The sequence below is a fragment of the Dendrobium catenatum genome, unplaced genomic scaffold (genome assembly GCF_001605985.2).
Source record: "Dendrobium catenatum unplaced genomic scaffold, ASM160598v2 fragScaff_scaffold_557, whole genome shotgun sequence".
Classification (NCBI taxonomy): domain Eukaryota; kingdom Viridiplantae; phylum Streptophyta; class Magnoliopsida; order Asparagales; family Orchidaceae; genus Dendrobium; species Dendrobium catenatum.
In genome coordinates, this window is record NW_021319019.1 from 236583 (window position 1) to 308671 (window position 72089).

At 33.2% G+C, this 72089-nt stretch overlaps 1 protein-coding gene across 1 annotated transcript; it reads right to left on the reverse strand.

Annotated features, from left to right (window-relative positions):
* Positions 1-23481: 23481 nt before the first annotated feature.
* On the reverse strand, positions 23482-40730 carry LOC110102209 (pentatricopeptide repeat-containing protein At2g19280). The gene is made up of 3 exons (XM_020830432.2): positions 38006-40730; positions 37836-37921; positions 23482-24262 (listed from the first exon to the last, which is right to left on the reverse strand). The coding sequence occupies exon 1, from the start codon at positions 40192-40194 to the stop codon at positions 38026-38028; it is 2169 nt and encodes a 722-aa protein (XP_020686091.1). The 5' UTR covers positions 40195-40730; the 3' UTR covers positions 23482-24262; positions 37836-37921; positions 38006-38025.
* Positions 40731-72089: the final 31359 nt, after the last annotated feature.

Consider the following 72089-nt stretch of genomic DNA (forward strand, 5'->3'; position numbering starts at 1 on the left):
CAGTATTCAAAGTTCCACTCGTGTAAGATATAACATGAAAGTTTTTTTTTTTCTTTCCTTTGTCCAAGAACAACACCTATAATATAATCAATAACATCACAAATTAATTCAAATTATAAAGATAAATCATGTGCAACAATAACAGGTGACATGAATAAATGCTATTTTAAAATTTTAAAGGCATCATGATAAGCAATATCAAATACAAATGGAACATCCTTTTTAAATAAATGACACAAAAGTTTGAAAAGTTTAAAATTTTTTGATAAATCTCCTTAAAAACCTAGCACACCCTAAAAAACTCCAAATACATTTGACTAAATTAGGTGATGGAAGTTTTTTATAACCTAAACCTTAGTTTTATCCACCTCTAACCGCCTATTGGAAATCTTATGTGCTAGTACTATCCCTTTAGTCATCATGAATTGGCACTTTTCTCAATTCAACTCTAAATTTATTTTCACACATCTTTTAAGCACAATGGTTAGATGATCAAGGATAGAATCAAAGGTAGTGCCAAATACAAAAAAGTCATCCATTAAAATTTTAATATTTTGCTCTATTAAATAAAAAACAGGCATCAAACATAGCTGAAAAGTTGTAGGACATCCTTCTAAAAGCAAACGTCTCATAGGGATTGGTGAAGGTGATTTTATCCTGGTCTGCAAGTGATATAGGAATTTGGTGGTACCCTGAATATATATCTAAGAAATAATTGAAAGAATATTTTGTCAACCTATCTAACATATGGTCAGCGAATGGCAATAAAAAATTATCTTTCCTAATGGCTTTATACAGCTATCTATAATCAATACAAATACTCCAACTAATAACTATCCTAGTACGAATAAACTTAGTATATTCATTGGATACTATAGCCAAAACACCCTTTTTTGGAACACAATGAATAGGGCTCATCCAAAAACTATAAAAAATGGGGTAAATAATTTCTTCATCTAACTAAGTATTTCCTTCTTAAACACTTCCTTCATGGATAGATTCATTCATCTATGGGAGTCAACTTTTGTAAGGAATTTTCCTCCATCAAAATTCTATACATGAACATTGATGGGCTAATTCCTTTGATGTTAGTTGTGGTACATCCAAAAGCTTTCTTATAATCTCCTAGAACCCTAATCAACTTACCTTCCTAATTTTCTTCCAAAAAAGAAGAAGAAATAATGATAGGAAAAGTTAAGTTACTACAAAAAAATGCATACTTAAGATGGTTAGGCATGGAATTAAGATAAAAAGTAGGTGTTTCCTTTATAGACGGTCTTAAAGCTCTACCCAAAGATATGGTATCCAAAGTTTTATATCTCTCCCTAAACATCCTTCAATTTTTTCCAACAAACTTTTAACTCCTTAAAATTCTCATCTATGGATTCTTCCAAACTATCATTTGATAAAAGTTCTTCCTTATAGTCTTCAACAATAATTTCTTCCAAATCAACCCTGAAGAAATCCTTATTCTTATCGCTAGAAAATTTCATGAACTTAAGCAAATTTATAGTCACTTCTTAATCTTCTAATCTCATGGTTAGTTCCTCTTTATGACTATTTATTATTGCCTTCCTTGTTGCTAAGAAGGGTCTCCCTAAGATAATGGGTATTTCCATGTCCTCCTCCATATTTAAGATACTTAAATTTATAGGACAGATAAATTTATCTACTTTAATAAGAACATCTTCTACCATCCCTTTAGGATAAATAAATGATCTATCAGTATGTTGAAGGGTGACTATTGTGAGTTGGATCTTTTCTTAATTTAATCTTCTAAAAATAGACAAAGGCATAAGGTTGATGCTGGATCATAGATCACATAATGCTCTCCCATATAATTTATCCCCTATAGTCATAGGAATGGTAAAACTACCACAATCCTTTAACTTTTTTTGGAGCTTCTTCTATATGATAGTACTTCATTCCTCAATCAATACTACAATTTCAAATTGCATAAGTTTTATTGTCTTAATAAGAATGTCTTTCATGAATTTAGTTTAAGTGGGCATTTGCTCTAAGGCTTCTGAGAGGCGTATGTTAATGGTAAATTTTTTAAATTTATCCAAAAGCCTAGAGAATTATTTATCAAATTTTATTTAATTAACCTTTAGGGAAAATGTGGTGGTGGTATCTCTACAAATTTCTTAATAAGTCTTTCAATTTCTTTAATTGGTTCAGGTTATTTTTTTGGGTGTTCAATCACTAAAGGCTCTTCTTTCACAAATTCTTTCTGAGGTTGATATATGTCCTTATAGGGATCTCCCAATTCCTTCCCATTCCTTAATCGAACAATATTGTAATATTCTTCTAATTGTTTTATTAAGATTGTGATGCTAATCACAGTGTCTAATATTAATCAAACTAGCTTGTTGCCCTATTTAAATTTCTATGTTTTTAGGTGTAGTAGCTTGACTTTGTAATTGGTTTTCCATCATAACCACTAAACCTTTAAAGTATGTCTTACTATTTTTATATTGATTAATCTCATTAAAGCCTGGGGAATAAGAAGCTCAAGGGTTCATTATAGGCTGCTACAGATTAATCAAAGGTTCTATAGGATTAGACCAATTTGCATTCAACTCATTTTAACCATTTTTATTACTCCAATTAAATTAGAGTGGTTCCACTAACTTGGATTATATAAAATTGAATAAGAATTATTTTATCTTCAAATTACATTCACATTCTCTATCCCTTGAGAACTAAAATCACTAATAAAATTCATGTTAATTTCATCTAAATGCATTGGTGACCATGATGCTATACTAACTCTAAGATTGTCTAAATTCTTAAGCATGGCTACTATCTAAACACTCAAAATATATAAAGTACCTAAATTATGAATACTTGCTACTCTCTTAGAATTCATCATATCATAAGGCAACTAAAAGTTGTTTGTTTCCATTTCCTATATCAATGCATAGGCCTCATCATAAAGTTTTGACATCAAAGATCCTGTGGCTGTGTAATAACTCAATTTATTTAAAATAAATTTAAAATGAAAAATTAAAATTTTGTTAGAACTGAAGTGTTGCATTACTGAGCTTGTGAGAGCTGAGGCATCAGCTCTTGAGCAGTGGCACCAAAAATCTCTATCATGATACTGAAGCATCTAGTTTATAGTAATTTTGGATCCAACATGCAGTGATGGGTAGTGGTGCACTACTATATATATATATATAAGTGATGGGGAGAGAAAAGAGGAGAGAAAAAAGTGGAAGTTCATATTTTGGCCATTAATTTGCTTCACTGCTTTTATAAAAAATTGCTCAAAATATGGTAAATGACTATTTTCCAACCTTTATTTTTAATGATTTTTTTCCACCATCTGACTTCTTTTAAATTGAATTTATTACCTTTTGTCTTAGTTTTGTGATATTTTATTGTATAATTTTTTATATAATAATAATACTAATCATTCAGGATATTTTGATTAGTTGATTGTGTGATTTTATTGGGTAAATTAAAGTTATTGCATTTTGAATGATTTATACAAATTAGATATACTGGTATTTTTATGTAAGCATACTACTAATATAAACATTACGAATGAATATGAGCATGTGATTGAGTAATAGCTAGTTTCTCTTACTATTATAATGTTGTAATAGTAGTATGTGTGAGGATAAGTAAATATGATTTTACTTACATTTGTTGTTGATTAACTAACCTCTATAATATGGTGGGTCGATGAGCTTTCCTTTAAATATTGTGATTTGGTGTTATCCTTGAGTACTTCATGTGATTTGTTGATAGGGAGTTGTAAGAATTTATTATTATGGTGATAGGAAAGGAGTGATGATTTTATTAACTGAGCCAACAGTTACTAATAACTGATTATCGATTGCTAAAAATATACCACATAAGCTAGAACTCCATACTTGTTTATTGTGATTATTGGAATACATGTTACTACACTAATTTATAATTACAATACCATTTTATTATACTATTTAAATATTATACTATTATTTCACTATTTTATTGTCATTGCCATCAATTTTATGAATATTTATATTATTATTAATAGCACTGACACTATTACTGATAATAATGATCTTAATATTATTACTGACATTATTGATTCACTATTATTATTATTGTTATTGATCACTATTTACTAATCTAAGTTATTGTTATTGAGTATATGATCCCTATATTGAGCAAGTGATATTGAGCATATGATATAGGATACTGATTTGATACTTATATAAAATGATTGAATCTCATGTGTATACTAATTTGATTTACATGATTTTTTTACTGCTATGACATAAAATTTGGGAAGGATTGTTTACTAATTATTTGATTCAACCTTTATATTGATTTACTGATCTACTGATATACTAATTTATTAATTTATTAGTTTATATATTCTACTATTTTTGTATTGTACTATTTTACTAGCTTATATACCATATTATTTTATAGATTTTCTACTATTAATTGTGATTTATTATTTTTATACTGATTCAAAATCATATTGACTATTATTACTTGACATACATCTGCTTCTTATCGTGCTTTGACTTTAGTTGTACGATTTGTGACATGCTAGGATTTTTAGCTTATTATATACGATTTAAATGATTGTAAGTCTCGGCAGAGGATTGCGAGTGTGAGATTGATCAGTTACAGGATCCTTTAAGTTTTTTTTTTTCTATTATTTTGTTTATTTATTCTTTTGTAGTAAGAAGCTAACAGATTGCATGCTGAAATTGTGTAACTTATGACAATTGTATATGATTTTGGAATATGAATACATATGTATATTGATATTTAGATAAATAGAATAATTTTTACCTGCTAGTTTATGTTACTGATAAAAGAAATTAGATCACTATGATGGGTCATTATTATAATTATAAAAGATAAAAAAGAATATTTTTCCAATTTAGATAAAAAAGAATAATTGATGGGTTAACACATCAATTATAGACTAACATGATCCTACAAGACCATTATAAAATATCTAAATCATCAATTAATCATGCAATATATGATAAGGGAAAATAAAGTAATATTGTTACTAAGCTTAGCAATTTTTAAAGGTGGAAAGTACTTTTCCTGGAGCTTATGTGTCAACTCATTCTAAGTGATTATAAAACTCGAGAGAAATGAATTCAACCATAATTTAGCTTTTTTTTAATAAAAAAAGAAAATAATTGAAGTTTAATGGCGCCATCACTGGCTCTATTGTACTAGAATGTTGCATAAATTTCAAAGAAACTAGTAAAATGCATATTTAGATCCTCATCAGGAGTTTCTCTAAACTAAGAATTTGAAACCATTTGGATAATGGCGACTTTCAGCTCAAAATTATTGGCTCAGATAGTAGGTCGATTGATAATCTAATAGATTCCATCTATTGATGGATTGACATACTCCCTAAGTGGTCCAGGCTAGTCTTGATCAAGATTTGGTTCGCCAATACTTACTTCTGCATTCTTTTTGGTATTTCAATTTTTTGTAAGGGTCATTTCTATTTTTAGATCAAAAAACAAATGCCTCTTACTAGATATATAATACATACACAATCAACAAATAGTAGATAAAATGCAATTGAAAAATAAATGAAACAACAATTATGAAAATAATCACAAGTTCAAAATTTCACGAGTGGAAAATACAAACATCAATCAACAAATAGTAGATTAAATTCGACTGAAAAATAAATGAAACAACAATTATGAAAATAATCACAAGTTCAAAATTTCACGAGTGGCAAATACAAACATAAATATAACTAACCAATTAAAAACAAAACAATAAAAGCAAGATTAACTATCCGGTTTTTTTGATAATATAAATAAAATTGTAAAAAGTACACTTTTGTGTTTCCGACAATGAGACCAAAAACTTGATAGGTTGTGTGGCTTTAGCAGCTACTAAATATGCGTGTGAAATATTCTTAGTTACGCAAGTGCACATGTCAATCAAGTAATAAAGTGTATAAGAAGAGTGTCGATCTTACGTGGACATAAGTGTGCTACAACTATCTCTAGTACTGCCTACTCAAACCACAAAATTTATTCTATTCAATAAAATAAAGGTGTGTGCTACCACTACAAAAACATGTAATAAAAAGTTAAGACAAATAGAAATTAAGATGTTTTGGATTGATGATAGTCGGTGAACCTATGCTTTCCTAAGCATGCTCATTTATAATAATTGTGAATCAGATTTTATGTACCCTTGGATATCTATCAATCGTGTAAATGTGTAAAAAAGGTTTTCACCTCTCTATAGTGGTTATTTCTCCATTGACTCTAGAAACCTATTTATTGTATGTCTTTGCATGAATGTTTTCTATCACAATCCTCCTAATTCTTCTGACATTCCTCCATCAAAATAATGTATCACACTAAATTTTATCTTCATACATTATCATTGCATGAATTAAATTAAGCATGAGAGTAATTGAGAACAACTATTCATATTTATATACATTAGTCTATATTAAGAAATACAGAGATTATTCTCATCATCAACTCAAAATTAAGAAGTTAGCCGGCCATAAAATAAATTTCGATCAAAACACTTTTCATTACTTTCTTTCAAGAAGAGATACAAACAAAATTTAAATTAAAATGAAAAAAAAAATCACCCATATATGAGAATCTCAAAAAAATCATGTAAGTGGACTCTTTCTAGAATGATTTCCTCTTCACTCGTTCACTCTCCACACTCTCTTCCACTCCTAAGTATTGTTTAGTCATTACCCAGATGACCAGCTACTTCACTAAATGTTTCTCCACATTAAACGTTTCTCCACTTTCCTCTCATTCATCTTTTCTTTCAAAAGAATAAAAAACTATTTATATTTTCTCACACAAACTGGCTCAGGTGTCACGACGCTAGATAAAGTGGCACCGCGACATTACAATAATGAAAAAGCATATCGGCGGTACTAACTTGACTCCGCTATGAGGTTGGGCAGGCTCGACGTGATGTTCCTCCCATGAGTCTCTGTTAACTGCCTGAACGCGCTGCTACAAAAGATGGGTGTCGTGACACTCTAACAAGCCATCTGGCACAGCGCCGCTCCAGAGGTTGAGGCTTCAACATTGACTTATTAATTTATTAGTACTAATGGATTAGTCTTATCAAGACACTCATTTTGACTATTAATTTCTTGATGTTATAGTTCAGATTATTTCAGATTTACCTCTGAAATTTTATGTTCTAAATAAACATATGTTATTAAATTCAAAATTTAAATTTTTTTTTATGATATATCAATTATCTTTATTTTTTTACATCAAAATTTTTTAGTTCAAAATCATTCGGGTTATATGATGTTCTTTAATGTCGATGGAGTAATTCTGGATATTTTTATGGGCACATTTATCATGTTATTGAGCTAGCGACAGCTAATAATGCTACAGTTGTTGGATCTGAGAAGTACGGGAAATTATTGATTTCGGACACCGGACTTCATCCAGAGATCAATAAAAATGCGCCACATCAACCCCTATTAGGATTTGAGCTCGGTACTGTTCAGTACCAAGCTCGATACTTCTCGATACTGCTCGGTACTAGATAACGTGGTTGCACATGATTCGTCTCTGGACAGTAAACCGTATCCGATGTCCGAACCAAATAATTTCTTAAGAAGTACACGTGAGTAAAAGGTTTACTCCATGTTTCGCGTGGCTCCAATCATAGAATATTGATGAGTACATTTGTTTAATCCCCACCAATTTTTTAATAAGAAAGTTTCTCAAAATAAAGATAATTGCGATATATAAGATCATGGTAAATTAATGCGTTGGATGATAACCATATAAAATCATTTGATAAATTGAACAAACCAATTAAGCAAGAAAGGTGGAAGATTTTAATTATTATTATTATTATTATTATTATTTTTATTTTTATTTTTATTACATTAGGATTGTAATCTAACTAAGATTTAATTTGGGGCAAGTTTCTTACAGCTTTGTTTTTTAAAAATAATTATAATTTTTGAATTGGGTCAAAATCAACATGAAAATTAATAAAATTAAATAAGCTCCAATTAAATAAGATAATTATATGGCTAAAAAAATTAGAGATCATATGAAGTATTAAAGTCACAAATATAGCAATGTCTAATAGTGAATAAGAAAAGAAGACTCGAGAATTGCAAACTATGATGGGTTGATGGCATGTTTAAGATGTGCACTAAGCTTATAAATGGCTATAGGCAAGTTGAGGACAAGATGTGCTTATCTACAATTGTCATGTGTGTGCGCTCTAATTCTTATATAAGCATATTGGAGAATATGCATCAAGGCTACAATAGAGCACTAGCTCACAAATTATACTTGCCCACATAGGTTGAGAAGGAGATGATGTTATCACCTTCGAAATATTTAGGCTTCGTTTGGGACGGTTTTATTCCTACTTCTTAACGCGGTTTTCTAAAACAAAAATTAAAAATTTTGTACTAGAAAGCCGCTTTAAGAAGCACTAAGAAAGCTGTCCCAAACGAAACCTTAATCTCACCGTAATCAAAATAACATACTCATATAGGCGCAACTCTTTCAACCTCAAGTGTTTGAATTATGAAGATTGAAAGTGCCGAAAGTGCTAAATGATATGAAAAAAATAAAAAAAGAGAGGGAGAAAGTGTTTAACCCAACCTAATAAAAATACATATAATGTATAAATATTAAATAAGTTATATCTTTTGAAAAAAAAAATTTTGAGAAATATCCAAGTCATCATGGAATTTAATATTATGCTTCTAAACTAAATTCCAGTTGAACAACAAACAAGTTATCTATGCCACTAATGCATAAACAACTCATGGTGTCACTCATTGCGCCCTTCTTGGACTGCTTGCGCATAAGCTAGCTATATGTTATTGTAGCACTCACTTATGTAGTATCCTAACTCCTCTTGTTAGGTCTTTCCCTTCATAGATCCCTGTTGTTTAGGTAAAACTATTAGGTGCGGCATTTGGATGCTAATCCGGACGTGCAACGTCACCCAATGTATAATGCATTGGGTGACATGGTGTGTCCGGATTTGCCTTCGAATGTGTATGCGTTCGGAGGCCACACAGAATAATCTCTCATTGTTTAGGGGTATTATTAGCTTCTTTTTTTAGGATAAGCAAAATAACATTAGAGTAACTATAATTTTACATATGAAATAAAAAATACATTTTTTTCTTAAAATTTTGAACAAATGTATTTATTAAGTCGGCCAAAATAATTAAAATAATTAGTCTAATAGGGAAAAAATGGTAGGTCCTCCTCTACTATTGTTGCTCACTCACTTCATCTTACTCTCTCAGTGTTGCCTTCACATCTAAGCTTTAATTGTGATATTTTCCTTACTATTTTCAAAAGCAATTTTATAGTGCAAAAATTTTTTGAACTAGAAAGCTATTTTAAAAAGTCGTAAAAAAACCTCTCTCAAACGAAGCCTTAATTGGCCTTGCTTCTCATATTATAAAATTATTATTCTTAATAATAATGTTTATGCTTTTTAACATATTATTTTATAATTGTTCTTAATGGCATGCTCGATTCCTCACGACCACAATAGTTTGCTCTAAAATTATATCAATCAATTATTTATTTATTTATTATAAGAAATTTGTCCATTTTCCTATTTGAATTTGAACAAAATTACTTGATTAAATTATAATCATATTATAAACCCTTTTTAATTATTCTTCAATTTTACTAACTACTTTTGAGTCTTTATAGTACTCGAATTAACTCCATTTATCTGTAGCCTTAGGTTATATTTGGGATTATTATAGTTTTTTTTTTAAGGTGACTATAAAATTGTTATGGAGAAAATAATTTTTTTAAAAGTTATTATAAAAAATCACTTCTTATCACACAAAATTTTAAAAGCAATGAGAAAGCAGTAGCAAAATAAAACTGTGATTGCATCATGAAATAGCAAACCAGCAAGAAAATTATCTCAGATAGACTCTTAATTTGCATACATAAGCATTATGTACGAACTAGACATGAGTTGAGTAGCATTAGTAAATGATTTTCTATGAAATTTTAATGGATGAAATAATTAAAATTGAATGTAATGACTACTAAGTAGATATGTGTCAAATAATCAAATGATACATAATTAAAATAATTACAGGAAGAACTTTGATAGAATTTTTTAGAATAAGAGGGAATGTAGTATTTATAAAATCCATAGTATGAAAACATAAGTAATTAAAAAATAGTTGCTATATTAGATATCTTAAATGATGATGTAGTTTGCAAGACATCACCAGATTGTAATTTTGATTTTTTTTAAGGAAGTAATAATAACTAGTGATGATTGTATCCAATTCCTCCTCTCATGTCATACAAATAGGTTTTATGATATATCTTTCAGAATTGCAGTCATACACCTGTCACATTGATACAGTTGAACATTCATTCAATTAACTTTTCTAGTTGTTGGTGAAAATAGAGTATCCAATGAGAATAAGTGTCAAATTAATGTTGGTTAATTGTAATACATAATAAATATATATTAATTAGAAAGTAATTGTTTAAGTGTGAAGGAATAGCATCATTGGAATATCTTATTTAAGGACCTCATGATTGGTTGCAAAGATACACCCTACCTAGTTGCAACTTGCCATTCTGACTATTTCTTATCTCCTTATTTTCTAGCCATATATCGACATTGTTGAGACTAGCCTATTGAAATGTCTGCAAATAAATTTCTAGAGAGCTGAAGGCGAAGTCCAATAAAGTTTATTATTGTTTTACACTTGTTTTGACATTAGCACATAATGATCTACTATAGAGACTATATGCTGAACCATGCAAAGATACAACAATGAGATATGGGTGCTTCAAATAGCTGATGGATGAAGTTTTTTGAAAGAAATTTTTCTATAATAAGATTGTCATTTTATTTGGCTTCGCATTCTTTAAATGAGGTTTCACAAGATCTAGCATGTGAAATTGAGAGTCAAGTCAGATGACATTGATAGATCAAATGATGTAGCACATCATATAGATGGAGATAATTAAGCTAAAAATCCAATTATAAAAGTTAAGACCAAAGCCTGATGAAAGGATAAAAAAATGCCCAATTGTAAGAGCTAGGTCAAAAGCCCATTAAAGATCTCATAGTTTTAAATAGTATTTTATATTTTATTTTCCATCTAAAAGTTTTTATGGTCATCCATGAAAAAATTATGCAAGGATGAGACATTGAAAAATGGGTAGTTGGAACTCATCTTTAATGCCCACTAACCCCCATATCCCTCCCTTTTTTGCTCCATTTTTTTCTTTCTTAAGTAAGTCTTATAATGCCAATAAATATAGGGTGCTATGCATTATAAGTTTTAGTTTTTGGAATGAAAAAACTTTTGGAGAAGTGCTCTTCATTTGCTTAGTTCTTGGTGGCTTCAATTCTATACTTTTTTTATAAAATTTGGTAATTATATTTATTTCTTTTTTATTATTCATAACTCCTCTTGAATACCTACTTTAAACTCTTCATAGTACTTTCTCTACTTTATAAGCATCTTTTAAGACCAATAATCCAGCAATAAAAGTTATAAAACTATCTTAAACAGTTCCACATAGCCATCAGCCCAACTAGGGAATACTTGGACCTACTCATATTCCCTACACTTCAAAACCCTCTTAAACTCTACTAAACCCTACCATCAAATCTATATCACAAGTTTACATGTACATCCTAAGTTAACATTTCACCTTCATTTCTAGTCATTTATCTCACATAAAACTTACTCCATAAAGTGATCTTCCAAAATAGACAAAACTAACCCAAACTGAATTAGTCTTGGTATTCCTGCTAATATATCCATGTACCCAGCTTCATCATTCAACCATAAAGTCTAGAACAAATCTCTTGATATTAAACTAAATATCCATAGACTTTAGCTATTAATATCACCAAAACAATAAAAACCACCTTCATGTTTGCTATCATAATAAATCTAGGAAAAAGTCTGTTGGCTAGAACTTCTTGACAACTTAGGAAATTTTTTTTATAGTGGACTTAACTCTAAAAGCCTGATAGTTTATCTAGAAAGTGTTTGGTTAGTTAATCTATCTATGATATATTTATAATAGTAATATCTTAGATATAAATTATATCATTTCACAAGTTTATGATGAATACATGAGATGTAGTTAATGAGCTCCACCATAAAGCCTAGCAAATATCCTTAAATGAACCCATCAATAAACTTTTTTCTTGAGTAAAAAGCTTGGTATGAGTGTGCTCCACCTCAAATATACATTACTTTGATGCATAAAAAACTTTACATAACCTTCTTTAGCACCACCTCCAATTTACTAAAATTGTACCCTTATGCATACAAAACTTTATGTAACCTTTTTTGTTTTCTATGTTCACTATTTATGGTAAATTAGGTTGTTTCTTTTTCAAGATTTGACATGATTGCAATCTTAAGGAATTAAGGCTTATAGGTCTAGGCATATTTTCATGCATTTAAAATTTCATGTGTAAGAATATATGTGTATAAAATTTAGTGCATTTAAAGTTTAAAAGAACTTTATTCAAAAAGTTTTAAACTACCTAAGAAGAGTTTGGGATATAAGAGGTTTTGTACTCCCGTCCTCACCTAAAGGTTCATTAAACTTTGAATATATTTTATTTTTAAATCTATATTTTAACTTTCACTCTCTCATGTATATATCTTTCCCTCTCAACTCTATTCATATTTTAAAAAATCATCTCATAACATCTAAATTAGTTTCTAAATTTTATATTAAAATTTTAACCAGAATATTTGATTCCTTAGATTTTAGGACTCAAGAAAATTATAAGACCAAGAAAATATTTTAGGAGACTAAAACTTATGTACATGCAAGCTATTTTAAATTATATACAAAATATTAGAAATCATGCCTCATGCCTTGCCCAAAATCATAATACACCTTTAGAAGATGGTGATTATTATATAGACCTAGGAGATGACCAACCTAATAATAGATAACCCAAACTTAAGAATGGAGGTAGGAGAGACTATCCTTATAGGAGTTATGATGATTATAATGATACCTTTAGGATAGTTAAAGTTGAAGCTCTCACCTATGATGGTACTAATGACCCGAATAACTTCCTAGACTAGTTAGTTCAAATGGATGACTTCTTTGACTAGTTTAAAATGAATGATTGTGAAAGAGTTTCTTTTTCTAAAATAAAATTGATCATACATGTTAGGATTTATTGGACACATACTTTAGCCAATAAGTAGAGGTCAGGGACAACCACTTTTATTTGAATTGAAATAAAGAAGATGTTAAGAATCAATTACTGACTTATTAATTATAAGATAAGGTAGCATCCTTGTAATTAAAAATCTAAATACTTTTAAAGACCAAATTTCTAGGGCTGGTTGTGCTGATAATGATTGGCCACTAGCCCATAAGTTTGTCAGTGAATCTAAGATGATTATCAGGAATGAAGTAGAGTTATTCAATCCCAAACCTTGGAGGAATACTTTTATTATGCTTTATTAGTAGAAAATCAAAAGAAATCTGATTCTCTTTGAAGGTGAAAAGGACAAGCCCCCTCCATTTCATACCATAAGTCCATTATTAGAACCATGCCACCGGCTAGCCCGATACTAATGGGAGCTCTAAAAGAAGGAAATTGTTTTCTTAATTGTCACAAAAAGGATCATACACAAATCTAATATAAAGCTTAAACTCCTTTTCTAGAAGGACTTGAGGTTGTTGTAGATGATGGCCCAAAAGAAGTTTATGATGATACCCTTCTTTTTGAAAAGGGTTAAAGTTAATAGGTGATCCCCAAATAAATATGATTTGATGTCTAACTATAACAAACAAGGAAACAAATGATTGGAGGAAGAATATTTGTAGTATGTAAGTTGATAGTTACAACAACTAGAGTAATGATGATCATTAACAGAGTGATAGTTGAGAAAGATAATGGTAATAGTCATTATTGAAGTGACTATAGTTGGTGGAGTGATTGCCACTAATGATGATGCAGGCAGTGGAGGACAATAGTGGCATGGATAATAAGTGCTACAACAATGATGGCATAGTGATGATCCTTGGAAATGATTGTCGATGAAGGTGACAATGGTCAATGATGGTGGATAATGATAATAGTTATTTTTAAAACAATTAAATTATATTAAAATTATTTAAACATAAATTAAAATAATTTACCTTATTTAAAAAATAAAAAAGAAATTAGTTTAAAAATATAATAATCAAATATAATTTAAAAAATATTACAAAAAAAAAACTAATACCTACACTTCCAAAAATTCAATGCTTTCACAGCAGGTTATAGAGTATTTTACAAACCTCAATAATAGATAAGTATTATTAGTTGTTTTTACCGCTGCTAAAATCTCAACTATTATTTCTCCTTCTTGACCTAGCCGACTCATTCCGTATTGCTTTTTCACTTTATTGACCGTCATCTTAGATCTTCATTTAGTGAGCATTGTTGCGAATCTGATTTTAGGGAATATAATTTTGATGATAACAAATATTTCTATTTTTTCTACGACTGCCTTGCCTACTAACATTTCAAGTCCATAAGATCAAATTACAAATCGAACCAGCTCAAGATTAGGTAGATCAGGACTAAGTCAGCTTGTAATGTATGTCAAGTGTCTTTTACTTTTTTTGAGTCCATTAACAATGTGGGTCTTGATGCTAAGTAACCTTGCACACCATACTTGTGGGAAAAATTTTGACTGTTTTAGAGTTTTCTATTTTCGATCATATCATCCAGACGATCCCATATCGTCCTGGATGATCAGTTAAAAACAAAAACCCTAATTAGGGCATCGTGGTTAAGGCAGCCACAATTAAGCAAATCATCTTGGATGATATTATTATCATTTGGGATGATAGGATCAAATTAGAAAGAATCAACAGCCAAAACCTTTAGTATTACTTCTTTACTTTATCGACCATCATCCTAGATCTCCATTTAGTGAGCATCCACGGTCGAATCTGGCCATCCCAACGTTGAATTTGTGGCCGAATCCATCGTCGCTGCCAAATCTGTCTTCAATGCCAAATCGTTTATCTTCGTTCATTTGGACGGGTCCTAGGTATTCTTCCCCCTTTCCTGACTTAGTTGACTCATTCCATATTCAAATTTCTTTTGCTGCTTCATTGACCTCCATTCCTAGATCTCATGGTGAGCATCCACGACAAAATTTGTCCATCCCGGTGCCTAATACACCGCAGAATCGGTCATCAACACCGAATCTATCACCGTCATTCATCCGAACAAGTGCTAGATATTTTTCATAAGAAACAAATTGAGCAAATATAATCATTTTAGGGTCGGTGGTAATTCAGGATGATTATGTTGATGGGAGAAGCTTTCGTGATAATGCCTGAATTGTAAATTCACTACAGGAAAATCGCCCATTTCCGGCGGCCTTTTCCGGCGGAAAGTGAGCCCTTTCCGGCGGTTTTTTAATGTTCCGGCGGTTAAAAAACCGCCGGTAAAAACGGCGTAGGAAAATAAATTCCGGCGGTTTTTTCCGGCGGCAATTTATTCCGGCGGCTAACCGGCGGTTTAAGACCGCCGGTCAAATAAAAAAAAAATTTTTTTTTTGCCCGCCTGCACAGGAGTCTACCCGCCTGCCCGGACTCATTCTCGGGCTGCCCGCTGAATTCCCGCCCTGACCGACCGCCCGGAAGCCCCGCCCAATCTGCCCGCTGCCCGACTGCCCAGACTCAATCCCGCGCTGCCCGCTGCATTCCCGCGCTGACCGAAGCCTGCCCCGCCTGCCCGTGCGCATGGTGGGATTCGAACTCTGTCCACCTGAAAAATGTGATTCATATTAAACTCTTACCATTTTGCTGCAAGGCAAAATATGATAAAATGCTGAATATTTTTTATTTAAACTATATTCTTTCAAAAAATTAATATTTATTTTAAAAACTAAAAGTATATTTAATTAAAATTAATAATAAATGAAAAATTAAAATTAGTAATTACTTCAACTAAATTATTTTAATTAAAATTAATAATAAATAGAAATTAATTAAAATAAAGTATTATCATTAAAATTTAATTAAAATAAATTAATAACTTCATAATTTATTAAAATACTAATTAATTTTTAATTATAAAAAATGGAACTAATTAATTTAAAATAAAAATTTATATTTAATATAAAATAAAAATTAACTAACTAATTAATTTTAAAATGAATATTAATTAAATAGTTAATATAATTTTTAATAATTATTTGTTAAATCATTTAAATAGTTTAAAATTTATTCATTTTTCTTTAAATTTTTAAAAGCCGCCGAAAAATTGGAAAAGCCGTCGGAAAGCCGCCGGAAAATTCCGCGGGATAATTTTGCGGGAAATTAGCCGTCGCAAAATTTTGCGGGGAAAACTGGCCGTCGAAAAGCCGCCGGTAATCCGTCGGAAAGCCGCCGAAAAATTTTGTAGGGAATAAGCCGTCAAAAACCGCCGGAAATCTGCCGGAAAGCCGCCGGAAAATTCCGCCGGTAATAAGTGATTTTCATGTAGTGATTGTCAAGGTGTTGGTTAATAGTAATAAGGACAAAAGTTGCACGTACATAAAATTTCCTCAATGCATTAGTCTCAACTAATTATTTTGGGCACTACGAAGAATTTTTTGGGCACTCTTCTCTTTGAGCTCGTCATGTTGATGTTTAAATGCAATCGAGGTCTAAGGGTTATCAATGCACGACATTCTTGTAAAAAAATTGTATGCTTATTCGTGTTCTCTACCCTCGAATATAAAGGTGCTATGTCTGGAAAGTAAATTCATAATGCTTTAATTTTACATTTCTTGAATATTATGTTAGCTCGAGCCACTCTAAATCATTTACAGCTTGTCTAAGTATAAAGAAAACAAGAATGTATTTGAGCATCTCTAAATTCATTCTAATTTTAATGCTTGAAGGTGAAGCTTCCAATCTTTCTCTATAGAAAAGGGAAAGGGGTGTTGCACTAAGAGCCAAAATAATGATGCAGTTTTTTATGTTAATTGGGCTACTGAACTCTCTTTGTTCTAGGTCTTTGATTGTTGCTTCTCTGGATTCATCTGATTATGCTAAGTTTAGGAGGTTTTTTTGATGGATCTGTAGTCCCCAACTATAGAACTATGATGAATCATTTACATCCTCATACCTCTTCATATTGTTGGTTCATTTGACAACCCTTGCTGGATGACCACTTATCATAGTCATAGTTTTGTCCACCCTTGCTGGATGGTCCTTTCTCATTGTTTTCGAGTGGCACGCATTTATTTATTTTTGGTATTGGAAACCTTCAAGTGGATGGTCATTTTTTCCCCAAGGAGAGTTATTAGCCTGTACTTCTTTCTGAATTCTAGATAAATATTTAGATGTAATTTTTGTTTCTAAGTTCTATATTAGAGTTAAGTGATTCAGCTATTTTTTATCCTTTTTTCATTTTCTATCCTATTCATTTTTTTCTATTTTTTTGGAGGTTGATATCAGTGACAGTGACTTAGTTCTATAAATGACAAGGACAAACGAATCATTCTCTAAATATATTGACTAACTATTGAATTATGGAAAAGTTGTAGGTTGGAGACAAGGACTCAATTGTTGTGCTAACACATGAACCAACTTGGCTTCTTGATTGTCGATAATGCTATGAGAAAGATTTTTTTGCAGAGGTGTACAAGTTGCATGCTTGATGGATGATGATTGTTCCAATGGATAGAAGATGAATGTTCCTATTTCTACCGCATAACACCTATAAATTTTGATGATTTCCTTAATTTTTATTGGTTGTGATTACATTAGACTTTACTTCGAATTATAAACTTTTAGGCAAAAAAATAATGCAGTGGGATGGTTGAGAGCATTTTATTTTTACTTGAGCATTTATCAATTATGTAACTTGTTGGATATATTAGTTCCACAATTATAGCTTCTTGATAAAGAGAGGACAGTACAGCTTTGGGCTTTGTATATTAAATTATTGATAACTATACTTTAATATGTTTCTTTCAAACATGTAGTTTTATTGTTATGTTGAAATCTAAATCATTAATTAAGTTAATGTTCTTAGGGGTGTCAATTTCGGGTTTCGGGTTGGGTCGGATCGAACTCGAAACTGACCCGGCACTATTCGGGTTCTGGTCAACCCGACCCGTTTTTACAAACGGGTCAATTTTCCGGACCCGAACCCGACCCGCTTCGACACGCGGACGCGGTCACGCAGTCCTACTTTCCGGCTGCGGGCAGCGGCAGCGGTGCAGGCGATTCGATGCGCGGACGCTGGCGGGCTGGCGGGCTGGCGGCGACTTGACTTGGGGCCTCGGGCAGGCCGCAGGCGACGTGATTCGACACGCGGCTCGATCTCTCGAGTCTCGAACGGTCCGAGTTCCAATGCTATTCGACGTGCGGACGCGGTCACGTGGCCTGTGGGCAGCCGGGGCAGCAACGAAGGGCAGGCTGGGCAGCGGGGACGGTGGGACGCCGGGGCAAACAGATTTTTTCGGGTCATTCCCGGGTCAATCTCAGGTTTCCGGGTCAACCCGAACCCGACCCGGTTTTGCAAATGGTCGGTTTTTCGGACCCGAATCCGACCCACTTCGGGTTCGGGTCAACCCAAACCCGAAATTTTCGGGTCGGGTTCGGATCGGGTCCAATATTGACAGCCCTAACTGTTCTCATTTCTACATGATGCCCTCTCTAATATATTCTTCTACAACGCAATGGTTGTATTTCTCTCTTACAAGTTTGCTCATGTTATCCTGGTATTATAGCTCGAGGATTAGCCTGATAGAACAAATCCGTACCATGCCAGTATTTGTTGGCCTAGTGATCAGGTTTGCCCAAGATTTTGGATTCAATGACATAAAGGTATGAGCACCACCAAAAGATTGTTGCACGTCGCCATCCTAGAACTAGGAATCAGTTGTTTGACATTATATATATATATTTTTAATCTGTGTTGTCTTTTAGCAGCAATTTTAACTCCAACTAAAAGAGCTGTTAATAGTGTTGTTGAAGTTTTCCTATTGCAGCACTCAAGAAACTGCTGTGAATGCTTTTTCAGCAAACACAAATACAACGGTTTCTAAATCATTACAAATAATTTAGTAGGTGTTTAAACTACTGAAGTAGGTTAAAAAAGTTTGCTAAAGTCTGATTTATTAGTAGTGCAAACACTCTTATATTATAATTAAAATATTTTTTTTTTAATTTGATGCCAACTATCTCCAATATTTATAATAACTTAGTTTAATATATTAAAAATGTCTAATCATAAATATTTTATACCATTAAAATTAAATTCATATAACCTGATGAACATATATGGGTTCAATTTTATTGCCTTTTTAATGGACCTGCCTACTGCTGAGTTGTTGTTTGAGCTCTTTGACTTTCTTACTGTTTTATAAGGCTACTATAGAGAAAGCAAAATTATATAAATCAACTTATTTGGTCAAAATTTTTTAAAAATAATGAAAAATAATAGTTATTAGTTAAATAGTTTTTTTTTTTTTTTACATTTAGGCCAATTAAGTCAAACTCGCACACATCGCACATCAAATATTCAAGACTCGAACTCAAATCTCTTAGTTGGTAGCCAAAGCTCTCAACCAACAAACTAAGGCGCTAAATAGAAATATTAAATTAATTTAAATGTGATATAATTTCAATTTTTTTTAAGAATTTAATTCTGAAAATTTCATAATATTATATATTAAATTTTAGATAATCATACCCACATGATTCATTCACCCCATGTAGGCTCTTAACCTATGACTACAAGAAAAGCCGACGTCCTTCTTAAGGCCCGACGTCCTGCTTAAGGCCCGACGTTCTACCAAAGGCCCGACGTCCTGCTTAAGGCCCGGCGTTTTGCCAAAGACCCGACGTCCTGCCGAAGACCCGACGTCACTCAAGGCCCGACATTCAGACCCCACGCTCAGCTCACGTCATCCGATCTTCCAAGTGATACTGGGTCTAACACCCGACTCCTTTTTGATAGTAACCAGTTGTAATCTGAACACCCCTGAAGGTGATTCAACCATTTGTAACCGATTCAAAGTTCTAGTGGAATCATTTTCAATTGGGCTAGGCCCCGTGGTTTTTTCCCTTTTCAAGGGTTTTCCACGTTAAAAATCTTGTGTTCTCTGTGTGTGAGCTAGTTATCCGTTCAACGCTAAGACGCAGAATTAAACCTCTATCGCAGCGTATTTTCTAGCCCGCAACAAGCTTATAATCATTTTTCAATTTATCAAGCATAATGAAATACAATATTTTGCTTTGAATTATGCATTTATTTTATTTTTTTAATTATCAATCAATTTATATGAAAATTTTATGCATCCTTAAATGAGAGGCTGATTCCGCCCCTCGCTAGTTTTCATGCAATAATTCTAATAAATATATGACTGATAATTGGTAGTTGCAGTTTACATTGATCTGTTGATTTGAAGCTTAACGGTTTTTTTTTTGGACGGCCTTTTTATTATTTATTAAAATATTTTTTTGCATAAAAAGTAAATTTTTTTTTATAAAAATTTACTTTAAAAAGTAACAAAAAAATCGTCACCAAGCTTAATAATTTGACTTGAATGTCCCAAAATAATAATAACCAGCAGTGGGACTGTCTTCCGTCATTGGCTAGGTCTCCATCTCACGATCGTTCTCTGCTGAGGTTCCAAAATGTCTTCTTGCACGGCGTTCACGGCTTGGTCACCGCTCGAGGAACAGCCGGCAGTCTTCGATTCCGAATGTACCTTCCCTACAGGAATTTCTCCTACTTCACCGCCTCATCCCACTGCTATTATTCGTCGTCGACCACGGCGGACTCGAGGAGAACTCCGACGCCGCTCCATCCTTCATCCCACCGCCACCATCGCCTCTCCTCCGCTTCTAATGATGAAAAGGAAGCCTGATGTTTCCCCTTCCGCTCCTCTTAAACGTTTCAGGGGAGACGAAAGCGCTGCGCTCTTCATCAGGGAGCCCTACGAGGCCGCAATAGACCGTGAACGCGCCGCCTCCGTCGCTGCCGCATTGGAGCACGCTTTCTGGGTACCGAATATGGCAAATGGCGAAGGATTTGAACTGAAGATCGAAGACTTTCTCGTCGCTATGACCGGAACTAAGCTAGCCAACCTTCCCCTTTTTGAATAAGGTTTCCCTGTTTTAGGGGTTTTTTTTTCAGAAAGAACAATAAAAGAAGCTCATTTCATTAGGGTTAGTCGCTAGGGTTTTTCTTAGAAAGAAGAAAAGTCCTTTCATTAGGGTTAGGCATTTCACCTTTGTATGTTGATCAATGTTGATGGGCTAAATGGTTTGATGTAAACGTTTGCTATAGATAATGAAATGGTTCATGTGAGAGAAATTATTCTATGCGGTGTCCGGAAATAATTCTCATTCGGACTCCAATAAAATCATGACACAAAGATTGTGCACGTGAATATTCATTTGTATTTCATTTTTAAATTTTTTTTCTTCTTTTTTGGGTGTCGTATTCAGATCTGAACTGTGTTATTATAATATGCTATTTTTGTTTGTTGATGATTTAATGTTAAGTTTTAAAATTTTGCAATAAAGCTTATATAGTGTAAAGTCATTATCAAATATAAATGACATTAAACAAAAATATGAGTGAAAAAAATTATATATAATGTTTTATCACTCATATGCTCATTAAGAAAATATATAATGTTTATATCAGTGATAGTAGATTCATAATGAAAATATAATATGTAATCAGTGATAGTGTTTATTTGATAAAATATGTTTATATCATTCATAGTTTATATAATGTTTATTTGATGATGACTTTATATTTTGTAATGAGCCTATCATTCGATAGTAGATTCATATTTTATATGATAATGACATTAAGCTTATCTTCTATCAAAATTAATAGGCTCTTAATTCACCACTCGCTTTACACCAAAGTGTTGCCAATTATGTTTCTCGCCTTAGCTATAGAAACATCGTTCTAAGAGGGTTTTATTTTTCCCATCATAGTCAACCAACCTAGGAGCTCATTATTCCCACAACATATCCTCATTTGCCTACTACTCCTTGGTAATCCAGAGCTCCACCACAGGTCATTGATGACCTCAGCAACAACTTTCTCAAACAAACTCACCTCACATGTAACTATTCTTGTAGCCCTCAAATCTCAAAAGCTAAATGATGAAGATGAACAATTCGGATTTTTTGTATCTTTTAGCATGTATACTACATATATTTATGTCATCAAATTACTTCATATAGTACTTTCCCCTCTCTTTCTTTCTATTCGCAGACAAGTTCCAAAGTGTAATCTTAGAGCTTACCTATTAGTACGATCTAATGTCATCTACGAACAAATTTGGATCTAACATCCTGAAAAGTACAGTGAGTATGGATTGATGCCAATAATTGACCTGATCACAATTAAATTAAGCATAGAGAGAACTGAAATAATTGTTTGCAAAGATACTTATTAGACACAATTTATTATGGCCCAAATCACCACAATTGAATCATAAATTAAAAGACAAATTTAGCAACTGAATTGCATATTAAACAACACAACATTGTTGTTAACTAAAAATAAAATAGATATAAGAGTTAAAAAAAAAAAAAGATTATGGCCAACAAACTAGTCTTCAAGTCCTTCCTCCAAGAAATTGCTCCTAAATTCCTTTTCAAACCTTCCTACACTCACTTTCACTAACACATTGATAAAGAAGAAGAATAAACAAAAACTCATCCCCTATCAATTTAGGCTCGCTATTTATGCATAATTAGAAAAAGAGCTATCAAATTGCTCTGGCAAGCTCTTAACGCTGCAATACTAAACTTAAATCATCATAGCGCTTCACGTGTGCAACTATCCATTCCTGTAATAAATATATGTAGTATTCATGCTAAAAAGTTGATTTTAAAAACTAATAAGCAAGCTATTGGGACAGCTTATTGTTTTCTAAAAGAATTTTCCAATATTTGAGCCAAGTTTGCCAGTGAAGTTTGTCGATAAGGCTGTAGTTTTACTAATAACAAATCACCAATGTTCAATATCAGCTCCCTTTGCTTTTATCTGTTTATTGCTTCATCCTATTTTGTGTCCATTGTAGGTTTATTCTCAGCTGTTGTAAGATTTTATCTCACTCACAAAATAGAGAAATTATTCTATGCGGAGATCAGACATCGAGAACCGTCCGGATTAGTTGCTCTTTAACTGCCCTTTTGCAAATATTCGACAAAAGAACAACAAATATGCATTCATAATTGCACTTTTGTTGTCCTTTTGTTGAGTATTCGCAAAAACTCAGCTAAATGACAGGTAAATCACAACAAATCTGGATGGTTCTCCCGTCTGATCTCCGCACAAAATAATTTCTCCACAAGAAGGCCTACCTACTGCTTCAATACTTGATGCTTGATAATCATAAGGAATAATAAGAGGAGGTGGACGGCCATGAAATGGAGTGATATCAAACGACGTATATGTCGCAGTGTTAATAGAAAATTTTCTGCAGGGTAGAAATTTCACCCATTTGGATAGAAGTTGTCCTAAATCTCAGTCTGTAACTTCAATTTTACCCATCTGATTTTGGGTGATCATAATTTAAAGTTATGCATAAAAATAGGATCATGATATAATGCATTCACCTTAGGAATACTACCTAATTTTCAGCTCCCACAGTCAAAGCTGAAAATTATTAGAGTGAGCACATTTGAAGGGCAAATTATTGTGTCTGGTGTCCAGATTCGTCCGGACACCAATAAAAACACGCCACGTCATTCAAAAAAATCGGGGCCCAGTGCATCCGGGTGAGGTGGCATCTCTGGATTGGTTGTCCGCATGTCAGCTGACTGGACGCAACAATTTTCCCATTTGAAGAGGCAATCTACTACTACTATAATGAATGACTTGCCAAGAGATTTAGATAGGCTTGTAATAAAATCCATGGTAATTTCTTTCCAAATTATTGTTGAAATATCTTTCTTCATTGTAGACCAATAAAATTATGTCGTAACTCTTGCTGATCTGCTACATATACCTCCATGTCCACCAATCGGGTACGTTGAAGCTCTGTAAGTATTTTAATTTTTTTATCTGGGTCTTTAGTGATGCTCTTAAAGAGTTGCCCGTCCAGTATAGTCCGTCTCCACGTGAATTTTTTCAGCTAAATGCACACTATTTTGAGTGGAGGCTAACATTTTGTTGAATTGTTGAACGCCATTCTCCCTTCTCATATCCTTTGTCGACGTTTCTGAACAAGCTTTCCATGACATGCGTCAGCAACCTTATTAAACGCAAGCAATTTATGTTAAATTCAAAGAATTGAAGAGGGAAAAGACTTAATTTTATTATATAAAATTATCCCTATATATACAAGATATCTTAATAAAGAAACAAATAAATGCGGAATCATGCATAATTGCCTTTAATATAATCCTTCCTAAATCAGCTACCCAAATGTGGAAGGAGATCGTGTGGGCTATGAAAATTCAGCGTCCCGGCCTCTACGCGCCAACTCTTTCATTGACGTTTGACGAGAAAAGTTTTAACGAGTTTAGGTTCCATGGTAAATTTTCAGAAGGAAGTAGTTGTCAGTGCCTACAAGTTACATCTTGCAGCCTCCAGAGTCTGTCACCACTTGCCATCTTCAGCTAACTTTCGAGCCCAAAAAAATTTACATTTGTTTGTATCTCTTTGCCTATTTTACATTTTATGGTTTTTGAATACTTTTGTGTTGATGATTTTGGAGGTTACTAGGATTCAACATTTTTCACCTCAGTTTTCACATACATGCTGATGTCGACATCCTTTAAGAATTTTAAGATTTTTGAATTTAGGGTCTTCTTTTTTTTTTTCAGTTTTAGGATTCATATTATGCTTTTTACTCTAAAAATTGTTGTTGGATTGTCGCAACTTGTAAAGATATAAAGTATGCTTTCTCAGTTTTTCTGGTAGTTTGGTTTAGAGTGAAATGGTGAATGCTTTTGATCTTGTCAGTTCTTATCTGTGCTCATTGTTATTGTATTTTTGTTGTTATGCACTTATGATTCTCTGGTAGTCTAGTTTAAAATGGTGAATTCTTCAGATCTTCTCATGATCTGATCTCTGCTGACTAACTGAGTGCTAACGGCTGCCAAGCTACGGTCTTATGGTTGTGTACTTATGGTTCCCTAGTTTTAAACTTTTACTGCTTCACTGGATTTAAACTTTTATTGCTTCCCATCTCTGTTATGGTTATTAGGTTATGTTGTGCACTAATGCAATATGAAGTTATGACTGTGAAGTTATGTAATGTACAAGATTTTATGTTAAAGCTGTGAAGTTATTTATTGATTCACAGTATTCTACCCTTAAGTTATGTAATTCTATTTTAGGTCTTCTTATTTTACAATGAAGAGAATACTAAGCTCCTATTTTAACAGGATATTTCCAAAAATTGGCTTTTTTATGCCAATCTAGCCTAGATGGTTTCGTTATATAATTAAGAACTTAATGGGTAAGGGTGTGTGATTTAATGTTGTTTTACATCATCTGAAATTTGTTCCTCTTGTTTATGAGTTGTTTTGAAGCTAATGAAGTTTCCTTGTTGTCAATCGATCTGCATTGAAGGATTACTCTGTAAATCATAGAATCTTTATATTTCCACTATTTTTTTTAAGTGTGTTTTCTTTCATTCAATCAATTTCATATTTTATTCTCAGCTTATGTCACTTTTGACCATTTCATCATTAATTGAACTTGAACTGAAGAGATTCAAATGTTCTGTGCAAATGTTAGTTGAATTGAGTATCTTGCATTCAATAAATTTGAACTTTCTAAGTTTATTGATCATATTTAACTGAATTGTGTTGTACTCTAATAAGTTAGATCCAAATGACATATAACATGATCTCTTCCGCATCAATCAATTACAATATAAGAGTACATTATATTTTGTAACTATATTTAATTTCATTTGTTAGATGGAGGACTCCAATATTGTCTTTGAAAGTACTAGTTTTCCTGAAAATGTACAATTTCATAACAATGGAAATGAAATTGAAATAAACACTAATAAATTTGATGATGTTGATATCAGTAACGCCGATAATAAAGAAAAGGACGGGGTAAATACTCTTAAGAGAAAAAGAAAAGAAAAGATGACTTCAACTGTATGGGGTCATTATGAGATGTTAGCCCTAATTGCTATGGCAAACAAAGATGTAAACACCAAAAAATGTTGCACTATTTACCAATGTGATAGTAAGAATGGGACTAACAATTTAAAATGTCATTTGCAAGTTTGTAAGAAGAGAAGTACCCGTTATATAGGCTAACTATTTTTGCAATTGAATTCCATCCCATCTATTTCCTTGACTTATTGAAAGTTTTACCACCAAAAGTTCAATGATCTATTCACTGCTTGCATTATTATGCATGATCTACCATTTTAATATGTTGAATGAGTCGGTATACGCGCATTACTTCGTTATCTCCATCTTGACCTACAGGTAGTTTCTAGAAACACAGCTAGAATTGACTGTAATAAGTTTTTCATTAAGGAGAAAGTCAATATTCAATCATCATTGAGTAGATGTACTAGCAAAATTTATTTCACTCCAGATCTATGGACTTCTATCAATACTGATGATTTTATTTATTTAGTTGTACATTTCATTGATAACAGTTGTTGACTATAGAAAAAGATTATTAATATTGATTTTAAATCTCTTCCACATGATTTGATTGCATTGTTGAAAAGCTTCCATCTTTTTTGAATGAATGGAAGATTGAGAGCAAACTTTTTGTATCACTATGGACCATTAAGTGGATGTAAACATAACCTTCAAAGGCTACCTAGCCTTTATCATGCTCTACATTGACAGGTAAGCTGTAGCAACTCTTAATTGCAGCAAGTTGCAAGATCTCTTCCTTTGAGAACTTCCTCGTCAATGTTATAACTCAAAAATAATTATAAATGAATTTGCTAATCTCAACTTAATGAATTCTTGTGTTGTGGTAACCCACATAGCTTCTCAGGTGTAAGATCTATATAATGTGTAGCAAATAGGGTCAATATTATTTTTTTCTCTTTTTCATCAATTTGGTTTTGCTGCCCTATAAATACTAATGTTATCTGTCACAACTTGCACAACTAAGTACTCTTCTATCTTCTCAACCACATCATATAGTAATCTAAAAATATAATCAACAACTTTCACCTCATCAGATGCTTTTACATATTTTAAGAAAATAATGTCACATGGATTATTTTTTCAGCTTGAGCCATACGCCTTGATCCGCCTTGAGGCTTACGCCTCACTTCGCAAAAGCAAAGCACCTCAATTTTTTATTTTTTATTTCTTTAAACCATAATAAATAAAAGAGCTTGTGCAATTTTACATCCCATTCAAATGTATTATATGTGGAAAGGTAGCCATGAGTTCATGTCTATCTTTATTGTTAGCTACTGAAGTTTGATAAATTGTTGTATTTATTCCTTGTCCTTTTTAACACATATTTAGGTATTTATGTTCTCTCATTTTTTGTACTTTTTAATTCATCATTTTAAATTTAAGCATTATTTTGATTCCAATAGTAATTTCGCTCATTTTTTAGGAAATTTTCAAGTAGATTTCAATAATGCTACGCTTCAGTAAGTCTCCCGCCACCAATTATTTGTCCAACATTTCTCGAAGAGCATGCACGTTGCAATGTAACTACTCTAATTTCAATTTTCTGACTCTCCATTGTGATAATGTTTCTATTGAAAGATGTCATAAATTTAACATTCAAGTACCTTAGCATGATTTCAAGTATAACATACACACTTATTGATGTACCATTTGAAACCTTTTTTTGGCGCATTGTTTGCTTTTATTTGAACCCTTGCTAGGAAAGAGGTTTTCAAAATTCAAGCAAAATAAATTTTTAAATATATATTTTTTTTATGCATCCATGTTTTTTGATATATTTTATTTTGAGTCAGATTTCCCTTGAAAGGCACACACGTTCTTGCATTAAGCACAATGATACACCTTTCAGCAAGATTTGATTTAAATCAATTTTTGTGCTTTTATCAATGTCTTCATTTTGAGCACTTAGTTTTGCATTCATGTGAATTATTTCCCGGGATGGATATTTTGTGGTTATAAATAGAGGATTAGTGGATTTTCTTCACATTCCATTCAATGTATTATATGCAACAAAGTAGCCATGAATTCATCTGTCTTTATTGGTTAACCGCCAAAGTTTGGCAAGTTAATTCTTTTATTCATTCTTTGCCCTTTTTTTATATCACCTCTAGCGCATTTTTAAGTAGTATGTTATCTCATTTCACACTGTTTAATTCATCATTTTGATGATAGCCATTTTTTAGGTTACAATGGTACTTTCAACAAGGCTTCTGCATCACACTTGCCCCTCCCCGTGAAGGGGCAGCTAGAAAACATATAGGGCATTCCCATCATGCAAAAAAGGCATTTATATGCAGTGAATGAGAACCAAGACCAAATTTAAGGCCGCTCACATGCAAAAAAAGGCATGTATGAGTAGTGCTCGAAGCATTTTGATGAACATTTTGTGTCCACACTAAGAAATGCATGTTTAAACATTTACAAGGAGATTCTCTACACAAAATATCATACAAAATAATAAATAAACTTCCTACAACATCAAGAAATATACATATATGTAGCTCCTGAAGGAGCTATACCTTAGGTGGCATGAGAGATGAGTTTGGGAAGAGGAGGGAGAGGAATGAAGAGGGATTTCTATACATTTAGGAGAGGATTTTTGGTGGTAGATAGAATTCCAAGACGCTAAAGCTCAGTCTTCGCCACCTCCAGATGCCATCCATCAACAAACATCAATGCCCACTATTGTCAATGTCCAATGAACATCAATCACTAACCTCCAAGGCCCATTAGCCGGTGATGTCTGACACTCGGCGACCCAAGTGTACCAATCTCCCTTCCTAAAAAGAGAAAATACTACCAACCGTCCAATTGTTGCTTAGCTTTTGACTTTCAGCACTTGCCACTGATTAACTCCAACATTTGTTAATCTAATTGCCCCACCTACTATAAAAACAGCCATGTTGATCATAATTATTCCTCAACTTTCAATAATCCTAATCAATTATCACTCAATATTCACCAATGGCCAACATTCAATGCACATCAGCCACCAATGTCCAACCCACCTTATATATTGGTCGTTCGATTTCCTCTCCTATGTTAACCTTCAAATTATACCCAACAACAAACAAAAAAAATCCCGCATACACATACCTTATACAGGGCGGATCCACGAAGTCTGCCGATGCCCTCCGTGAATCTCGCTGGATTCAGCACCGTTCGCGTCACTTTCCCGCGAAACCTGTGACGACGGCCTTGATCCTCGCCCTTTTCGCGTCTATAAAACGCGACCGAAGCCCTTCTCATTCGCGTCTCGCTGCCTCGCTCCACTCTATCACTCCCGATACCTCTGCTCTTCCATCTTCACCCCACTGCAACGGGCCGGCAAACCCCCAATGCGCTCACGTAGCGTTGAGGATGGGAAACCGGTGCGATGCTTGCGACGATTTAAGGATCCCTCTTCAATGCTAGCAACGAGCCGGCAAACCCCCGAGGAGCTCAAGTAGCGTTGTAGTGCGGGAAACCAGTGCGGCGCTTGCGGCAAAGGGGATAAAAAAATGTTTTATTTTACTTTATTTTTATATAAGTACCCCCGAACGCCCATGTGGTGCAGAGGGAAAAATCTGTGTTCTTTCTAATATTTTGTTTTCTTCTTATAATAAAAAAAAACACCCTTAAACGCTCACGTAGCGGGCGGGGATAAAAAAATACATATGCGACCGCGGTGTCATTTTTTACATCTACCTGAAGCGCTCACGTAGCGTCGAGGGGAAGGTTGCCTCCTAGTTTTTTCCCTAAACGGGGGAGACGCCGGGAGGCTGCCGAAATTTGGATTGAAAATCCAAAGACTTTGAACAATTTTGAATCTCATCTGGATATCAATTGAACTAAAATCAAACTTGGATAAATAAGCAAATGACTTAAGCAAAACTCAAACAAGGACTTGATCGAACTCAAATGAATGTGGAGAACTTGAACTTGCCAAGATCACAGTGAACTTTATTTGAACATGCAAAAGACTTGTTTTTGAACTTGAATTCAATCAAAATATAAGAGGATCAAATTCCCAAAAGGGGTCCAAAAGACTTATACTTGAGCTTGAACCAAGATGATGATAAATTTAAATTTCACTCAAATGAAATCATTACAAAGGAACATATATAGAACTTGCAGTGGATGAGAAGACTTGCAAACACTATTGTCTTACAAGCAGTGATGACTTGTTAAACTTCTTTCTATGATGCCTTCAATGAATAGCAAAAAGAGAGAAAACATGCAAGCAAGAATTAAGTGGAAATGCAAATTTAACTTGAAAGATAAAAGATCAATAAGGAACCTCAATTGAATGATGATACAATATTTTCAATGAAATATTGAGAGGCTATCATTTCAATTGAGATGCAAGTGGTACTTGTTTGCAAGCAATGAAAAGATTGTGAAGGATAGGATGTGGTCACAGAGCCATGGCATGAATGCTTTGTAGCATAATAACTCACATAAGATCGCATACAAAGAGTGTAACAAATTTGCAATCATAAACTAGAATCAAGGACATATGAACCACTAGCAAGCATTGATCAACGAAAACTAAAGATAATGCAAAACTACAAGAGCAGATGATTATACAAATCTTCCAACATAATAAGGGAAAACTCTTGCAATTGATTGATTTGAGACAATGACATTGACTACAAAAATATGTATTGGATAAAGTCTCTACTACAGTTTGTTTAAGGACTTTTTAAGCAATGGCATAAAATCTCCAAAGAAATTTACCAAGAGCTATCATGACAAATGGAATGCAAATATCAACAAACCACAGTCACCTATGAATGATATTCATCAATATGTAACACTCACACTTGTGGAAAGGAGTGTGATATTTGTAATAAACACCATGGTGTATTCATGAATGAAATGTGAAGAATGTGTGGCAAATATATAGTAGATGCAACAAATTTCATGCAGACATCGGTAGAAGAATTGTAGCATATGCAACCTATTGCTATGAGTGATACAACTCCTTACAAATAAATGTGACAGTCCATTGAGCAATGTGCATAAAGAATTTGATGACAAATTTGACCATTCATCAGTCAATATACAAGGAAGATCCACTACAAGTGAAGATAACATGCCTACAAGCAATGAACAATCATAAGGATGTGTGATCTAGTCATAAATGGAGGCACAAGAACATTCCATTTAGCTCATATGCAAGGTGACTTACATACAAGGGATGATGAAACTCAAGTATTTGAATGATTCATATTTGCAAGCAAATGATAAGTGAATAATGCAATGACATGCCTACAACCAATAGCATGAGATTTCCCACATAAGTGTTGAAAGCCTTCATGCTAGATGAGGAAGGATTATCAAACAAATGGTGAATGTCGAATTCATTAGGTATATTGTGAACCGCCTTTGAAAACAAAGAAGCTTGCATATTCAATTTGTTTGCAAGTGATAAGAAGATGGTGGGAAGTACAATAACAATCGTGCTTGAGGAAAGGAAAGGGATGGTTGTAATGAACATCCTAACATATTCATGAAGAAAATATAAAAACCATGCGATGAATGTATAATAGATGCGATGAGTTCTCTACAAACGTTGATAGAAGAACCGTAACACATTCAACTTATCGCCCACGAATAACAAAACTTCCTTGCAAATAATGAAATATCTTATTATTACACTCAATGTATGCTATCTTCATGATCGACAACTATTTGGTGGAGGGTAAATATGCAAATCCCTACGGGCCACCGTAGGAGATTTGTTACACATCCAAGGTATTGCCCATAAGAAAATGCAGAATAACTACGACAAATTCAAGTTCCTGTGGATTGTTGTAGGAAATTCTTTGTATGTATACTACACTATCTACAAGAAGATACGAAAGAGTTGCAACAAATGATGATATGCATAAGTACCTGCAGAAAGTTCATGCTATTCATATGAAAGATGCAGAAAAGCTACAACAAATATGAGCTTTCACGAAATACTGTGAAAGACTCATCGAAAACCAAGATATTCCCCGCACATGCACCTTAATTTGTATGCACATAGGTACACATAAGGGGATATATAAAACCCGCATGGGCCCCGGCGAGCGTGTTATTGGTACACACGTGACGTCTAGGGATGCTGACCCATCCCAGGTCTACAAGGTCCCCTTGGACGAAGCAACCCATGGCTGCCGACAAGGATCCTTCTGTCAGGTTGGGTCGACTACCTCCTCTGACTAAGTAGACCAGGGACCACGATGGCCCGGGACGACGGAACCATGGGATCTTGATAGGGTCTATCATCCATTCCCCCACCATCCGCTTTAAGTGCTAGGTAATGAAATTTCATATTTTAAATATTAAACTTTTCAATACTTTTCAAATTCCCAAATCCAAATTCAATTCTCCAATCTTAAATCCATTGCTGCTACTATATGCCAGATAACACGTATTCTATAGGTATCTGATTGACGACTAGCCTTAATCGAAAGTTCTCTCTCGTGATCGGGAGGGGTAATTAACTATAGGGGCTTGCGCCTATAGGAAACCAGAACTCAGATCATAAAGTCCTCACAAAATGAGGGCGAAATCTCTGGGTAGTTTCTTATCTACAAACCCATCTGCCTTCCAAAATTTACCTCGAAATTTATTCAGTTAAAACTCCCTCGCCGAATAAAAAGAAAAGCAGGCGGGCGGAGGCCGGGCCCGAATTTTCGGAGCCCACATCCTACCAATAGAATGACTCCACCAATCATCACCCAATTTTAGACATCCTTCGAGGAACATCATATGACACTTATCAAGAACAAACGTTCATCTTTCAATGACCAACAATCCTTGCTCGACCTAACCGATTGCCAACCATTGCTTGAGCATAGATTAAAAAGGCATTCAAGGTGCATGTCTCAAGACATGCTTCACCATTAGGTGCCCAAAAAATAACTCAAAGCATACACCTTATTGGTTTGAGTGAGAATTTATGCATCGAGCTATCTGAGAGGCAAGCTTCAAATTATAATATAATAAGAATAAAAAAATCTTGTTATGTGATATTACGATATATTTAATTTAGTTTATAATAAGTTTTGATTTTAATTTTTAGGTTAGAATTGAAAGTCAACCGAGAGAGGGGGTTTCAAGCATGCTGCCATGCTACTCACAACTACCAACATAGAGGGGTTCCAATTGGGGAGGGTCACAAGCAGGGAGTGTGAATAGCTACGAGCAAGGGAGCTACCAGTAGCTACAAAAGAGGGAGGAGTATGCAAGCAGTTGAGTAGCTAATTGCAGTCCCAAGCCAAAGGGGTAAGTTCCCTTTTTCAAAAAAAAAAAATAATAATAATAAATGAAATTCTCTTAAACATTTTAGTTATTTTCTTGGAATTATTTTTTTATTTTGTTCGACAAATTTCATTTAAATATTTCAGTTTATTTTTTTAGTTTTCTTATAATATTTTTTATATTATTGTTTATCTCTTTATTAGAATTGCATTTTTTTTAATATATTACCATTCGTTAATTTTTTTGTTCTAAATATTTTTTTATATTTTCTATATGTATATTTTATTATTTTTCATTATTTTAAAATTTTTAATATTCATAATTGATTTAATTTTTATTTTTCTCAATTTTATTTTCTAAACTTTTTAAATATTTTTATTTTAATTTTAATTTTTGGATTTTTTTTATTTTTTATGATTCTTTTTGTTGTTTATTTAACTATTTATTATTATTATATTTAAATTATTATAACAATCAGTAGTGTTAGAAAATGCTATATGGCATTTAAATTTGAGATTTACTTTCATTTTCTTATCATGTAATGTCCTAGTTTATAATAATGAGTTCAATTAATTCGTTGATTGTTAATGGCAAATAAATGGATTATTCTAAATTTTTAGTTCTTTTTATTTTTTTGGTTCAAAGCTTATGCTACACCTTTCTAAGAAAAAACGTCTCAGCCTTCGTTTCACCTTTTTATACCTTACCCTTGAATTATAACATTCCTTATCAACCCTCATCAATTGCCTTTCAACATTTATTGCTCGTTAGCCCCCAACATCCTACACCCAGCTTCCTGATCGCTCAATCTCCCTATTAGCAAAACAACTAAGCTAACTACAATCTATTACCCAACCATACTTATCAATACTGAATAATATACATAGGAAAACGGTTTTGTTATGTTTAGCGAATAGCACTGATGCAATGATACAAAAATGCATCATCAATGTCATATGAATAAAAGATGAGAATGATTATACATGAGAATTTATGAAAGATAACTAAATTAGAAAATAAACAAACATCATGGCAATGAAACAAATAAAATGTATAAATAAAATTGCCATTATTATAACAATGCATAATAATATGTCAAATGCTAAACATTGGTACCAAGGATTAACCACTCAAAGCATTAGAAATAATTTTTTGCATGTTCCATATTTTTTTTTTTTTAAAGTAAGTTACTTATCTAGGGAATCATCATTCATCAATAAAAGCGAAAATAGACCCATCTTATCTATCAACATCATTATTATCTTCTAAATCATAATCTTATTTGTTATCCTCATCATATTTATGTTCATTTGAAAGAATGATAAGGCTTAAATGAAGATTCATGTTCATTTCCTTTAAAATGATCTCAAATTTTGTAGCTTCTTTCATAAACATTACTAGTTTTCACAATATTGTTCCATGTTAAATCTTCTTCAACAATCACTAATTCATCATCTTTGTCTTACTCATCATCCAATTTCCCTATTTATCACTCTCATTAGCACTAGCTATATCATTTAAGAAAATCAAATCAATAATTCATGATGATTCTATCTTTGAATAAAAGTCATTATGTTAAAATAAATCAAATATTTGAGTCGTTTATGATCCATTTAGCTTCTTTTGCTATGAAGTTGTAAAACCATTTATGATGATAACCTATGATGCACAGACATGGCCACAACAATATGGACACGACACGACATGGATACGAGACACTTCAATTATTGAAAACATAGAACATAGAATAAGTATATAATTTTTATGTTTTAAAAATAATGCATAGAAATTAAATAAGTAGAATATTAAAATAATTGAGAATTAATAAATCATTTAACAAGAATTTGTACTTAAAATAATTAATATTAAGATGTCGAGATTCAGGCGTGAATGTCAAGTCAGACATCCAGAGGGGAGAAGAAAATCCCGTCGAGAGTCAGGCATCGATTTTGTGCAATGGGCATCGAGCATTGATTTTGAAATAATGTTGACCCTCGATGTTGAGACGATGACAATCGTGGATGTTGAGATGACATTGGATAAAGATGATATGTCGAGATGGTGCATGAGCGTGATTGTGAGTGTAGAAATTACTAGCGTCAATCATTAACGAAAATACATCATCAGTTTTTAATGTTGACATGATATTAAAATATTGATGTTGTGATGGCGTTAAACATCGATATTGAGATAGCATCGTTTATTGTTGTGAAGTGCTAATCGTAACTCGCTAGAAAGAAATGAAAATGAGGATGTTTAGGGAATGAGGTATTGAGCGTGGACAAAAAAAAAGTTTTATATATTTTTAATAAATAAAAAATTGAAGTACAAGAAATTCTATTTTTTTTAAAAAAATTAAATATTTAAGAGGCGTGTGTCATACACGCATGAATATGTTAGACCGGTCCACTGGACCGGTCCAGCCGGTCCGCACGGGACCGGCCTGTAAACAGCAGAAATCTGCTGTTTTCCTGCTGTGGACAGCCATTTGGCTGCTGTTGGTTCGCCAATTTTGGATAGGTTGCTTGTGAATACAAGCGCTTCCTATCAGAATACTTTACTTTTTTAATCAGGCAAGTCTTCGGCATGTCCGACACGTGTCAGAGTCATGTCGAACGAGTGTCGTACACGATAGGTGTCGGACACTACATACCTCTTTGAGGAGAAGTATCGATGCATCATAGATGATAACTAACCTATAAAATTTCATGCTGACACTAAATATACAATTTTATTTTTGTACTTAAATGCTGAAATATATTTCAATTAAATTCACATCCATATGAACTACATTTAAGGCTAAACATTTTAATCACAAAACTTTTGCAAATATAGAGCTCCTTAACCATATAATATCAACTAATCAGTTGGATTTATATAATAACTTTCAGTATTATTCAAATATTAAATTATTGCCAGATACTAATTATAATTAATATTTTAAAATCATATTACTCGGTGCTCAAAGACTTTTGTCTGCAATTGGAGAAATCTCATAAATTCATTCAAACCTAATATGCACACTCAGCTCATTGCATATTTTATATTCTTAATTAAAATCCTTGGTCAATCTTCATATGCACATATATAAACTGTTAGCTACTTCCTTGTCCTTCGTAATATTCAGGTTAGCAAAAAAGAACTCGAGATTTAAGAAACGGGCAAATGAATACGAAGCCCAATAGAGTTATACTTCACCTCTTTAATTATTTATTTCAAAAATGTATTCATGCTTGTTGTTGTAGGTAAACGATGTGGTTACTACTTCTTTAACCATAACCATTGCCTCATATGTCAAATCCATCGAAGGCCTTTTCTTTAAATCTAACAACAAGGCGCCTTAAACAAAAAGACATCTACTATGAGTTATTGCATTACAATGTGATTTTTTTTTGTCCTCGCTAAGCCATTTTTCTCTTTTGAATAGAAAACAAACTCCAAGTCTTTGTATGTGAACATTTTCTTCAAACTAGTTTACTATTGATGAAAAAGTTTCAAGTTCAAAAAGATCATGGCAACTTAGGTCTTAGACGATTATACTAGTGATCTTATGATTAGTTCATCTTCTCATCAAGTTAAATAATTATAGTATTGAATGAATGAAACTATGCATGACCACTGCTCCCTAAAAATATTTTCTTAGTTTTTGGAACTTAAAGATATCCTATCTTATTAAATCCAAATAATGAGTGGCAGATAGAATCTAATACCCTTCAACAACTTTCTTGCAACAAGATTGCAGAATATTCAACAATAAATAACTATATTAGTCAAGAGTAATATATAAAAGTGTTGCAAAATAGACACATTACAGTATAATTATGCAGTAACTTACCAACTAGAACATTAAATAAGGCATTATTAGTAACCACTTAAATGGCACATTGTGATCAAATATCTTTGATATATTTGCTTAACAATTCAAATATTTTTATGACATTCTTTGAATAAGTGCTAGCATCAATTGACTCTATAATTACGATTCATCTTTGATAATGAACTAAAAAGTTCATTAAAATCTTTTCCTTATGAGATTGACCCAATAATTTTGCCCATTCTTCTATTTTTTACATAAAAGTATCATGTCTCCTAGAAGCTGCTCTAAACTTATCAATGTGTGTGCAATATTTTCATACAATATTAAGACTAAAATCTCTCCCTCCACCACCATGAATATTTCAATATGCAACAAGTGGTATAAACCACATATAATTTAAAGTTATGCAAGCCCACTATGTAGGACGTATGAGTATGCATAGTCATTGCTACTATTAATGAGAGCATATATTGGGCAAAATGAGAAGCTAAGAAATTGAGTCGAGATGTAACTCTTAATGCATAAGTTAAAAAGATAAGAAACATTGCTAATTAAATCAATTTCACAATATTGATGAACATATACTTGCAGTCTAAGGAAATTGGAGGGCTATGTGGTCATAAACAAACCTAGTTTGACCTTGTTATGTCTCCTCATCAATGCACTCTTCATGTCGCAAACTCTCCAGATCTATGTTATCATTTTTTTATCATATCTGCAACCAATTGTACGAATGCTATTTATATCAAATGTAAAAAGGAAACTACTGCTATTAAACATATTTGTGAAATATACTCACATGTAACTCACAAAATACTGTCATTCCATTAAAAACAGCTGTTGAATTAACATTGTTGCACTTTCTTGGGTAGTCTCTACCCCCTTTTTCTCAAGGCCAATAATTAGGGCATATTTTGTAATATCATTTGGAAAAATACCGCTGGCCTTCATCATGACTAAAAATTGGCAAGCTTTGCAAATGTCACCAACATTACAAAATCCACGTATTAGAGTATTGTACAGAATTAAGTCAGGCTTTAAACCGGCATCCAACATCTTGTGAAATAGAACATCAGCATCCTGCATCCGACGCATTTTACAAAACCCATTTAACAAAGCACTGCAAGTGACAACATCAGGTGTCATCCCTCTCTTGCTCATACTACACCATATAAGATAAGCTTCTTCTAACCTTCCTTCTTTAGAATAGCCATGAACAATATTTGTGCATGTAAACTTATCTGATGAATAAACCTCATCAGGAGAATATCCTCTTCTAACAAGTTCATTAAAGATTGTTTTTATAGAAAATCCTCTCTTAATAAGACCATGCATGATCATATTGTATGTCACAGAATCTGGAGAAACCCCAGCCTTCTTCATCAAATCCACCAGTTCATATGCTTTGTGCATATGTCCCTTCTTGCTATACCCATTGATCAAAGTGTTATACGTAGCTACATCAGCTTGCAACCCATCTCTTTCTAGTGCATTAAAGACAAACTCTGCCCCTTGAATATCATCAATTTTGCAATGACCGTCAACTAAAACTGTATAAGTTACAATCGTTGGTTCAACACCTCTTTTAGTCATTTGAGCAAAAGTTTTCATAGCATGATTTATTCGGTATAGTTTACAATAGCCTTTGATCAGAGTGGTATAATTAACACAGTCAGGAGCTACATCTAACTCAAACATCATATTCAACAGTGCATGAGCACTTTCAACATCTCCATTTTGACACCATGTGAAAATAAAGCTATTATACACGTAAGAATCAGGAACACAAGCTGAAATGTTCAATAGAATCAATGCAGCTTCCATTTTTCCAATCTTACAATAGCCATGAACAAGAGAAGCAATTAAAGTGGAGTCTAAAGATAAACCCATCTGAACCATCTTAAACAGCAATGAAGTTGCCTCTTTTAAGAAGCCTCTTTTGCAAAATGCATCAATCACAATTGTGTATGCAACATTATCAGCCTTGCCACCAAAAGTTGGCGTGTCATAAAGTAACTTGCAAGCAGACTCTAAGCAACCAAACGAAACAAATTCCCGGATAAATAAGCTTACAGTCAATCCAATCAACCGAGCTCCCAAGTTTTCCATTTCCACAAATAAATGTCTATCAGATTCAAATTTATTAGTGAACCGTGACTTCAACAAAAAGCCAACGGCAATATAGACACCATTGCTTGGATAAAAGCCAAACTTCTCCATCCTTGTCATTAACTTAACAGACATATCCAACATGCCTTGCTCTGCAAAACAAATAACAAGCATACTATATGCAGTTTCCAACTCACCTGCATTTCTCCTCGTCTGCCACAATGCATGAAAGATCATATTAAGCCCATCTTCAAATGGGTCATTGCTTCGAACAATCCTACAGAGAAGGTCCATGGCAACATGGTTCATATTACCTGAAATAGCTATGTGCACCATCGTACAGTAGATATTCAACTTATTCTCCGATTTATCATCGTACCTATGCAACATCCTGAACAAGTAATACACGAGGGCACCATCCAAGCTCTCATCGAACAAATCATTCAGCATCCGGGTAAAATACCAAGAATCTTGGTCGATGCTAAAAAAAGCATGGAAATTTAAATCCCATCCTTGCTTAGAAAGAGCTAGCGTGATTCTCTTAATAAAATTCCCTTTGTGGCGCCATTTTCTATCAAAAGAATACTTCCTGTGGAAGGAATTTCCGGTGTTAATTTTACGAGCAGGGTAGATGGTACGGTTGATAATCGGAATGAAATGGTTTTCTGATACAGGTCGCGAGAAATCGTGCTCCATCTCGAGCTCGTCCGAGTTCAACGAGTCGGAATCTAAGAGAAAATGGCAAGCAAACCCAAGATGACGAAGGAGACAACGTGGCGTGAGGGCATGTAAAGGAATAAGGGAAAATGAGAGAGAAAAGTGGATAAGAGGAGAGATATTGAATAGAAAATGGATGGGACGAAACAAGGAGCCAACCATTTTCTTGTGGGGAAAAAAAGCTAAATTCTGAAGTTACTACGTTGGGTTCCATGGATATTGGGAGAATAGAAGCAACGGGAGAGACGAAGAAAGGATGAAGGCAAGCGAGCAAGGGTGGAGCATCACAAGGAGCTTCATCAAGATGCTTCTTTGAAACGTCTGCAATTGTAGAGTGAGAAGGAGAACAAAGGAGAAGCACAAAGTATGGGAACAAACAAGGAAGATTGCTTCTTCATCTTCTTCAGTTCTCCTAATCCAAATCATTCTCCTCCTTTTCCTCATCTCCAATGTCACACTACTTCAAGAAAGACGAACTATACCAGCACACTTCTGCAGTACGATTACATAAAGCAAAACGGGTAAACGGCGATGGAAGGAAGCAAGAGGCGGCGGAAGCCAGAGGAGCAGCTCGGCGGCTAAGACAAAGGTGAACAGAGCAGGACGGATGGATTCGGATGCAGTTTTGGTTAGGCTTAAACCTAGAATACAGAAGGAATAAGAAATTATTCATGTTTTGTTCAAGATTAAATTTTTTGGGAGAGTTGTCGGCTTAGCCTTTGTATTGATAAAAAAAGGGGTTACATGTGTAAAGAATTGCAGTCTAAAAAAGAAATAAAATTTTCAGAGAAATAGGAACCAACAAAAGTAAAATAACCCGCAATAAAAACACTTACAAAGAAAGTGCAAATGCCTATTCTAAAGTAAGAAAATAAGATTTATTAATCAAACAAGCCAAAAGCTCAAAAGAAATCATGAGAGAAATCGGAAAGTTCAATTATCCAATATGTTGGTAATAGAATATGACGGGACACAGGTAGCAACAAACGGGACAGGAGAAAAATAGGGCAGCAGAAAATCCCTGGTTTCCACAAGGACCATCAAGGTGATATGGGTATGGATTTACAAAGAATCATCATCATCCATGGAAAAAATAAATCCCCACCAAATCATAGAACTATTCATCACAAAACTTGTCGGCATTGCTCGAAGGTACACATGAAGGGGAAAAAGAATGATCATCTTGATGATGAGTAGAAAAGGAATGGAACATTCTAGCTCCCAAAATACCCCAAAAATCAAAATTAAATTAAAAAATCCTAGAAGCCTAGAAATCATCTTCCTTCTCCGACTTGCAATAACCATTTCTCTTTGACAGACACTCCATGTTTATAATTGAACAATTCCCCACAAACAGTATTGAAGATTTTGGAACACACAAAATTAATGCCATATAAATTAGAGTTAGAACACCTTTAATTCCACTCCTTCAATAAGAAATAAGTGATGCAACATATAGAGAAAATAATAATTTTTAAGATCTTACGCATTGCACTTTAGCTCCTCCACATGGTCCAAAAATTTCCCTAGGTTCGATCTAAGAATAAATTTGCACACAAAGGATATAAACTTAAGTAGAACAAAGAAAGAGAAGTCGCATTCAAATAAGATGTGGGCAAGAGATTCCGATTGGGTATTACAAAGCCAACACTTAGTGTTCGTAGGGTTATTACTCTTAAGATGAACATCCGTAGTTTTTAAACCCCATTGTAAAGCCATCCCAGCAAAGATAGAATACCTCAAAGCATGGTGCTTATGCCAAATGTGATGGACCTAAGAGGGTGTAACTTCTTCCCTGAAATAATTATTTAGAAACGTACTAAACGTGACATTCTCATTATCCCTCCAGGAGAAGGTGTTTGCACAAGCATCAGAGACATGAATAGATAAAATAGTCATTTTGATATCCCCCCACCAATGTGTCTAGAAGGCTCCAAATGCCTCCATGTAAAAGAACAGAGGCCATAACATTAAGGGGGAAGAAGAAGGTGAAGCAATAGTGTTACAGTTAAGCCAAGGATCCCAAAATAAGAACTACAACTATTATTACAAATGAATAGGGCAATATTGTTCAAAATATTCTCAGTCATGTGATGTATTAAATCCCAAAGCTTGGAAAACATGGAATTGTTGGAATGCCAAGGCGAGTAATATTTTGCATGAAGCCATAATGCAAGAGGAGAAATGGAGTCGTAGAATCTAGCAATAAGAGATCAGCAATAGGCATACTGTCGGGCTCTAAAGTTAGGAAGACCTAAACTCCAAAATTTTTTTTGGTTTGTTGGTCCTATGCCAAGAAATTAAATGAAGTTTCTTAGCGATGTCACTGAAAAATTAAAAATTTTGAGCACATCTTTCCAATAGTTCTAAGGCATGACTTGGGTATGATGGAGCTCATAATCCAGTATGCTAGTGTTCAAAATAATAAATATTAGGAATTCTAGCTGGCCTGCAAAAGAAAGAAGGCGGGCTATCCAGCCTGCAAAATGGTTAAAAACAAAGTTAAGGAGGGGTTGAAAGTCAGCAATCCTAATTCTTTTGGAAGAAATAAGAAGGTCGATGTAAGTTAGATGGTGCAAAATGATGGAATATTGAGAGTAGAGCAGATAGATTATGGGGATGGGGTGCCAAAAGATAAAATTAAAGAGATTTTAGCATTATTAATAGCTAACCGAAATAGTAGGAGAAATCATTCAAAGTATTTATAAGGGTCTCGCAATTGAGAGTGGAAGCCTCCCCAAAAATAAGGTCATTCGCATATAAGAGGTGGGTGAGATGGGAGTTGCCACAAGAAATACCTCTAAAATCATGTGGGGCAGAGCTACCACAAATAATGCAAGACAAAGCATTCATGGCTATGCAGAATAAATACAGGCTGACGGGGCAGCCCTACTTGAGACCCAAGGAAGAGCTAAAGAAACTTCCAAAGAGCCATCCAAACAGATGGTGAAGTGTACATCCAAGATGCAAACCTTAACCCAGGAAATAAAAAGTGGGGGAACCTTTTTAAACCATTCTCTCTAGAATGAAATTTCTAAAAATTGAATCAAACATTTTTTTTATGTTAAACTTAGCACAAAATAATTTTTTTCTGTGAGCACTTCCTGAAATACATCAAAGTCTCATAGGCCAGCAACACAGTTTCAATAGAGACCCTTTTGTGAATGAACTCAACTTTGGATTCATTAATGATGTGAGGCATGACCTCTATAAATCTAGAAGCCATAATTTTAGAAATGATTTTATAGAACATATTGCAGAGGGAGATTGGTCTATAATAATAATAATAATAACTATTGGCATGAGATGATTTGGTGATTAGAGAGATTGAAGTTGCCTTACTTTTTTTGGAAGGTAACACTTGTTGAAGAAGGACTTCATAGCCTTACAGACCAACAACCCCATAAAAAGCCACCCAGATTTGTAGAATTTCAAGTTTAACCCATCAAGTATAAGGGAGGAGGAAGATTAACCCATAAAAAAAGTTTCTTTAATCCCCAGACCAGAGATTGGAGCAATAAGTAAGTCAGCCGGATGTTAGGGAAGCACATAGCCTTTTGTAATGGCAAAATTGTTTAGCCTAAACAGTTGACATTTGCTTTCTCTGCTTCTAAGTTGTCACAGAGTGTTGAGGCGTCTTTCGCACTGCTTGTCCCTTAATCCACAGAAGTGTCAGTTCTGAATGAATGAACCTGGGCAGGATAGACTATTTCCTCGCTCCTTTCATTCGATCAGGGTCTCAAGATCAAGAGAATAGATTGTTTGTTCGGGGAAGAAAACAGCTAGTGTATTAGGAAATGGCTGATTAGCGTTAGCAGGAGGAAAAGGACCTGACTGAACTGAGTTGAAACTCTAATTTCCATCAAGGAAAGGACAGGGCTTGCGATAAACTGATGGAGGAGGCAAATTATAGAGAACCTTAAAGTGTTGGATGATGGAAGCAGCATTTGATTCTACCAAAAAAGAGGATCGTTGGTGATTTCTTTTGGTTTTAATTTGGGCAAATAAAAACTTGAGATCATCTTCTCCTTGGACTAGCCACTTCATTTTACTCTCTGAATGATCCAGGAGGCCTAGCCAGATGAGCATTCAAAGATACAAGCATTAAGAACCTTGAGTTTTTTGTTCATGTTTGAATTCAAAGGATCCAAACTAATAAGATAGAGGCATTCACTTTGTTGTGTATGAAGAGAAGCTAGTGTGGAGGAAAGGAGAAAGGAGTTAGCCCAACGTAGCATTTTTATGGAGTTTTTAAGAAGTTGAAGCTTTTGATACAGTACATTAATGGGATTCTGACAAGAAGTTTGTGAAAAAAATATTCAGAAGAGCATCTCAATATTTATTTTTTCTCACCCAATTTTTTTTTTAAAAGGAACATGTAATGTTCCTTACAAAGAATGCCCGAGCAGATGATAAGGGTAAACTGGTCAAAGCAAGATGGTTTTAGCACTCCAGCTAGCTATCATTCATAAGAGCTCTATCCAACTTGAGATGAATGGGGCTCTTGACTATCTGATTAAACCACGAGAATTTACTGCTAGTAAATGCCAAATCCTTGGCCATAACATTAAAATTAAGGAGTTAAAGTCCCATAGGCTGTTGTTTAGGAGAGGGACACCCCCTAATTTCATAATAGGGTGCCTATGATAGTTGAAGTCACCAATAATAATCCATAAGGAGTTAAGGTGTAGGATTTTGTAGTGTAGGACTTTCTCAAAACTATTGAGGCCCCTTACATTCCAAGCAGCTAAAGGAAGCAAGGTCATTAGGAATTTGTTAGCAGGTAGTGAGGGGACTTTTTGCCCTTATTACACCTAGTAGATTTTAGAGGCATAAGATGATTGGGAGGTTTATGAGGATATGATGAATATGGATTAGAGGATGTAGCAAAGTTAGATACCAAATAAGATTGAAGGATGTAAAATTTATTTAGAGAAATGAAAGTATTAGAGTTTAAGGAGGCACCCATTAAGGCAACAAAGGGTTGTTCTTTAGTGGGAGAGTTAAGGTTGGGCAAGGGTGTAGAGGTGGAGGTAGAGGTAGGAGATGGAGTTGGGACTAGGATGATAGAAGGAGCTTTGGGAGGGAGGAACAATAATAAAGGAAGAGGGTGGGATACGGTGGCTAGTGGGATTTTAGCTCTAAGGGGAAGTGGAGTGTTGGGCTTCTACGAATGGGAGAAGGATATGATCAGTTTGGCTGGACGTAGAATTAACAGTGTTGGGAAGATGTTTGTGAGGTTTTTGGATAGAGCTTCTACCACGTATAGGAGGAGGACCAATAATAGAAGCATGGGTTTTTAAGGGGAAAAAATCCAATGGGTGAATAAAGGAACAATAGAAATCATATGGAGAGGGCCTCCGCTCATATTGGATTATAAGATCTATGCATTCCCCCATGATTGTGATAGGAATGAATTTGGGGTAAGAACATTTGATGGTAACCTGGATAGACCCGAGGAAAGGTCAAACAATTTTTTTTGCCTATGAGGGACTTGATTACAAAAGGGTACCAATTTGGCTGGCGATCCAAGAGATACCCAAGCCATATTGCTCATGTAGGCTCAAAAATACCCAAGGATTCCCCATAAACATTTCCACCTCATCCTAGTCTATGTGGTGGCTAGTCACCTCTTCATCATAAGGCCTGGGTAAAGCTTCCCATGGCCTAAGATGTCCTCCTTTGGGCTCATGGAACTCTGCCTAACTGCCCTCTAGGTGGCGAGCATTTAGGGCCTCCCAAGCATGATCATGATCGTCTGTCACTTTGGGAGTTTAGTTGAATAGGGAAACCTAGCTCATATAGCCTCATTCACTTCTAACTTTTTGAATTCCTCCCTAGAGTTCTTAGAGTAATCCCCAAGTCTCCTAAGCTCTCTAACCATCTCCAAAGGCTAGTTTGAGTGATCTTCGGTGAAGTACCTCTTCCCTCCGCTCGAAGTCCTACTCTTGATGCTCCTCTGATCGAGGCGTCTAAAAGAGAAGTGTTCTTGGTTGTTGCCCAAAGCTACCTGATACAAGGTACTGGCATTTAGAGCATTCCTTGAGGAAATAACCCATTCATGAGCTACATAGCTAGATAGTATAGGCAAGTATGAAAGAAACCTTTAAACCAATGGATTCTGCGAGTGAGAGGTGTAAGAAAAAATCCAGATTGCTAATCATGATCAACAATGAAGATTAAATCCCTTTGTCTCAATGTGTATTAAATTGTAGCCATCCAATCATCGATCTGATAGCTATGGTTAATGCCATGTTAATACTATTGGCGCTAATGATTGCCTAGCCAATCGTAGGACATCACATGTAAAGAGTGTACTGACTGTGTAATCCCATATTAAATTTAATAGAAAATTAGGAAAATCTTTAAAAAATCATAACTCCTCACATACTTGTCCAGATAGGCTGATCTTAGACTCATTAGAAAGGTTGTGAGGAGACCTACAAAAGCCATATGGTTTCAAACCATGGTCATTATATGCAATTAAAGTTATTTTAGAAACACTCTTAGGGGCATTTGTGCTATTTTAGCATTAAATCAATTCATCATAGTCTGAAATTTTGGGGGATCAATCTTGGATATGTTTTGGGCATGTCCAAAATCCCCCTCTTATTTCAGATGTTAAAAGGCACTAGCTAAGTAATTTGAACTCAAAGGTCCTTAATTTGGCCTTAAACTCAAATTAACCTATCGACCTATCCAACATAAGTTAGATTATGCTTGTTTGTGGGTTGTTTGTGCTTAGGATGAGGAGTAGAGAGCTACTAATTTCACACCCCACCTCTAGGTCTAGATAGCTCATGAAGTTCCTTGAGGTAAACTTGAGTTTACTTTAGACGGTCTAGTTGACCACCTTAGAGGGTCCAACATGGGACTAAATTTAGTGGGTTTGGACTTTAGGATAAGGTGAGCCCATGGTAGAAATTTCACTGAATTTTGATATCATTTGGTTCACCATTTAGGCAACCCAAGTTTTACTTACACAAATGACTTAGAATTGTAAGTAAATTATAGTTAATTCAATTTAAATCCTAAAAATATAATTTAAAATCCTAATCACTTATAAATAAGCACACAATTAGAAAAAATTAAAAACCTATTGATTCAGATATTAAATAAAATTTTAATTTATAATTAAGAAAAAATATTAATTAATTAATTAAAATAATTAAAAAAACCAAAATTCTTCCAAACATTTGGAATCACTCCTGAGAGTCATTAATGACATTTGGGAGATATTCCAAGGAGTTTGGGATTGATTTGGTACCAGAATCACAAAACCCTTCTAATTAAATTACTTAAACTTCAAAAATTCATAACTAATTATAGAAAATTCCAAATCAAGCATACTTAAAGTATTCAACTCACATTATGTTCTAGTATTTATAAAAAATAAAAAAAAGCTTAGAACTTCAATTAAATTGAAAAGTCAAGAAATGGACCCTTCCTTTAACACATTAAAATATTCAATAAAATTTAAAAATTCAATAATTCAGCTAAACTTTAATAAATCACTAATCTAATCAATCAAGTCAATAATTAACCATTAAAAATGATTAATCGATATCTTAAACTAAAAATCTTAACTAAACAACAATGACGACTACTACATAAACATGGGCCTCTGAGGCTATTAACCTAGCCCCAAGAATGATTAAATAAATCTCATGGCCCTGAGGTACACAAAGGTAGTCATCATTAAATATAAACAGTTAAATCTTAAATCATTTACTCAAGCAATCATAATCTAATCAATAAACTAAATTAAAACAAAATCCAAAGATAATTGTTGGGTAACCCGGGCCTTCGAAGTTATTAAGTTAGCCCCTAAAGAGGGTGAAATAAACCTCATAGCAATAGTGTAAACAAAGGAAATTATTATTCAACATATATACTTAATTATAAATAACTAATAAATCATAGCCTTCATTCATTATGTTAGATTCCTTTTAGAAAACATTAGTGTGTTGGATTTTAAGGCTTAGTAGTAAAAAAAACTGATTAAAACTTAGGATCCTAAAACTTAAATTCTAATCAACTTCAAAAATAAAAATTCATCATAAAATGAACCTCAGAATATCATAATTAAACTTAAACTAAAATTCATCTTTGCTTAGAAACATACAGAAAAAAAAGTGATGGCAAACTTGAAACAAATTTTAACTTAGGAAATACCCAAACCATAAAACCTATTGCACACACTATAGATAGCTTGTTAGGACAACCGACTTTAGTTTTAGGCTAGGCTATTGTTCATTATTACATGTCATTTTGTGTGACATGGTTTATACATAGATTTCACTGCATGCTAGTTACTATATTTTATGTGATTTATATTGTTATGATGTGATGATTTTATCGATGATATGATGTAATTTATGCATACCTCTGATAATAAATTAAGTGGCACTTACCACATGGCCTTTGCATTCATTTTCTTATATATGATTTGATGATGTGTTTAAATTGATTGCACACTAGAAATTGCTTTTTTTTCTATATTTCTTTCTTGCATGCGTGATTTATTTTAGCCTAGAAAATGCATTTATGCTCATAAGAATAAAAGAAACAATTATTTTATTCATAACCAAATAAACGTTTTAGGCTCACCTAGAATCTAGAAGATCTCTAAAAAGTAAGTCTAGGAATGCCCGAGAGTTTCTCATGTAGTCATATTCCTTTCTCTGCTTATTAGGAAACTCTTGGCTTGCAAGTCATTGTAGACCAGCTGACCAATTAGGGTGCAGATTTGTTTAGGGGATATTATGAATCTCTATAGAAAAAAATATTTTTTAAGTCTAATTTTTAAACTTCATCACATGTTCTTTTTTCGTATAAGGTCGATCAGCATACATTGCATTAGAAACTTATTAAAAGTTAATATAATTTTAATTGCATGTGGGCATAATCACCATTCATAAGTAAAGAAGCAACTTAGGACTTTCTCTAGATGTCAACCACAAATTCTCCAAAACTTAAGCAAAAAACCTTACCCATCTTTCATAATGACATGATACATATTTTTAAAGCACCTAGATGATTTAGCTAGCACTCCAATTCAGGCCGAGGTAAGTCTATATCTGTATACGATTCACTATATTCGAGTTATTATTATTTAGTGCCCAAATTAGATTTAGGATCATTGGTGGACCCAAAATTATAAGTTTATAATATAACAAATCTAATTCTAACTTTCTAATAAAATGACAACTTAAACAAAAAATTCTCTCAACCAAAATTTAAAGCCCAACATAGTATAGGATGGGGTGTTTTTGAATTATTTCAGAATCTCAAAATGCTTGCAACTTCTCATCCTTTGGCCTCCAAAATAAGTGCTCATCAAATCCCATTTGAAATTCCGACATCTAGCATTTCATATCTCTTCTTGATAATTCAAATAAAATTTCTACCATTATTTTAAGCAAGAGTATTCCTATGAAGCTTAAAACTTCATACAATGTAATTAACTAAGAAGGCTTGCCTAGAGAGATTTAAGACTTCAAAAAAATTAAACTCCATTCTATTTAGCTCCTCAATAGAATGGGAATTTTTTTTTCTCTTTGGAAAAATTAAAAGGAAAGACAATCATTATCGTCATATTCAAATCATGGATGATAAGTGAAATTTTCATTCCCCGTAGAGATATGTCATTTCTCAATATGTCTTTGAGCAAGAAATTAATGACAACACATTTAGATTATCATAGTTATATATTTGATCATTATGACCTCGAGGATTATATGTAGTTCCATCTTTAATTTGACTATGATAGTCATAATAAAATTTATAGTTTAATAATTTGAACATATTAGGGAATGATATTTTAATCATCCAAGGTGATATATCATTCATAATGATGAGTTTGGCTATAAAACTAAAAAAAAAAAATTGAAAAGGACTATATCTAAACTTTCCAAAAAAACAATAATTACATATTGATTTACTCTTTTTAACAAAAGTGTGCAAATAATTTTCTGGTGACTTTGCTATGGAATGATCCCTCTCTCCATCTTGAATAATGGTAGAAATTTTATTACATCAATAGTTATAACTACCTTTCTTCCTTTGGTCCCTCTGCCCATTTCTTCATTGGGTGTGCAAGGCCAACATCAAAAACAGAAAAATAATAAGAGAGGCTAATGAAGAAATTTCTAACAAAATTGAGATTGCCATTTCACCCCAAGTTAATTGTTGGAATGAGAGGGTCAAATGGACTTCCTTTGAATTTTCATATCAATTCAATGAACCTCATATTAGATAAAAACTCAATATGTTGGGTTAAAAAATTTGTATAAAATCAATTGAATTTAAAATTTAAGTCCTCTTTTAAAAAAAGAAATGATGAATAAAATAATAGAAGGATTTCACTATTATATGTTGTGTCATAACATCTTCTTGTAGCCTAACATATTCAATGAAATCCTATTTTCAAGAAATAATAAATGATTTTTGTTTCTTACTATTATATGTTAGGTTATACTCCGTATGAATTGATAAGGTGGTAAGAATTAAAATCATTAGTGATTTTCATATTTCATTTTCAAAATTAAGTAATTCAAGAAGTCTCACTACCCTCCACCATTTCCTAGGGAGGAAGTCTCATTTTTAAATTTCATTTTCAAAATTAACTAATTCAAATTTCATTTTCATATTAAACCAAAAGAGCCTACAAAGTCAGCAGAAATTTATAACAAGAGGCCCAAGTCTTTATAGAGGGGATATAATCCCAAGAAATTCAGTAAAGTTAGAAGAGAATAGCTATCTGTGGTGATCTCTAGGCCCTCAATCCTTGGGTGTGATATTCCCACTCTATCAGATGCAGCAGGGTCACTTCCTCACAACCCTCCACCATTTCCTAGAGAGGAAGTCCACTACTAGCTGAAGAGGCCACCCTTATGACTATCGATTCAAGAATAGTCAAAGGGAAGGAGATAATTGAAAAACAAAATGATGAAACCATGGATGATTGCACCAATACCACTCAAGATCTCAATATATAAGAGATCATAAGAAAATTGGAAAGTAAGAAAATTGAAATGGAAATGGAATATAGTAGTTATTTTCTTATTAGTCCCGAATCTATTAAGGGGAGACCTATTGATGAAGTGGTTTAGGAGATCATGGATATCTTAAAGAAAAAGGAAGCAATAAAGTCCTTTGATATGAAACAACATGATTTTTTCATGGACACTAGTGAGGGGGATATTCCTACCATTAGTATCTTTATGGAAAAAAAAAATAGATTTTAAATTAGAGATGTTGAGCCTAGTAGAGCTCAGCCATGAAGAGAAGAAAATTCAATAGCAGTTGATTCTAATTCAGATGTGTCTGTCAGACCTAAGGACAAGAACGAGCATATAAAAAACTTAAAAAAGGTAGATAATATACCATTGAGAGTGGAAGAGATGTAGGATTAATTGGCTAAGACATAACAGCTTCAACCCATGCAATTATAACCTACAACACATATAATGGGTGAGTAGAGCACAAGGCTAGAGTTAGTATAAAAAATCCAAGAACAAATCCCAATAATCACTCCAGTCCCTATAGTTCTTGCTGGAAAGAATATGAAATAGATGATTAAAAATCAAGTAAGGGAGGCCTTAGCCCAATCCCAAGGGACAACATCTATTCTAAATGGTAGACCCTACCTCGAGGAGTATTATTCAGTTCATTATCCTAAGGGATTTGTGGAACCATCATTTAAAGTCTTTAGAGATCTAGAGAACCCTAGGTAGCATATAACCTATTTTCATGCAAGTTGTTGCAATGCCTGAGGGTTTGATGCTTTGCTATTTCACTGATTCATTAGTAGTCTTTCTAGAATTTCTTTTGAATGGTATGTTGATCTGCCTAACCATTCTATGAGGACATTTATTGAGTTATAGAGTCTATTCTTAAAGAGATTCTCTAAAACTCAGCATAATGTTACTGTGGGCAATCTGGTCATCGAGAATCAAAATCCATGAGTCTATCTGGAATAGTACATCTTAAGCTGGAAAAATCTCTAGATGAAATGTGAACCCCATATGTAAGAGTAACATGTAGTTGAGATTCATCTAAAGAATATCCATGGGCTTAGTATTTTTCTTTTAAAAGGGTTCTCAACAAAAAAAATTTAAGAAATAACCTATAGGAAGAGGCTTCCATGATGTCATTCTTAAACGATTTATTTAATACAATAAAGGTAATAAAAGTTCAAAAGTCTTTCAAAAAAAGTCAACAAAAGTGTCAATAGTAGATAACGGCAAGAAACTGATGAAAAATCAATCAACTGGTCCACCTCCTCAACAGTTTTAGGTAACTTCTTATCCCTCTAGAGATCCTTACTTAACATCTTTTAAAGATAAGATGGAAAACATTTATCCATTTAAAGGAGAGTCAGTAAGAAAAATTTTAAAAGTTTATTAAAGTAAGCAGACTTTAAATTGTCAGAGGCTAAAGAGATGTAAGAGGAAAACAAGTGGGATGATCCAAATTTTTTCCCCTACCATTGCATGTTCAACCACTCAATTAAAGATTGTTTTACCTTTAAGGATAGACTTGAAAGAAACTTTAAACATGGAAATATTATCCTTCCAAAAGAATATTTGGTAGATTCGAATTAGGGGTCCATCAAAGTCATCTCTGGTAAACACTCTAATATTTCTCTATCAATTGATGATGGTTGGTATATCGCTTTATCCCAGGCATTTAAAAATTCTATTAACAAATCTTTTCAACTTTCTCAACAATTGCAGATGAGAGCTTGTGGCCCAATCTTGGAGGTTGGTTGGAGGCATAAAAGAGAATGCATTGATGGTTTCATCTCTAGTAGTTGTAGGAACTACAATAATTAAAAGAAGAATAAGAGTGATATATTTATAGAGAGGAAACATGAAGTTGATAAGAAATGTATTCAGATGGTGGATGGTGGGGTGAAACCCCTGTCTCCACTAACTTTATCTAATTTTCACTTTACCCTATCAAACACAAAGAGTAAAAAATCTATAAAAGATCTTTCTGCAAACATTTTATTGATTAACAATGAAGATGAAATTAAAATAGAATCTAATAGAGAGAAAGATCAATACTTCATTGTGGTAAAGTCTTACCGCCTAAGCTTATAGCCTGGTAAATAAGTCACATCTAATAATTCAATTTAAACTTTAACTCAATAATAAAATTTTCCTCCCAATCCATTGGGTCATAACCTTAATGTTCCCAAGGTTGATTATAACATCTTAGCTCATCTTAAGAAATTTCCAGCTATGTTGAGTATCTTTGACACCCATAATCTCTCAAAAGAAGTCTTTAATTAAAGCATTTCTAGCTCAGAGATTTGTCTAGCTTAGCTAGTTGCAACTTCTCAAGATGAAGCTTTGTACTTATAAGAAATCCCAGAAGTAACATTTTCTTTTGAGGATCTACTTATGGGGACTACTGATCATAACCTTCCACTTTATATTTTAATAAATGTAGGAAATTTTAGATTATCCAGAGTCCTTGTTAACCCGACTGCAGTAGTCAACATTGTGAATATATAGACTATCACATATCTAAAAGTAGACACACGTGGGCTTTTTATCTATAATATAGTATTACATGGATTTAATAAAAAATGTTAGAAGGCTTAGGTTCAATCACACACTTATTTGATATAAGAGAGTTGGAAACAAAAGCTAAATTTCATATAATTGATTTGACAACATCATTCAACACACTTCTTGGTAGTCCATAGATCCACAAATATATGATTACTCTATCTACCCTTCACTATTGCGTCAAGTACCAATGAGATGATATTAAATATGTGATTTAGGGTTATTTGCAACCATTCTTTTTTCATGAGATCTGAATCTATGAAGATGCTGCATATTATACACCAAAAGGGTCTGCTATTTGTTCTAAAATTAAAATTATAATTAAGGAGGAGAAAACCCATAAAGAAAGTGTTGAAGGAAAATTTTTTGAAAGAGAAAGAAAGATAAAATGATAAAAGAAAAGATACTGATAGTGAAGATGACATTGAGGGCGTGTTCTTTTGGCCTCCATCGTAGAACACACATAGTGTGGAGGTCAAAAGTAGATGCATATCAGCATAACAAGTATACATATCATTCTTGAACCTATAAGGTGGACCCCAAACTCACTTATGTTCCCAAATCTAACATTTGAATGACTTTATATGGGTGTTCTCACAAAAGATCTAGTGAGAGCATATGGAACCTGAACAGTGGATACTCAAGGCATATAAGGCATATGACTGGTGTTTGAAGCAGTTCATCATACTAGAGGCTAGGTTAGGAGGTAAGGTCACACTAGGGGATAACACCACTAAAAAAGTGGTTGGCTAATGTATAATTAGCAACTCTAAAAATTTATAATAAAAATGTTTTATTAGATGATGGTTTAAAGAATAACTTACTGAGTATTAGTCAAATGTGTAATAAGGGCTTTGATATTAAATTCATATCTACAAAATGCAGGATTAGCTTGAATGGTAAATAAGTACTAAAAGGAAAAAGGTTGAATAATGTTTATATGATACATTTGAATTCTATTGAATACTCTAATTCCCTATGTTTGAAAACTATTGTTGATGATTCCTATTTATGGCATAGAAGACTATGTCATGCATGTATGAAAACTCTTCAAAAGATTAACCAAAAATATATAGTTAGAGGTATACCTAAGTTAGACTTCACTAAGGACCACCTATGTGATGCATTCCAACTAGGAAAATAAGTTAAGTCTACATTTCATTCAATCAAAGATATCAACACCTCAAGGCTAGAAGAAATCCTTCATATTGACCTATTTGGACCAGTTAATATTGCCAATCTAGGAGGAAAGACATATTGATTTGTAATAGTAGATAACTTCTCTGAAATTATGAGATGCGCCAAGAGGGGGGTGAATTGTAAATTTGTTGCAATAAAAAGACAATCTTAAATAGGAGTTCTAATTTTGTTTTTGTATTTTTAAATTTTAAAAAAGAAAATTAATTGATACAGAGGCGAATGCTTAAAATACAAATTGCAATAATAGGTAATAAAAAATTAACTTGCTCAACAACAATTTTCACCAAGCTATTTTAACAAAAATAAAATGCAAAATATAAAAAAAGTACAATAAGGGAAAAATCACACTAGAGAATTTATAGTGGTTCGGTCACTTAACCTATGTCCACTCCCTGGAGTCCTCCACTCTGGTAATTTCACTACTAAACATTAATTCTCCTTTTGCCCCCACAACAAAGCGGAGAAGCCTTTACAAACCTTACTTTCACTAACCCGACGTAGCGAGTGCCAAGCACTTTGTCACCTTCCTGGTGACGGCAGCATACCTTCTTATTTTTATCCCTCCTCGAGAAGGCAGAGTATCTTAGAGGATACACATGTAGAAGAATCTCCCCCTTTGAGAGCCTCCCACAAGATCTTCTCAGGCCACAAGAGGAGAAACACGCAGCAGTCTAATAGCAATCGTGTGATCTCCTTCACACTTCTTCTCCCTCACAAAGCCCACCTTCTCCTTTCTCTCATAAACCCTAAAATCTTCTCAAGAGATCTCTCTCAAGAAATCCCCTCTAATCACGTTCCTCTCTCATAGATTCTCTATTCAAAAACAAAAGTTTAGATATTTAAAATAGGGTCCAACAAACCCTAAAAATTGTAATTTAGCCGTTATGATCATACAGTACGATCAGTACAAAATAACCTTCATCCTAGTAGGAAGGATTATGAACAGGCAAAATTTCTGAATAATATCATATAGTACGATATAAACTCATACATTATGATATGTAAAATCCTTTTGTTCGTACATGACGTTTACTAAGATGAGAAAAACTCTTCTCTATACATCATATGTACAAACCACATCGTACAGTATAATTAGTTCAAAATTAAGGGACATCCGGTACGATGTTCGGGACAACCGAAAATAGTCTCGGTTGATCGTATAGTACAAATGGTGTCGTATAGTATAATAATCATTCAAAAATTAATCCTTGATTTCTGCACTAATCATGGGGTTAATTTAAGTATTCAAAAATATTGTACAGTACGACAGGATCGTACAGTACTATCAGTTCAAAATTTACAAATTAAGAACTTACTTAAATTAATCTGGCGGCTATGGTTTTTAATTAGAAATACATCATACAGTACGATATACATCGTATAATATGACTTATTTACATATAGTCATTTGAGCCAAATCATTTCATAGAGTATGATTTAAACTCATACAGTACGATTGACAGAGAAAAAAAGTTTCTTCATTTTTAAAACACTCTCCCCTGTGTGTGTGCATGATTGCTCAGTCTTGCATATAATTTTTGGCCAAACTTTAGAAAAGAAAAATAATAATAAATGAAAAATTACAATGTTATAAACTTCAACTCCTACTCTACCTAGTCTTGAGTCTTCTTGTTGTCTTGAGTAACTTGCAATCTCTTTGAAATGTTAGTACTAACTAACAAGAGCATAAATAAAAAAATATTAAATGAATAATAATGCATTCGATATTATTTGTCATCATCAAAATCTTAGACTAGGGGTCATGGATTGTAACATTCTCTAGATTTACTTGGGTTAGATTCCTTGCTCATAATAGTGAGTTATTTGAGGAATTTATAATTTTGTCCACCTAGATTCAAAGTAAATAAAGATTTAAAATTTTAACCATTAATAGTGATCATGGTGGAGAATTTTAAAATGACAGGTTTAAATCTTTCTATCAAGAGATAGTTATAGAACAAAACTTCTCTACCCCTAAGACTCCTCAGTATAATGGAATAACTGAGAGAAAAAATAGAACTCTAATAGAAGCTATTAGGGCTATGTTACATGAATATTCTCTCCTTAGATATTTTTGGGCAGATGCAATAAATATTGCTTGTTATGTTTTAAATAGGGTGAATGTTAGATCCAACCAACATAAGATACCTAATGAACTCCTTAAGGGTAGGACACCTAATCTTTCTCCCTTGCATGTTTTTGGGTATAAATACTTTATCCTGATCAATGGAATATCACCCGTAGAAAAATTTTATCCAAAATCTAATGTAGGAGTCTTCTTAGGTTATTTATATATAGGGAAAGCCTATATAATCTTTAATAAGAGGACCTTGGTAGTAGAAGAGTCTACCCGTATGGTATTTGATGAATCAAATAGGACCTATAAATCTAAACTCGAAGAAGAAGTAGAGGTTATTCAAGGGGTAGAATCCATTGACTTAGAAGATAGAGTAAAACCTTAAGAGCCTCTACTTAGAGAATGGAGATTCTCTTATAGTCATCTTAAAGAATTGATCTTAAAAGACCCATCAGAAGGTGTTAGAATTAGGCATGGACTTTGGAAGAAAGTAAGCCATTCTGAATTTATTTCTATGATAGAACCCACCAACATAGGATTAAGCCCTAGCTGATGAATTTTTTATCTTATCAATACTAAAAGAGATAAAGTAAGTTTTTAGAAATGATATATGGAAACTATTCAAAAGACCAAAGGACCAGAGTGTGGTTGGAATAAAGTAGTTGTTCAAAACTGAAATGAATGACTCTAGAATAGTGATAAGAAATAAGGCCAGATTAGTAGCTAATATGCATATTCAAATTGAAGGAATAATTTTTGAGGAAACATTTGCTTTGTAACTAGACTAGAGGCCAATAGGGTGCTACTAGCTTTTTCTTACTTTAGAGGATTTAATTTGTATCAAATGGATATTAAGAGTGCCTTCCTAAATGGGGTGATTAAAGAGAATATTTATATTGAGCAACCCCCATGCTTTAAAAATTCACAATTTATAAATCATGTGTTCAAGTTAAAGAAGGCATTATATGAACTAAAATAAGCACCTAAAGAATGGTATGAAATGCTAAGCACATTCTTATTAAATAAAACCTTTGTTAAGAGTAGCATAAACACCACCCTATTCCTAAAAAAAATATTAGAATAATTACTCATTGTGAAAATTTATGTTGATGATATCTTGTTTAGATCCTCAAATAAAAGCCTTTGTGATGAATTTTCAAAATTAATGAGTAGAGAGTTTGAGATTAGTATGATGGGAGAGCTGAACTATTTTCTTGGATTTAGTGTAAAGCAGATGGATGATGGAATCTTTCTTAGTCAAGCTAAGTACATGAAGGATGTCCTTAAGAAATTTGAAATGGATAATTCTAAGGGAATAAACACATTTATATGCTCTACTATTTAGTTAGATAAGGACCCAAATAGAAAGTCAGTAGATTGAAAATAAGTATAGAGGATAATTAAATCACTTATCTATTTTATTTCAAGTATACCAGATATAATGTTAGTGTATGTTTGTGTGTAGAATTTTCACTGATCCAAAAGAATCTCACATGATTCCTATTAAGAGAATCCTTCGATACCTATTAGGCACTCAAACCTTAGGTATTTGGTACCCTAGCATAGTTCATCCTTTGAAATCATGAGATATTTAAATTCTAATTTTGTAGGATGTAAGATAGATATAAAAAGTATATTAGGAGGTTTATTTGCTAATCATTAGTTTCCTAATCTAGTAGAAAGCATAACTCAGTAGCCCTTTCCACCACCGAGGCAAAATACATTGTTGTAGGAAGCTGTATTGCTCAAATCGTATGGCTAAAATAATAAATCTTACATTTTGGACTACCTGTAGTCACTATTCATATCATGTGTGACAATACCAGTGATATTTACATATAAAAAAATGTAATTAAATAGTAGAAATCACTTCATAAGAGATCATATAGCCAAGGGAGATAAAACATATCATTATATAGCTACTAGAGACCAATTGGCAGACATCTTCACTAAACCCCTAGCCTATGACACCTTTAGCACCTTGATAACTAGATTAGGTGTTATAGACATTCATGTTTATCTCAGGATAAATCAAAATTGTTATCATTTGAAATTAGCCATTCGTATGTGTTACATTGTATGTGTTTATTTTTATGTATGCTGATTTATGTGTTATCATTTTTGCATATATTTTTTTTTAAAGAAATATTCTAATCATCACACACACTCTTTACTAAAGTAAAAAAATAAAAATAAATTAAAAAAATCAAAACTTGTTTTTCCATCGTACTATATGATACACATTGTTAATGTACGATCTAACCATTTATGCATAAATCATAACCATTAGGAAAATCAATGATCCATATGAGTTTAATTATTTATGATCGTAATGTACAAACCACCCTTCTTACTATATGATACACGTATTAGAATCTATTGGGACAAATTTAATCCGGTTGTTGCGATCATAATTGCACCTAGTAATATACGAACCTCCATTCGTACTGTACAATCCACATTTTAGAATATGTTAGGAAAAATTCAATTCAATTGTTACATTCATAATTTCACTTCGTACTGTATGAGCACATGTTCATAATATATGATACATTTTGTAAAAATTTATTCTAACAATTTCTCGAGATGAATGTAATTCCTTAAGATCATATAGTACGATACTGATCATACTGTACAATTTGACCACCTTTTCCCAAAAATCATCCAAATAATTTAAATATCATGATCATAATGTTTAATCTACTGAAATTCTATAAATTAGAGGGTTCTCTTGAATTCAAACTACATCATTCAAATTCCTACCCTTATTGTCTTGAATTCTCCAATGGCCAGTGGTAGCAAACAAAGTTGCCTCACCCCTGACAAATCTTCTTTTCATTGTCTAAGCGACAATTATTTCTTATATATTGTTAATGAAGCAGCCTACCATAGATATAAAGATGCTTAAATCAGACCTTCTAGAATATGAAACCAACATGCACTAAACTTTCAGGTGATGAGCCTGTTCAACAACATTTCTTCCCAATTCCTTCTCACATTTGCTTTTTGTTTTCACTCTCAAATTCTCTATGAATTCTTAGCAAACCTTAGGATCAATGTCAATGCTTATGTCATGACTTCCTATGCATGTCATCGCCATGTAGAAATTACAAAATAAGATTTAGGAGAACACATTCAACTTTCCACACAAGGAAGTAGACCCTATTCTATAACTATATATTAGATTTTCATCAAAGTGCTGTCACACTCACTTTCTAAAATGTAGCTTTAAATAAACATCAATACATAGTCCACTCTCTAAACCATAATGTAAGGCTTATCCAGTATGTTCTTCGGACCTCTGTCATTCCCAAAGCTGGAGATTGTTTAAATCTCACTCCTTTTCTTTCTATAGTGACATACTTTATAATGTCAAATACTGAAATTGATAAAGCCCAAATTATCATTGACTATATCTAAAACTTAACTCTTATTTGACTTCCTACAATTAGAATAAAACAAAATGTCACACTAGTATATGTCATAGGTTATGTATTTGTTAAGAAATACAAAATCACCTACCTTGCTCTTCCCGATAAAATTCTAATTTTCTATATGGATGCTTCCTTCTATATTCTTTTCCATCAGGTGCAAGAGCCCAACAAGACCAATTTTTATGATGAAGGGGAAGTTACTCCTACACTAGCGCAAGCTCATGTGGCACCTGAAACAGGACCAACACTAGCAACTCATTTTTATCCATATGAGTAGGACAAACACTAGCAACTCATTTTTATCCATATGAGTAGATGGTTCAAAGATTTTATCTTCTAGAGTCTCGCTTGGACTAATAACAACATTAATATGAGACATATATTACATGGTTTGGGGAATAGTTCTCCTCAATCAAAAAATAAATCTTTTCCATTCACAATTATTTTTAGCAACAACCACAACCACCACTACCTGATTAGGATCCATCTTACTTTTAGTACTTAATTCATGTGTTTTATTATTTTTATATCTTTTAATGTCCAGCTTAAATTTTTTTTTGTGTTCCTCTTTTTGGTGAAGTCAAAATGGGAAGAAAATGTATGTTTGGTTGCATGTTTTTTTAGTAGAATTCTTTTTGTATTTTTATTCATTATATTTTATTTTTTTTCTTTTTCCTATTATTTTATTTCTCTATATTAATTATATATATATATATATATATATATATATATATGTGTGTGTGTGTGTGTGTGTGTGTGTGTGTAGGAACCCCTAATTTTCAAATATATTACCCAATGAGGGGGGACTTAGAAGAAAAGAATTTTAATTTATCTTTCATCCAAAATTGATTGCCATCATAAGAAAGGGTGAGATTGTTATAATCGAGGATTCCTAATATGTGATTTTGATGATGACAAATATTATTGATTGAATTGTTATTTCTCTTAGTAGATATTTTGGATATTATTTTTGTTTGTTAGCACTAACATTATAGGAAAATTATACAATACTCAAGGCTACTAGAAACTCAAGATTAGGTAGAATAGAATGTCAAGTAAAAGAGTCTATATTTTTAATTTTTCTTTATTTTCTATTTCTTAAATTTGACTACATAAGAGTGCATACAATAGGGTGACCGTGCACACACATAGTGGGAGTGATAAAAATTTAAAGTTAAATTTTTTGTACTAATCATACTGCATGATCAGTTATTTTGAAAATGGTCTTTATGGCTAATTGAATCATTAATGTTGTTGAACTAATTATATTGTATGATGCATATCATGCTATATGATTTCTTTCGACATGTAAACCATAGTTGCCAGATATATTAAGTAAGAATTCAAAAATAAAATTTTAAACTAATTATACTATACAATTCTATTCATGTTATGTGAATTTTAAAATCTAACTTAAACTATTCCCCATAATTAGTTAATCAAATTATTGTTTAATTAATGATAGCAGATCGTACTATACGATCTTGATCATATCATATGATTGATAGTGACAAAATTTGGTCATCCTAAATATTGTACCAAATGAAACCATGATTTTTAAAATAATCATACTGCACAAATTTACATTATATTGGATAACCCAGTTTAAATCAATTAACCATATTATATGATTAGAGTTGAACGGGATGATTGATAGAGATGATTTTAATTATCTCAGAGATTGTCATGTACCAATATAAAGTAATTAAACAGATTGTACTGGACAACCTCATGATCGTAATATACAATATTTTAAAAAAATTTGGACAGTTCATCTAAATGACTGTTTGCATCGTACTGGATGAGTTTAGTTTTAAAACTGATCATACTGTATGAATTCTAATCATACTATACAAATAGAGATGACTAACTTTAATTTTTAGGGTTTCTTAAAGCCTGATATTTAAGCAATGTTTAAAGAATCTCTTTATATTAGAGAAGATTGTGTTACTATTGAAGGAACTTTAAGAGAGAAGCTTTTGAGATAAATCCAAGATTTAAAAGGAAGGAGACGATGAGGTTGAGCATGAGGGAGAAGAAGTGTGAGGAGATCACACAGTTGCTCCAAGTTAGCTAATCACCTTTGCTCCTCATATGTCCTTGTGAGTCCTTGAAGTTTTCTCTTGGGAAAAGAGGCTTCAAACTTAAGGCCTTGAGGTTCTCTACCTTCCCAAGGAGGGAGAAAAAAGACTTGGGGTCTTTTCCTTCACCAGGAGGGTGAAAAAGATTGGAGGTTTGCTGCCGTCACTAGGAGGGTGACATAGCTTTCGACACTCCACCACACCAAGGTTCAGTTGAAGGGATTTTGTAAGGGCTTCTCTGCCTTGTTATTTGTAGTAATAGTTCCAGCATCAATCAGAGTACCATAATTCGGGGCAAGAGTCCTGTGCAACAATGATTTTTTGTCTTAAACAAATTTTCAAGCCAGTCTATCCCTTAATGCAAAACTTTAGATGCATATGAATGTAATCCACAACCTCCCCACTTCAAAGTCAGCCAGTCTAACCCTTAATGCAAAAACTTTAGATGGACATGAATGTAATCCACAACCTGCCCACTTCAAAGTCTTGCATAATTCCTACCAGCTGACAAAGTGTAAACCCAATCTATCATTCGACTTATTCCATATGAAGCTTCTACACAATTTGTCAAGCTCCTCTAGTAATACTTTAGGGACAAGTGAGTGTGTGCAATGAAATGTGGGATAAGAGAGCATTATAAATTAAACAAAAATAAATTTCCCTGCTAAAGAGATGAATTTGCTACTCCAAACAATTAGCATCCTCAAGGCTTTGTTAATGATGAACTGAAAATCATCTCCTACTAGTCTTCTCAAAGTAATTTTAACACCAATATAGTGGAGTTCTTTTACCGATTTAAAACCCATGATACGAGAAATTTCTTTCTTTTTTTTTAACAAATTTACCAAAAAAAATAGCATATTTGTAAGTATTGATACGTTGACCAGTCCAACCACAAAAGTTATTAAGTATCCCCTTAATCTCCTCACAGCCTTCATAGTAGCTTCAAAAAAGATAATAACATCGTCTGCGTGTAGTAAATGTGAAATCCTTGGCCCAATTGAACTAATGTGAATCCCAATTGAATCACCTCTTTGAATAAAAGCATTACATAAGAGTTGAGAGCAAAGAATAAATAGAAGAGGAGACAAAGGGCAACCTTGACGAAATTCACTCCTGGCCTTGATCCACTCTGAGAAGTTGTCATTAATTATCAAAGAAAAACTTGGATATTCAACACATTCCAATATGAGAATAGAAAACTTGGTAGGAAATAAAAAATATTGCAAAACTTTCTTTAATGTAGACCAATACATAAAATCATATGCAGACCAATACATAGAATCATATGCTTGTTCCATGTCAATTTTGAATGAGACAAGCTCTTTTGAAGATCTAGAATACCTAAACTTGTGGAACACTTCTTATGCAACCAACACATGATCTGACAGTGATCTTCCTTTCAAAAACGCCTCTTGCTCCTCAGAGATCAATTTCGAAATAATAGAAACCAATCTATTCAAAATAAACTTACCCGCCACTTTGTAAATAGAATTACATAGACTAATAGGTCTATAGTTATAACAAGACAGTGGGTTGCTCACCTTAGGTATAAGCACAATTAAGGTTTATTTACAAACTTCATTTATATCTCCATAACAAAGAAAATGTTTAATAACCCACAAAAAATCTACTTTAATAATGTCCTAATAAGCTTTAATAAAGGAATAGGAGATACCATCTTTTCCAGGAGCAATATTACCACCAGCTTGCTTTAAAACCAACTCCACTTCTTCCAAGTAAATTCCCTGTTTGACAAATACTTATCATCATCATTCAAAAAAATTCATCATAATAGGCCATCCATCCAGATTATAGCTACTATGTTTCCATTTTTATTTATAGGACTAAAAAAACATCTCTTCAATTTGTTTTTGATCTTTCACCAGAACATCATACTCATGTTTGACTTTATTAATGCAATTTGAATTCCTCCTTGCACTAGCATATGCTTGAAAAAAATTGGAATTTCAATCTCCTTCCACCAACAATTTGACCTTTGCTCACTGTCTCCAATATGTATTCAACCGAGCAATAGTTGAATTAAGCTCATTCATCTTAGCCTTGAGAATCCAGCAGTCCTCTTCCGAGAGAAATCCAATGTCTGATTCTTTAGTTTGGAGCTCCAATACTTCATTCAACAGACAATCATTTAATTAGTTTAGGTTCTTGAGCTTGTCTTTACTCCAATAAAACAAAGACTTCAAAGCTCTCTTAAATTTGATATTGAGAATGTGTGAATAGCTCCCATAATAAACCTTATTCCACTCTTTCCTCACCAAAGTAGAAGAGGCCGGGAATGATGCCCAAACATCCTCAAAGTTGATATTCCTTTTAGCCATTGTGTTAAATTCAAAAAGATTAAGTAGAATTAGAAAATGGTCTGATCCCACTCTAGGCAATATCTAACCACCATACGATGAGAGGAGTTTATAGCAGTTAAATTAAGAAAACAACTATGCAAACTTTCTAGGATTTGAGCCCCTCCAACCTTGTTATTGCTCCAAGTAAACTTGGGGCTAATGCCTCCAACCTCATGAAATTCATTATTAGACAAAAAGGACTTCATCTCCTTGGGTCCTTGGGAAAATAAAAATCTTTTCCCTCCTCTATTTTCTTCTTTTGAAATCAAATAATTAAAGTCTCCACCCACCACCATAGGCAAGTTTGTGGTATAAACCTTTTCCAACCTCTCCCATTAATATCTTCTTTTCTAAACATCTTTGTTTCCATACGTAGAAGCGATCCTATATGTACCTTTATTAATTATATCTAGATCTCCAATTACCACTTGGGAAGAAGATTCAAAAATAGAAAATGCAGCCATACTGGATTTCCATAAGATAAGAATACCTCTAGACAAACCTTTTGAGGGCACTTGAAAATAGTCCAAACCATCACCAATCAACAAATTGACTTCATTTCTATCAATAGAAGACAATTTGGATTCCAATAAACCTAAAAAGAAAACACGATGAGCTTTTACAAACTCCTTGGGATATAGAGAAGCTCTCTTCTTCCTACCTCCTCTACAATTCCAAAAAGCAATAGATGACATTATTGAAAAAGAGGGGGAGAGATCCTCGTTTTACCTTTCATATCCATGTCCAATCTTTTGCTCCTATTAGCCAAACTAATCAGCCCTAGGCCTTTTAGTTGTTTAGATTTTTTCTTTTTAACATGAGAGGAGCCACCATCTTTATTTCCCAACTCAGCAGCTTCCCCATCTAGGGGACCAAATCCATAACCTCCAATAACATTAGCATCTTCAAAAGACACCACATCCTCCTTCCTTGGCAGAGTTATTTCACCTTCCTCAACAATGTCGTTTAGAACTATGAATTTTTATCAATATTAGTAATGTTGCATGGAATAAAAAACTTACCCACATTAGGTTCAGCCGCTTGAATTAAATTAGTATGCATAAGACCATCTTGAGGAGGGGTAACTTCAATAGCTCCCAGATCATGCTCTAAAACACCACTATAATTAAAAACTTTGACAAGTTCAGCTTCATTTTATTTGGGATCACCAAAGAAGGTTCCTTCCTCACAGCAACCTCTACTGGATGGGGATTAAACCTCCTAATGATAGTATTTTTAAAACTCTTTGTCCCATAGTTTACATGCATCCATGGACCATATCCTACTTTATCATCACAAGCACCTTCAACCACATCCATATGGGCAACTTTGAGATTATCTACCACAGTTGGAGATTCAAAACAATCCACCTTCTCAGGTTAATTAAAAGCAAGCTTAGAGTCTACTCTATTCTCCACACAATCCTTCTTGAGATGCCCAATCTTTCCGCAATTAAAGTGGGATTCTTACATATTCAATCCTCTCAAAGAATTTCCCAGAGCTTCCCTCCACCCAAACACCTAATGGAAATTTAGCATCCAACTTGATGCAAACACAAATCCTCCCAAATTCCATTCTTCCCCACTTAAAAATGTTTCAAAATATCAAATATGGCTTCCCAACCATAGATGCAATTCTGCAAACATTTATTTAATCCCAACATTGAAAAGGGAGATTAGGCATCCAAATCCAAATAGGAGCAGTTAAACCATTTAATGAGGTAGGAGAAAAGGTTTGCAACCATCTATTAATTCCAATGATGTGCCCATTAACATACCATGGCCCATTAGAGAAGACTGATTCCAAATGATCAGGCTCATAAAATGAGTATAAAGCCCAACCCATATCGAACATTCTGAGATGGAACCTACAAAATTGGGACCATTGCTATCTTAATTCTAAACTAATCACTGGAAAAGGAGTATTTCCACAAAGGCCTTGATCACCAATGAATTTTGAAGCTTCTTTGAATTCTCCAATTCATTTTGTAAGTGAAGTTTAACGGTTGAACCATTATCAAAAAGGTAATCACCAAAGTCCAAATCCAAGACTTTTATATTCTCCTTCTAACTCCAAGAATTTTGTTATGCATTACTAGAAGGTCGAGTCAAAACTACATCAAGACCACTATCACAACCACCCAGATCTCATGAATTACTCTTACAAACCTTAACCATATTTGAATGTAATTCTTCCACCTTAGAAGAGCCATTTTCTTTGCACGGATCTTCAAAACTTATATCATTCAAATTAAATCTTGCAACTTGATCAACTTTTGATCTAAATCCTCCCAGATCAATATGATTGGAATCCAATCTATTAGGGACCTTACACACTTTATTCACATGCCCTAAGGAAGAAGAGGCCCCTGCATCCATCTTGCCTTCTGAATTTAGAAGCAACCCAGACTTGAAATGGATTTTCACATTATCTTAAATTATCACATTATTCCCCTTACCAATAACTTCAATTTCCTTCTTAGATGATAGTAACCCACCTTCGTTAATTATTCAAGGCATAACACTTTTAATATTAGGTTTTACACCTTGAACAAAGCCTGCTTTCTGATCTCTAAACGCTGGTGGAGATGAAGAGAATGAACGAATCAAAGCATAAGAACCTCATGAAGAAGACCGCCAAACATCGAACGGACCACCGGCAAAAGGAGGCTGATGACCCTCCGCCACCATAAAAAAAAATCGTAGAGCCCGCGAACTCAAATTTTGAAAAGACCTTCTCTCTCTAATTTCTCAGACCTTCAACTCGAAGTGGGTCATGTGTGCCCTAAACATATGTATGCTTAAATTTTATGTTTTGAGCATAAATTTTAAATTTTGGATGAAAAGGATGGTTGTTGAGAAGCTACATATACAAAATATTATATCCTTGAGAAATTCATCAATTAATCATTTATGCTAACATAAAAATATATTATTCATTCAAAATCTTTAATTTTGAATAGCTATGTATATGTTGTATCTATGTATAATATAAATTTATTGAAAAACTTTTGCATAACAATTATATATATATATATATATATATGGATAAAAGCTCAGATTAGTCAAACACTAAATCACATAAGCATAATAGTCCAACCAGAACTTAAATCTAACATAAAATATACATATTTAGAACAAATATTTTTTTTTATCTTTTAAAAAAGATAGATCTAACAAATTCTTTAAGAAAATTTGTAAACCCTAACCTTTAGCAACCAAAATCAAAGAAACAAATAAACAATTCTTAAGTTGATTATAAAATAAGGTAGAGAATGAGATAGATTGACCATATAATAAAATAAGCACAACCAAAAATTGATACAATGGACAGGGAAGCTCCCTGGGATTTGGGAAAAGAAAAAAAAGGAAAATGTAGTAGAAATTATGTAGATGAACGCATCAATGAACACTGAGACAATTTTGGAATATGGGATTTATTATGATTGCAGAAAATCTTTTTATTTTAGAATCAGATATAATGAAAGTAGCACAATGAAATAGTCAGTGAGCATTTTTTTTTATTTAGTTGAAACCCACAAGAGGGGCCTACGCGTTAATATTAAAATCGGGTTACAAGATCCTTATAAGGATCCACCAGCTCTCTATGCTCATACGAGCTACAATCAAAAAGAAAAATAAGTCCTACGAGCCAGTGGATCCTTTTTCTATCATTACAATATAGGCAAAATTTAGAGCTGGTCTGCAAGTCAGTAGAACCCAAAAATCGGAAGTGAAAAATTCTCTCATTCAGCATACACTTCCTGCAAAACAGGATAACAAAATTGAAAGTGCACAAAAAAATTCTAACCGAGAGTAGATTGCAGTTGTGGATGATTTGGAGCACAGAAGAAAAGAACCTGCAAAAAACTCTCCAGAAAATGGTCTTAGAAACACAATAAGAAACAGAAGAAGAAACAGCAAAAACCGTGAAGAATTGCCCCATGGAAAGCAGGTTTTCCATATTAATACAGAAAAACTTAGCCAAAAGATCATCCATAGCCCAGTTGTTCTCCAAAAATATGTTCACCTTACCATTGCAGAACTTAAAAATACCTCAGGAAGGCCTATCACCACCGAAATTAAAACAGAATACATAATAAGAAACAAAAAATTCCTGAAACAGAAACCTGCATAACACCATCCTGACAAGCCCAGGGACGAAAGCCCAGTACCATAAAATAAGGAGCCAAACAACAAAAAACAGCACCCCAGACACCCAAAAACTCAAATTAACCATGTCGAATATAAGGAAAACCCACTTTATCTAATAGAATCATGCCCTTAAGAGGAGAAGGCAGATTAGTAACAGAGAAATTTTGAAAAATGGAACTTTGAGCCCCATACTTAGCTAACCAATGAGCACAAGCGTTCCCTTCACGGTAAATATGAGAAACAAAGCATGAGAGCTCATTCATCATCATCTTAATTTTTCTAATAGTGTAGAAATCCTGAGGGTTACCCTCATTACTCTCAGAAATAGCATTAATAACAGAAGTGTCATCTACTTCAATATTAACATGATGAAAACCCAAACTTAAACATCTTTCAAGCCCATAACTCAAACTCAGGAGCTCAAACGACATAACAGAGCTAACAACCAAAGGGCCAGAAAACAAATCCAGAGGATTGCCAAGATGATCCCGAATAATCCCCCCAATACCCACACAATTGATACCAACCGAACCATCAGTATTTAACTTCACAAACGGGAAATTGGGTTTCACCCATTTAACAATACGATCACTCCTCACCTCAACAATAGCAGCAGCATTTAACCCCAGGTAATCAGCCAAAGCATTACAATGTTTAAAATTCTTGCAAGAAATCAGATTAACAGAAATTAATTGTAACAATTTGTTCCTAATATTAGCAATAATCTGGTTTTCATCTATTTTGATCCCCTCATGCTTGGACTCATTCCTAGCTTTCCACAAATACCACATAATCAAGATAGGTAACAGATTAAGAATATGGCCCTTACCTTTAGTAAGCCATAAAGCAAGCAATCCCTTTAAATCACCCTTATTAGAGACCACATCCACCCCAGCCAAAGTACTGAAGTGATTCCACACTTTCCGAGCAATCAAACTATTGATAAAAATGTGATAAATACTCTCAATATTAGCACAACACTGACATTTAGAAATAATATAAAAACCCTTATTCCATAATCTAGTGTCCACAGGCAAATACCCCTTAAGGCATCTCCAAGTAAGTAAAGAATAGGAAATAGTAATAGTGTTATGCCACAAAGCTTTATAAATATGATTAACCTCCTCTTTATATCTAAGGAGTTCCCAAAGCCTTTTGAAGCTAAACTTACCAGTGGAAGTATTTTTAAAAATAATTTTATCTTTAATGTGTAATTGTAAGGGGATTTTTAAAATCAGAGCAACAACCTCATAAGGGATAGCCTCATGCAACCTGTCAGTATTCCACTCCCCATTAACTAAGAAAGCATTAACCTTAACATTCTCAAGAGTAACAGTATTCAGAATTCTGTCAATGGAAGCAAAACCCAACCAATCATCCTGCCAGAAAGCCACATCCCCATTCCCAAGACCCCATTGGATGTTTAAATTGGCTTCCTCTTTAATTTTACAAATCCTTTTCCAAACCGCAGAATCAGTGTTCTTATACTGGGCATTTAAAGGGTGTGAGCATATATATATATATAATGCCACTCTATGAAAATTTATGTCATCATAAATCAATATATATTTCTTTATATCTTTATATATTTTTGTAAAATGATTCTCATATAAATATAGGAATTAAAACTTTCTCACTCTACCATTGTGAATTTTCTAACCCACAACACTTGTAATTTCCATTATTCAACCCTCCAAAAATTTAAGATTCCTTCCCAAATTTTTAGCATAGTTTGCTAAAAAATTAATATATTATCAAAACAACTAATTTATTTGAATGCATCATTAATTACTTACACAATACATTTCTTAATGTATAAGTAAAAAAAAAATATTATTTTTGTTTTTAGATGCCGCTTATGTTTTATGCATCATGAAGAATAATGATAAATCAAACTGTAAAATAATAAAAAATGTCATGAAAAGCCATATAATTATAATAAATCCTTTCAGTGCATGGATTATTATTCAAAGAGATGACTTGGTCTGCTGCATTCACGAGTTAAACTTCTCAAGACTTATAAAGAAATTTCCCAAACATTTCTCATCTAATTAATTGATGGGGTAGAAGAACAAAGATAACTAAAGAGAGAGCCCTTTTATATTTTTTAGCAATCATCACTGACAACCACAATTAGCTATTGCCACGGACAATCATCATAAAATTTGTCATCATCTTAAGAAAAACACTTTTAAAAGACTAAATTTTATTCTACCCAACATAATAAAAAATAGAAATGGGGTATGGTTGCCTACCTTAGTTTTTGCATTTTCCTGAGAGAAAAATGCCAGTGCGCCAATTGCAGCACCGCAGTTCTCGCAAAGAAAACTATAAACTTAAAATTCTCATTTCCTCAACCCAAAATTTTAAGCATTCTAAATTCTAAACAACTTAATAACACTTATTATTATTTAGTCAATAAAAAGTTTGCACTTATAAATGAATATCTGACTTCCAGACTGTAGCTATTTCATTCTTCCATCCATACAAAAATGTCATCCTCAACATTTCAAAATAGTTTTAGATATGAGTTCCTCATTTCAGTTTCTTTCCCTTAGATTGCTTCTCTTTTTACATGATATTTCCATTTAACTTTGACCATTGGGATTTGCTTATTCCTTAACTGCTTAACATCGAATGTCAGAATATGTTCAGGTTCTTCCTTATTAGGTTGTACTTCCAATTCTGCTTTAGGGACTCTTTGTTCTACATCTGACACTCATCTTCTCAATATTGATACACGAAAGACAATATGGATATTGGACTATGATCCATAAAAAATAATCTGTAAAAAATTTTACCCTATCTATTAATTATTTCAAATGGTCAAATTTTACGAGGGCGTAACTTGTTATCTTTCCTAAACCTACTTTCTCCTTTTATTGGGCTAACCTTTAGATAAGCAAAATATCTAATTTGAAATTCAACAAACTTATGTTTAGAGTCAAAATACTTCCTCTGCCTTTCTTGAGCTGCCTCCAATCTCTTCTTGATTAATCTAATCTTGAAATTCAATAGACTTATGGGAGATTCTTTTTCTTCTATTCTTTTCTCTTTTTGGTTTGAATCAAAGCGCATTACAATGCTTTCATTTTGTTTCTATCAAGTCCTCCATGTAATATATCATATAACAATTTCTTCAACAATTTATTTTATATGCTCTCA

What these genes read in the sequence shown, in the direction of transcription:
- LOC110102209 (XM_020830432.2), bottom strand. Translation starts at nt 40,194, where the DNA reads ATGGTTGGCTCCTTGTTTCGTCCCATCCATTTTCTATTCAATATCTCT.